Source organism: Salmo salar, chromosome 01 (genome assembly GCF_965601325.2).
Source record: "Salmo salar chromosome 01, fSalSal1, whole genome shotgun sequence".
Lineage (NCBI taxonomy): Eukaryota > Metazoa > Chordata > Actinopteri > Salmoniformes > Salmonidae > Salmo > Salmo salar.
In genome coordinates this window covers 103,489,217-103,561,305 of record NC_138291.1, presented here as the reverse complement: position 1 = coordinate 103,561,305, position 72,089 = coordinate 103,489,217, and the positions used below count along the sequence as shown (strand labels likewise).

Sequence of the window (72,089 nt, the reverse complement as noted above, 5' to 3'; positions counted from 1 at the left end):
TAGGCTCATTGTGTTTACTGTAGGTTCAGTGTGTTTACTGTAGGTTCATTGTGTTTACTGTAGGTTCATTGTGTTTACTGATGGTTCATTGTGTTTACTGTAGGTTTAGTGTGTTTACTGTAGGTTGATTGTGTTTACTGTAGGTTCAGTGTGTTTACTGTAGGTTCATTGTGTTTACTGTAGGTTCAGTGTGTTTACTGTAGGTTCATTGTGTTTACTGTAGGTTCAGTGTGTTTACTGTAGGTTCATTGTGTTTACTGTAGGTTCACTGTGTTTACTGTAGGTTCACTGTGTTTACTGTATTTTCGTTGTGTTTACTGTAAGTTCAGTGTGTTTACTGTAGGTTCATTGTGTTTACTGTAGATTTGTTGTGTTTACTGTAAGTTCAGTGTGTGTACTGTAGGTTCAGTGTGTTTACTGTTGGTTCATTGTGTTTACTGTAGGTTCATTCTGTTTACTGTAGTTTTGTTGTGTTTACTGTAAGTTCAGTGTGTGTACTGTAGGTTCAGTGTGTTTACTGTAGGTTCATTGTGTTTACTGTAGGTTCATTGTGTTTACTGATGGTTCATTGTGTTTACTGTAGGTTTAGTGTGTTTACTGTAGGTTGATTGTGTTTACTGTAGGTTCAGTGTGTTTACTGTAGGTTCATTGTGTTTAGTGTAGGTTCAGTGTGTTTACTGTAGGTTCATTGTGTTTACTGTAGGTTCAGTGTGTTTACTGTAGGTTCATTGTGTTTACTGTAGGTTCAGTGTGTTTACTGTAGGTTCACTGTGTTTACTGTATTTTCGTTGTGTTTACTGTAAGTTCAGTGTGTTTACTGTAGGTTCATTGTGTTTACTGTAGATTTGTTGTGTTTACTGTAAGTTCAGTGTGTGTACTGTAGGTTCAGTGTGTTTACTGTTGGTTCATTGTGTTTACTGTAGGTTCATTCTGTTTACTGTAGTTTTGTTGTGTTTACTGTAAGTTCAGTGTGTGTACTGTAGGTTCAGTGTGTTTACTGTAGGTTCATTGTGTTTACTGTAGGTTCAGTGTGTTTACTGTAGGTTCATTGTGTTTACTGTAGGTTCAGTGTGTGTACTGTAGGTTCATTGTGCTTACTTTAGGTTCAGTGTGTTTACTGTAGGTTCATTGTGTTTACTGTAGGTTCAGTGTGTTTACTGTAGGTTCATTGTGTTTACTGTAGGTTCAGTGTGTTTACTGTAGGTTCATTGTGCGTACTGTACGTTCATTGTTTTTACTGTAGGTTCAGTGTGTTTACTGTAGTTCATTGTGTGTACTGTAGGTTCATTGTGTTTACTGTAGGTTCTGTGTGTTTACTGTAGGTTCATTGTGTTTACTGTAGGTTCAGTGTGTGCACTGTAGGTTAATTGTGTTTACTGTAGGTTCAGTGTGTTTACTGTAGGTTCATTGTGTTTACTGTAGGTTCAGTGTGTTTACTGTAGGTTCATTGTGTTTACTGTAGGTTCAGTGTGTTTGCTGTAGGTTCATTGTGTTTACTGTAAGTTCAGTGTGTTTACTGTAGGTTCATTGTGTGTACTGTAGGTTCATTGAGTTTACTGTAGGTTCAGTGTGTTTACTGTAGGTTATTGTGTGTACTGTAGGTTCAGTGTGTTTACTGTAGGTTCATTGTGTTTACTGTAGGTTCATTGTGTTTACTGTAGGTTCATTGTGTGTACTGTAGGTTCATTGAGTTTACTGTAGGTTCAGTGTGTTTACTGTAGGTTCATTGTGTGTACTGTAGGTTCATTGTGTTTACTGTAGGTTCAGTGTGTTTACTGTAGTTTCAGTGTGTTTACTGTAGATTCAGTGTTATTACTGTAGATTCATTGTGTTTACTGTAGGTTCCGTGTGTGTACTGTAGGTTCATTGTGTTTAATGTAGGTTCAGTGTGTTTACTGTAGGTTCATTGTGTTTACTGTAGGTTCAGTGTGTGTACTGTAGGTTCGTTGTGTTTACTGTAGGTTCAGTGTGTTTACTGTAGATTCAGTGTTATTACTGTAGATTCATTGTGTTTACTGTAGGTTCCGTGTGTGTACTGTAGGTTCAGTGTGTTTACTGTAGGTTCATTGTGTTTACTGTAGGTTCAGTGATTTTACTGTAGGTTCATTGTGTTTACTGTAGGTTCAGTGTGTTGACTGTAGGTTCATTGTGTTTACTGTAGGTTCAGTGTGTTTACTGTAGGTTCATTGTGTTTACTGTAGGTTCAGTGTGTTTACTGTAGGTTCATTGTGTTTACTGTAGGTTCAGTGTGTTTACTGTAGGCTCATTGTGTTTACTGTAGGTTCAGTGTGTTTACTGTAGGTTCATTGTGTTTACTGTAGGTTCATTGTGTTTACTGATGGTTCATTGTGTTTACTGTAGGTTTAGTGTGTTTACTGTAGGTTGATTGTGTTTACTGTAGGTTCAGTGTGTTTACTGTAGGTTCATTGTGTTTACTGTAGGTTCAGTGTGTTTACTGTAGGTTCATTGTGTTTACTGTAGGTTCAGTGTGTTTACTGTAGGTTCATTGTGTTTACTGTAGGTTCACTGTGTTTACTGTAGGTTCACTGTGTTTACTGTATTTTCGTTGTGTTTACTGTAAGTTCAGTGTGTTTACTGTAGGTTCATTGTGTTTACTGTAGATTTGTTGTGTTTACTGTAAGTTCAGTGTGTGTACTGTAGGTTCAGTGTGTTTACTGTTGGTTCATTGTGTTTACTGTAGGTTCATTCTGTTTACTGTAGTTTTGTTGTGTTTACTGTAAGTTCAGTGTGTGTACTGTAGGTTCAGTGTGTTTACTGTAGGTTCATTGTTTTTACTGTAGGTTCAGTGTGTTTACTGTAGGTTCATTGTGTTTACTGTAGGTTCAGTGTGTGTACTGTAGGTTCATTGTGTTTACTTTAGGTTCAGTGTGTTTACTGTAGGTTCATTGTGTTTACTGTAGGTTCAGTGTGTTTACTGTAGGTTCAGTGTGTGTACTGTAGGTTCATTGTGTTTACTTTAGGTTCAGTGTGTTTACTGTAGGTTCATTGTGTTTACTGTAGGTTCAGTGTGTTTACTGTAGGTTCATTGTGTTTACTGTAGGTTCATTGTGTTTACTCTAGGTTCATTGTGTGTACTGTAGGTTCATTGAGTTTACTGTAGGTTCAGTGTGTTTACTGTAGGTTCATTGTGTGTACTGTAGGTTCATTGTGTTTACTGTAGGTTCAGTGTGTTTACTGTAGGTTCAGTGTGTTTACTGTAGATTCAGTGTTATTACTGTAGATTCATTGTGTTTACTGTAGGTTCCGTGTGTGTACTGTAGGTTCATTGTGTTTAATGTAGGTTCAGTGTGTTTACTGTAGGTTCATTGTGTTTACTGTAGGTTCAGTGTGTGTACTGTAGGTTCGTTGTGTTTACTGTAGGTTCAGTGTGTTTACTGTAGATTCAGTGTTATTACTGTAGATTCATTGTGTTTACTGTAGGTTCCGTGTGTGTACTGTAGGTTCAGTGTGTTTACTGTAGGTTCATTGTGTTTACTGTAGGTTCAGTGATTTTACTGTAGGTTCATTGTGTTTACTGTAGGTTCAGTGTGTTGACTGTAGGTTCATTGTGTTTACTGTAGGTTCAGTGTGTTTACTGTAGGTTCATTGTGTTTACTGTAGGTTCAGTGTGTTTACTGTAGGTTCATTGTGTTTACTGTAGGTTCAGTGTGTTTACTGTAGGTTCATTGTGTTTACTGTAGGTTCAGTGTGTTTACTGTAGGTTCATTGTGTTTACTGTAGGTTCATTGTGTTTACTGATGGTTCATTGTGTTTACTGTAGGTTTAGTGTGTTTACTGTAGGTTGATTGTGTTTACTGTAGGTTCAGTGTGTTTACTGTAGGTTCATTGTGTTTACTGTAGGTTCAGTGTGTTTACTGTAGGTTCAGTGTGTTTACTGTAGGTTCATTGTGTTTACTGTAGGTTCAGTGTGTTTACTGTAGGTTCACTGTGTTTACTGTATTTTCGTTGTGTTTACTGTAAGTTCAGTGTGTTTACTGTAGGTTCATTGTGTTTACTGTAGATTTGTTGTGTTTACTGTAAGTTCAGTGTGTGTACTGTAGGTTCAGTGTGTTTACTGTTGGTTCCTTGTGTTTACTGTAGGTTCATTCTGTTTACTGTAGTTTTGTTGTGTTTACTGTAAGTTCAGTGTGTGTACTGTAGGTTCAGTGTGTGTACTGTAGGTTCATTGTGTTTACTGTAGGTTCAGTGTGTTTACTGTAGGTTCATTGTGTTTACTGTAGGTTCAGTGTGTGTACTGTAGGTTCATTGTGTTTACTTTAGGTTCAGTGTGTTTACTGTAGGTTCATTGTGTTTACTGTAGGTTCAGTGTGTTTACTGTAGATTCAGTGTTTTTACTGTAGATTCATTGTGTTTACTGTAGGTTCCGTGTGTGTACTGTAGGTTCAGTGTGTTTACTGTAGGTTCATTGTGTTTACTGTAGGTTCAGTGATTTTACTGTAGGTTCAATGTGTTTACTGTAGGTTCAGTGTGTTGACTGTAGGTTCATTGTGTTTACTGTAGGTTCAGTGTGTTTACTGTAGGTTCATTGTGTTTACTGTAGGTTCAGTGTGTTTACTGTAGGTTCATTGTGTTTACTGTAGGTTCAGTGTGTTTACTGTAGGTTCATTGTGTTTACTGTAGGTTCAGTGTGTTTACTGTAGGTTCATTGTGTTTACTGTAGGTTCATTGTGTTTACTGATGGTTCATTGTGTTTACTGTAGGTTTAGTGTGTTTACTGTAGGTTGATTGTGTTTACTGTAGGTTCAGTGTGTTTACTGTAGGTTCATTGTGTTTACTGTAGGTTCAGTGTGTTTACTGTAGGTTCATTGTGTTTACTGTAGGTTCAGTGTGTTTACTGTAGGTTCATTGTGTTTACTGTAGGTTCAGTGTGTTTACTGTAGGTTCACTGTGTTTACTGTATTTTCGTTGTGTTTACTGTAAGTTCAGTGTGTTTACTGTAGGTTCATTGTGTTTACTGTAGATTTGTTGTGTTTACTGTAAGTTCAGTGTGTGTACTGTAGGTTCAGTGTGTTTACTGTTGGTTCATTGTGTTTACTGTAGGTTCATTCTGTTTACTGTAGTTTTGTTGTGTTTACTGTAAGTTCAGTCTGTGTACTGTAGGTTCAGTGTGTTTACTGTAGGTTCATTGTGTTTACTGTAGGTTCATTCTGTTTACTGTAGTTTTGTTGTGTTTACTGTAGGTTCAGTGTGTTTACTGTAGGTTCAGTGTGTTTACTGTAGGTTCATTGTGTTTACTGTAGGTTCAGTGTGTGTACTGTAGGTTCATTGTGTTTACTTTAGGTTCAGTGTGTTTACTGTAGGTTCATTGTGTTTACTGTAGGTTCAGTGTGTTTACTGTAGGTTCATTGTGTTTACTGTAGGTTCAGTGTGTTTACTGTAGGTTCATTGTGCGTACTGTAGGTTCATTGTGTTTACTGTAGGTTCAGTGTGTTTACTGTAGTTCATTGTGTGTACTGTAGGTTCATTGTGTTTACTGTAGGTTCTGTGTGTTTACTGTAGGTTCATTGTGTTTACTGTAGGTTCAGTGTGTGTACTGTAGGTTAATTGTGTTTACTGTAGGTTCAGTGTGTTTACTGTAGGTTCATTGTGTTTACTGTAGGTTCAGTGTGTTTACTGTAGGTTCATTGTGTTTACTGTAGGTTCAGTGTGTTTGCTGTAGGTTCATTGTGTTTACTGTAAGTTCAGTGTGTTTACTGTAGGTTCATATTGTGTACTGTAGGTTCATTGAGTTTACTGTAGGTTCAGTGTGTTTACTGTAGGTTATTGTGTATACTGTAGGTTCATTGTGTTTACTGTAGGTTCAGTGTGTTTACTGTAGGTTCAGTGTGTTAACTGTAGATTCAGTGTTATTACTGTAGATTCATTGTGTTTACTGTAGGTTCCGTGTGTGTACTGTAGGTTCATTGTGTTTAATGTAGGTTCAGTGTGTTTACTGTAGGTTCATTGTGTTTACTGTAGGTACAGTGTGTGTACTGTAGGTTCGTTGTGTTTACTGTAGGTTCAGTGTGTTTACTGTAGGTTCATTGTTTTTAATGTAGGTTCAGTGTGTTTACTGTAGGTAGATTGTGTTTACAGTAGGTTCAGTGTGTTTACTGTAGGTACAGTGTGTTTACTGTAGGTTCAGTGTGTTTACTGTAGGTTCAGTGTGTATACTGTAGGTTCAGTGTGTTTACTGTAAATTCATTGTGTTTACTGTAGGTTCCGTGTGTGTACTGTATGTTCAGTGTGTTTACTTGTAGGTTCAGTGTGTTTACTGTAGGTTTGTTGTGTTTACTGTAGATTCAGTGTGTTTACTGTAGGTTCAGTGTGTTTACTGTAGGTTCAGTGTGTGTACTGTAGGTTCAGTGTGTTTACTGTAGATTCAGTGTTATTACTGTAGATTCATTGTGTTTACTGTAGGTTCCGTGTGTGTACTGTAGGTTCAGTGTGTTTACTGTAGGTTCATTGTGTTTACTGTAGGTTCAGTGTGTTTACTGTAGGTTCATTGTGTTTACTGTAGGTTCAGTGTGTTTACTGTAGGTTCATTGTGTTTACTGTAGGTTCAGTGTGTTTACTGTAGGTTCATTGTGTTTACTGTAGGTTCAGTGTGTTTACTGTAGGTTTGTTGTGTTTACTGTAGATTCAGTGTGTTTACTGTAGGTTCAGTGTGTTTACTGTAGGTTCAGTGTGTGTACTGTAGGTTCAGTGTGTTTACTGTAGATTCAGTGTTATTACTGTAGATTCATTGTGTTTACTGTAGGTTCCGTGTGTGTACTGTAGGTTCAGTGTGTTTACTGTAGGTTCATTGTGTTTACTGTAGGTTCAGTGTGTTTACTGTAGGTTCATTGTGTTTACTGTAGGTTCATTGTGTTTACTGTAGGTTCATTGTGTTTACTGTAGGTTTAGTGTGTTTACTGTAGGTTCATTGTGTTTACTGTAGGTTCATTGTGTTTACTGAAGGTTCATTGTGTTTACTGTAGGTTCAGTGTGTTTACTGTAGGTTCATTGTGTTTACTGTAGGTTCAGTGTGTTTACTGTAGGTTCATTGTGTTTACTGTAGTTTTGTTGTGTTTACTGTAAGTTCAGTGTGTGTACTGTAGGTTCAGTGTGTTTACTGTAGATTAATTGTGTTTACTGTAGGTTCAGTGTGTTTACTGTAGGTTCATTGTGTTTACTGTAGGTTCATTGTGTTTAGTGTAGTTTTGTTGTGTTTACTGTAAGTTCAGTGTGTGTACTGTAGGTTCAGTGTGTTTACTGTAGGTTCATTGTGTTTACTGTAGGTTCAGTGTGTGTACTGTAGGTTCATTGTGTTTACTGTAGGTTCAGTGTGTTTACTGTAGGTTCATTGTGTTTACTGTAGGTTCAGTGTGTTTACTGTAGGTTCATTGCGTTTACTGTAGGTTCAGTGTGTTTACTGTAGGTTCATTGTGTGTACTGTAGGTCCTTGTGTTTACTGTAGGTTCAGTGTGTTTACTGTAGGTTCATTGTGTGTACTGTAGGTTCATTGTGTTTACTGTAGGTTCAGTGTGTTTACTGTAGGTTCATTGTGTTTACTGTAGGTTCAGTGTGTTTACTGTAGGTTCATTGTGTTTACTGTAGGTTCAGTGTGTGTACTGTAGGTTCATTGTGTTTACTGTAGGTTCAGTGTGTTTACTGTAGGTTCATTGTGTTTACTGTAGGTTCAGTGTGTTTACTGTAGGTTCATTGTGTTTACTGTAGGTTCAGTGTGTTTACTGTAGGTACATTGTGTTTACTGTAGGTTCAGTGTGTTTACTGTAGGTTCATTGTGTGTACTGTAGTTTCATTGAGTTTACTGTAGGTTCAGTGTGTTTACTGTAGGTTCATTGTGTGTACTGTAGGTTCATTGTGTTTACTGTAGGTTCAGTGTGTTTACTGTAGGTTCAGTGTGTTTACTGTAGATTCAGTGTTATTACTGTAGATTCATTGTGTTTACTGTAGGTTCCATGTGTGTACTGTAGGTTCATTGTGTTTAATGTAGGTTCAGTGTGTTTACTGTAGGTTCATTGTGTTTACTGTAGGTTCAGTGTGTGTACTGTAGGTTCGTTGTGTTTACTGTAGGTTCAGTGTGTTTACTGTAGATTCAGTGTTATTACTGTAGATTCATTGTGTTTACTGTAGGTTCTGTGTGTGTACTGTAGGTTCAGTGTGTTTACTGTAGGTTCATTGTGTTTACTGTAGGTTCAGTGATTTTACTGTAGGTTCATTGTGTTTACTGTAGGTTCAGTGTGTTGACTGTAGGTTCATTGTGTTTACTGTAGGTTCAGTGTGTTTACTGTAGGTTCATTGTGTTTACTGTAGGTTCAGTGTGTTTACTGTAGGTTCATTGTGTTTACTGTAGGTTCAGTGTGTTTACTGTAGGTTCATTGTGTTTACTGTAGGTTCATTGTGTTTACTGTAGGTTCAGTGTGTTTACTGTAGGTTCATTGTGTTTACTGTAGGTTCATTGTGTTTACTGATGGTTCATTGTGTTTACTGTAGGTTTAGTGTGTTTACTGTAGGTTGATTGTGTTTACTGTAGGTTCAGTGTGTTTACTGTAGGTTCATTGTGTTTAGTGTAGGTTCAGTGTGTTTACTGTAGGTTCATTGTGTTTACTGTAGGTTCAGTGTGTTTACTGTAGGTTCATTGTGTTTACTGTAGGTTCAGTGTGTTTACTGTAGGTTCACTGTGTTTACTGTATTTTCGTTGTGTTTACTGTAAGTTCAGTGTGTTTACTGTAGGTTCATTGTGTTTACTGTAGATTTGTTGTGTTTACTGTAAGTTCAGTGTGTGTACTGTAGGTTCAGTGTGTTTACTGTTGGTTCATTGTGTTTACTGTAGGTTCATTCTGTTTACTGTAGTTTTGTTGTGTTTACTGTAAGTTCAGTGTGTGTACTGTAGGTTCAGTGTGTTTACTGTAGGTTCATTGTGTTTACTGTAGGTTCAGTGTGTTTACTGTAGGTTCATTGTGTTTACTGTAGGTTCAGTGTGTGTACTGTAGGTTCATTGTGCTTACTTTAGGTTCAGTGTGTTTACTGTAGGTTCATTGTGTTTACTGTAGGTTCAGTGTGTTTACTGTAGGTTCATTGTGTTTACTGTAGGTTCAGTGTGTTTACTGTAGGTTCATTGTGCGTACTGTACGTTCATTGTTTTTACTGTAGGTTCAGTGTGTTTACTGTAGTTCATTGTGTGTACTGTAGGTTCATTGTGTTTACTGTAGGTTCTGTGTGTTTACTGTAGGTTCATTGTGTTTACTGTAGGTTCAGTGTGTGTACTGTAGGTTAATTGTGTTTACTGTAGGTTCAGTGTGTTTACTGTAGGTTCATTGTGTTTACTGTAGGTTCAGTGTGTTTACTGTAGGTTCATTGTGTTTACTGTAGGTTCAGTGTGTTTGCTGTAGGTTCATTGTGTTTACTGTAAGTTCAGTGTGTTTACTGTAGGTTCATTGTGTGTACTGTAGGTTCATTGAGTTTACTGTAGGTTCACTGTGTTTACTGTAGGTTATTGTGTGTACTGTAGGTTCATTGTGTTTACTGTAGGTTCAGTGTGTTTACTGTAGGTTCAGTGTGTTAACTGTAGATTCAGTGTTATTACTGTAGATTCATTGTGTTTACTGTAGGTTCCGTGTGTGTACTGTAGGTTCATTGTGTTTAATGTAGGTTCAGTGTGTTTACTGTAGGTTCATTGTGTTTACTGTAGGTTCAGTGTGTGTACTGTAGGTTCGTTGTGTTTACTGTAGGTTCAGTGTGTTTACTGTAGGTTCATTGTTTTTAAAGTAGGTTCAGTGTGTTTACTGTAGGTAGATTGTGTTTACAGTAGGTTCAGTGTGTTTACTCTAGGTACAGTGTGTTTACTGTAGGTTCAGTGTGTTTACTGTAGGTTCAGTGTGTATACTGTAGGTTCAGTGTGTTTACTGTAAATTCATTGTGTTTACTGTAGGTTCGTGTGTGTACTGTAGGTTCAGTGTGTTTACTGTAGGTTCAGTGTGTTTACTGTAGGTTTGTTGTGTTTACTGTAGATTCAGTGTGTTTACTGTAGGTTCAGTGTGTTTACTGTAGGTTCAGTGTGTGTACTGTAGGTTCATTGTGTTTACTGTAGGTTGATTGTGTTTACTGTAGGTTCAGTGTGTTTACTGTAGGTTCATTGTGTTTACTGTAGGTTCATTGTGTTTACTGTAGGTTCATTGTGTGTACTGTAGGTTCATTGAGTTTACTGTAGGTTCAGTGTGTTTACTGTAGGTTCATTGTGTGTACTGTAGGTTCATTGTGTTTACTGTAGGTTCAGTGTGTTTACTGTAGTTTCAGTGTGTTTACTGTAGATTCAGTGTTATTACTGTAGATTCATTGTGTTTACTGTAGGTTCCGTGTGTGTACTGTAGGTTCATTGTGTTTAATGTAGGTTCAGTGTGTTTACTGTAGGTTCATTGTGTTTACTGTAGGTTCAGTGTGTGTACTGTAGGTTCGTTGTGTTTACTGTAGGTTCAGTGTGTTTACTGTAGATTCAGTGTTATTACTGTAGATTCATTGTGTTTACTGTAGGTTCCGTGTGTGTACTGTAGGTTCAGTGTGTTTACTGTAGGTTCATTGTGTTTACTGTAGGTTCAGTGATTTTACTGTAGGTTCATTGTGTTTACTGTAGGTTCAGTGTGTTGACTGTAGGTTCATTGTGTTTACTGTAGGTTCAGTGTGTTTACTGTAGGTTCATTGTGTTTACTGTAGGTTCAGTGTGTTTACTGTAGGTTCATTGTGTTTACTGTAGGTTCAGTGTGTTTACTGTAGGCTCATTGTGTTTACTGTAGGTTCAGTGTGTTTACTGTAGGTTCATTGTGTTTACTGTAGGTTCATTGTGTTTACTGATGGTTCATTGTGTTTACTGTAGGTTTAGTGTGTTTACTGTAGGTTGATTGTGTTTACTGTAGGTTCAGTGTGTTTACTGTAGGTTCATTGTGTTTACTGTAGGTTCAGTGTGTTTACTGTAGGTTCATTGTGTTTACTGTAGGTTCAGTGTGTTTACTGTAGGTTCATTGTGTTTACTGTAGGTTCACTGTGTTTACTGTAGGTTCACTGTGTTTACTGTATTTTCGTTGTGTTTACTGTAAGTTCAGTGTGTTTACTGTAGGTTCATTGTGTTTACTGTAGATTTGTTGTGTTTACTGTAAGTTCAGTGTGTGTACTGTAGGTTCAGTGTGTTTACTGTTGGTTCATTGTGTTTACTGTAGGTTCATTCTGTTTACTGTAGTTTTGTTGTGTTTACTGTAAGTTCAGTGTGTGTACTGTAGGTTCAGTGTGTTTACTGTAGGTTCATTGTTTTTACTGTAGGTTCAGTGTGTTTACTGTAGGTTCATTGTGTTTACTGTAGGTTCAGTGTGTGTACTGTAGGTTCATTGTGTTTACTTTAGGTTCAGTGTGTTTACTGTAGGTACATTGTGTTTACTGTAGGTTCAGTGTGTTTACTGTAGGTTCAGTGTGTGTACTGTAGGTTCATTGTGTTTACTTTAGGTTCAGTGTGTTTACTGTAGGTTGATTGTGTTTACTGTAGGTTCAGTGTGTTTACTGTAGGTTCATTGTGTTTACTGTAGGTTCATTGTGTTTACTGTAGGTTCATTGTGTGTACTGTAGGTTCATTGAGTTTACTGTAGGTTCAGTGTGTTTACTGTAGGTTCATTGTGTGTACTGTAGGTTCATTGTGTTTACTGTAGGTTCAGTGTGTTTACTGTAGGTTCAGTGTGTTTACTGTAGATTCAGTGTTATTACTGTAGATTCATTGTGTTTACTGTAGGTTCCGTGTGTGTACTGTAGGTTCATTGTGTTTAATGTAGGTTCAGTGTGTTTACTGTAGGTTCATTGTGTTTACTGTAGGTTCAGTGTGTGTACTGTAGGTTCGTTGTGTTTACTGTAGGTTCAGTGTGTTTACTGTAGATTCAGTGTTATTACTGTAGATTCATTGTGTTTACTGTAGGTTCCGTGTGTGTACTGTAGGTTCAGTGTGTTTACTGTAGGTTCATTGTGTTTACTGTAGGTTCAGTGATTTTACTGTAGGTTCATTGTGTTTACTGTAGGTTCAGTGTGTTGACTGTAGGTTCATTGTGTTTACTGTAGGTTCAGTGTGTTTACTGTAGGTTCATTGTGTTTACTGTAGGTTCAGTGTGTTTACTGTAGGTTCATTGTGTTTACTGTAGGTTCAGTGTGTTTACTGTAGGTTCATTGTGTTTACTGTAGGTTCAGTGTGTTTACTGTAGGTTCATTGTGTTTACTGTAGGTTCATTGTGTTTACTGATGGTTCATTGTGTTTACTGTAGGTTTAGTGTGTTTACTGTAGGTTGATTGTGTTTACTGTAGGTTCAGTGTGTTTACTGTAGGTTCATTGTGTTTACTGTAGGTTCAGTGTGTTTACTGTAGGTTCAGTGTGTTTACTGTAGGTTCATTGTGTTTACTGTAGGTTCAGTGTGTTTACTGTAGGTTCACTGTGTTTACTGTATTTTCGTTGTGTTTACTGTAAGTTCAGTGTGTTTACTGTAGGTTCATTGTGTTTACTGTAGATTTGTTGTGTTTACTGTAAGTTCAGTGTGTGTACTGTAGGTTCAGTGTGTTTACTGTTGGTTCCTTGTGTTTACTGTAGGTTCATTCTGTTTACTGTAGTTTTGTTGTGTTTACTGTAAGTTCAGTGTGTGTACTGTAGGTTCAGTGTGTGTACTGTAGGTTCATTGTGTTTACTGTAGGTTCAGTGTGTTTACTGTAGGTTCATTGTGTTTACTGTAGGTTCAGTGTGTGTACTGTAGGTTCATTGTGTTTACTTTAGGTTCAGTGTGTTTACTGTAGGTTCATTGTGTTTACTGTAGGTTCAGTGTGTTTACTGTAGATTCAGTGTTTTTACTGTAGATTCATTGTGTTTACTGTAGGTTCCGTGTGTGTACTGTAGGTTCAGTGTGTTTACTGTAGGTTCATTGTGTTTACTGTAGGTTCAGTGATTTTACTGTAGGTTCAATGTGTTTACTGTAGGTTCAGTGTGTTGACTGTAGGTTCATTGTGTTTACTGTAGGTTCAGTGTGTTTACTGTAGGTTCATTGTGTTTACTGTAGGTTCAGTGTGTTTACTGTAGGTTCATTGTGTTTACTGTAGGTTCAGTGTGTTTACTGTAGGTTCATTGTGTTTACTGTAGGTTCAGTGTGTTTACTGTAGGTTCATTGTGTTTACTGTAGGTTCATTGTGTTTACTGATGGTTCATTGTGTTTACTGTAGGTTTAGTGTGTTTACTGTAGGTTGATTGTGTTTACTGTAGGTTCAGTGTGTTTACTGTAGGTTCATTGTGTTTACTGTAGGTTCAGTGTGTTTACTGTAGGTTCATTGTGTTTACTGTAGGTTCAGTGTGTTTACTGTAGGTTCATTGTGTTTACTGTAGGTTCAGTGTGTTTACTGTAGGTTCACTGTGTTTACTGTATTTTCGTTGTGTTTACTGTAAGTTCAGTGTGTTTACTGTAGGTTCATTGTGTTTACTGTAGATTTGTTGTGTTTACTGTAAGTTCAGTGTGTGTACTGTAGGTTCAGTGTGTTTACTGTTGGTTCATTGTGTTTACTGTAGGTTCATTCTGTTTACTGTAGTTTTGTTGTGTTTACTGTAAGTTCAGTCTGTGTACTGTAGGTTCAGTGTGTTTACTGTAGGTTCATTGTGTTTACTGTAGGTTCATTCTGTTTACTGTAGTTTTGTTGTGTTTACTGTAGGTTCAGTGTGTTTACTGTAGGTTCAGTGTGTTTACTGTAGGTTCATTGTGTTTACTGTAGGTTCAGTGTGTGTACTGTAGGTTCATTGTGTTTACTTTAGGTTCAGTGTGTTTACTGTAGGTTCATTGTGTTTACTGTAGGTTCAGTGTGTTTACTGTAGGTTCATTGTGTTTACTGTAGGTTCAGTGTGTTTACTGTAGGTTCATTGTGCGTACTGTAGGTTCATTGTGTTTACTGTAGGTTCAGTGTGTTTACTGTAGTTCATTGTGTGTACTGTAGGTTCATTGTGTTTACTGTAGTTTTGTTGTGTTTACTGTAAGTTCAGTCTGTGTACTGTAGGTTCAGTGTGTTTACTGTAGGTTCATTGTGTTTACTGTAGGTTCATTCTGTTTACTGTAGTTTTGTTGTGTTTACTGTAGGTTCAGTGTGTTTACTGTAGGTTCAGTGTGTTTACTGTAGGTTCATTGTGTTTACTGTAGGTTCAGTGTGTGTACTGTAGGTTCATTGTGTTTACTTTAGGTTCAGTGTGTTTACTGTAGGTTCATTGTGTTTACTGTAGGTTCAGTGTGTTTACTGTAGGTTCATTGTGTTTACTGTAGGTTCAGTGTGTTTACTGTAGGTTCATTGTGCGTACTGTAGGTTCATTGTGTTTACTGTAGGTTCAGTGTGTTTACTGTAGTTCATTGTGTGTACTGTAGGTTCATTGTGTTTACTGTAGGTTCTGTGTGTTTACTGTAGGTTCATTGTGTTTACTGTAGGTTCAGTGTGTGTACTGTAGGTTAATTGTGTTTACTGTAGGTTCAGTGTGTTTACTGTAGGTTCATTGTGTTTACTGTAGGTTCAGTGTGTTTACTGTAGGTTCATTGTGTTTACTGTAGGTTCAGTGTGTTTGCTGTAGGTTCATTGTGTTTACTGTAAGTTCAGTGTGTTTACTGTAGGTTCATATTGTGTACTGTAGGTTCATTGAGTTTACTGTAGGTTCAGTGTGTTTACTGTAGGTTATTGTGTATACTGTAGGTTCATTGTGTTTACTGTAGGTTCAGTGTGTTTACTGTAGGTTCAGTGTGTTAACTGTAGATTCAGTGTTATTACTGTAGATTCATTGTGTTTACTGTAGGTTCCGTGTGTGTACTGTAGGTTCATTGTGTTTAATGTAGGTTCAGTGTGTTTACTGTAGGTTCATTGTGTTTACTGTAGGTTCAGTGTGTGTACTGTAGGTTCGTTGTGTTTACTGTAGGTTCAGTGTGTTTACTGTAGGTTCATTGTTTTTACTGTAGGTTCAGTGTGTTTACTGTAGGTTCATTGTGCGTACTGTAGGTTCATTGTGTTTACTGTAGGTTCAGTGTGTTTACTGTAGTTCATTGTGTGTACTGTAGGTTCATTGTGTTTACTGTAGTTTTGTTGTGTTTACTGTAAGTTCAGTCTGTGTACTGTAGGTTCAGTGTGTTTACTGTAGGTTCATTGTGTTTACTGTAGGTTCATTCTGTTTACTGTAGTTTTGTTGTGTTTACTGTAGGTTCAGTGTGTTTACTGTAGGTTCAGTGTGTTTACTGTAGGTTCATTGTGTTTACTGTAGGTTCAGTGTGTGTACTGTAGGTTCATTGTGTTTACTTTAGGTTCAGTGTGTTTACTGTAGGTTCATTGTGTTTACTGTAGGTTCAGTGTGTTTACTGTAGGTTCATTGTGTTTACTGTAGGTTCAGTGTGTTTACTGTAGGTTCATTGTGCGTACTGTAGGTTCATTGTGTTTACTGTAGGTTCAGTGTGTTTACTGTAGTTCATTGTGTGTACTGTAGGTTCATTGTGTTTACTGTAGGTTCTGTGTGTTTACTGTAGGTTCATTGTGTTTACTGTAGGTTCAGTGTGTGTACTGTAGGTTAATTGTGTTTACTGTAGGTTCAGTGTGTTTACTGTAGGTTCATTGTGTTTACTGTAGGTTCAGTGTGTTTACTGTAGGTTCATTGTGTTTACTGTAGGTTCAGTGTGTTTGCTGTAGGTTCATTGTGTTTACTGTAAGTTCAGTGTGTTTACTGTAGGTTCATATTGTGTACTGTAGGTTCATTGAGTTTACTGTAGGTTCAGTGTGTTTACTGTAGGTTATTGTGTATACTGTAGGTTCATTGTGTTTACTGTAGGTTCAGTGTGTTTACTGTAGGTTCAGTGTGTTAACTGTAGATTCAGTGTTATTACTGTAGATTCATTGTGTTTACTGTAGGTTCCGTGTGTGTACTGTAGGTTCATTGTGTTTAATGTAGGTTCAGTGTGTTTACTGTAGGTTCATTGTGTTTACTGTAGGTTCAGTGTGTGTACTGTAGGTTCGTTGTGTTTACTGTAGGTTCAGTGTGTTTACTGTAGGTTCATTGTTTTTAATGTAGGTTCAGTGTGTTTACTGTAGGTAGATTGTGTTTACAGTAGGTTCAGTGTGTTTACTGTAGGTACAGTGTGTTTACTGTAGGTTCAGTGTGTTTACTGTAGGTTCAGTGTGTATACTGTAGGTTCAGTGTGTTTACTGTAAATTCATTGTGTTTACTGTAGGTTCCGTGTGTGTACTGTATGTTCAGTGTGTTTACTTGTAGGTTCAGTGTGTTTACTGTAGGTTTGTTGTGTTTACTGTAGATTCAGTGTGTTTACTGTAGGTTCAGTGTGTTTACTGTAGGTTCAGTGTGTGTACTGTAGGTTCAGTGTGTTTACTGTAGATTCAGTGTTATTACTGTAGATTCATTGTGTTTACTGTAGGTTCCGTGTGTGTACTGTAGGTTCAGTGTGTTTACTGTAGGTTCATTGTGTTTACTGTAGGTTCAGTGTGTTTACTGTAGGTTCATTGTGTTTACTGTAGGTTCAGTGTGTTTACTGTAGGTTCATTGTGTTTACTGTAGGTTCAGTGTGTTTACTGTAGGTTCATTGTGTTTACTGTAGGTTCAGTGTGTTTACTGTAGGTTTGTTGTGTTTACTGTAGATTCAGTGTGTTTACTGTAGGTTCAGTGTGTTTACTGTAGGTTCAGTGTGTGTACTGTAGGTTCAGTGTGTTTACTGTAGATTCAGTGTTATTACTGTAGATTCATTGTGTTTACTGTAGGTTCCGTGTGTGTACTGTAGGTTCAGTGTGTTTACTGTAGGTTCATTGTGTTTACTGTAGGTTCAGTGTGTTTACTGTAGGTTCATTGTGTTTACTGTAGGTTCAGTGTGTTTACTGTAGGTTCATTGTGTTTACTGTAGGTTCAGTGTGTTTACTGTAGGTTCATTGTGTTTACTGTAGGTTCAGTGTGTTTACTGTAGGTTCATTGTGTTTACTGTAGGTTCAGTGTGTTTACTGTAGGTTCATTGTGTTTACTGTAGGTTCATTGTGTTTACTGTAGGTTCAGTGTGTTTACCGTAGGTTCATTGTGTTTACTGTAGGTTCATTGTGTTTACTGTAGGTTCATTGTGTTTACTGTAGGTTCAGTGTGTTTACTGTAGGTTCATTGTGTTTACTGTAGGTTCATTGTGTTTACTGTAGGTTCAGTGTGTTTACCGTAGGTTCATTGTGTTTACTGTAGGTTCATTGTGTTTACTGAAGGTTCATTGTGTTTACTGTAGGTTCAGTGTGTTTACTGTAGGTTCATTGTGTTTACTGTAGGTTCAGTGTGTTTACTGAAGGTTCATTGTGTTTACTGTAGGTTCAGTGTGTTTACTGTAGGTTCATTGTGTTTACTGTAGGTTTAGTGTTTTTACTGTAGGTTCATTGTGTTTACTGTAGTTTCAGTGTGTGTACTGTAGGTTCATTGTGTTTACTGTAGGTTGATTGTGTTTACTGTAGGTTCAGTGTGTTTACTGTAGGTTCATTGTGTTTACTGTAGGTTCATTGTGTTTACTGTATTTTCATTGTGTTTACTGTAGGTTCAGTGTGTTTACTGTAGGTTCATTGTGTTTACTGTAGGTTCAGTGTGTTTACTGTAGGTTCACTGTGTTTACTGTAGTTTCTTTGTGTTTACTGTAAGTTCAGTGTGTTTACTGTAGGTTAATTGCGTTTACTGTAGTTTTGTTGTGTTTACTGTAAGTTCAGTGTGTGTACTGTAGGTTCAGTGTGTTTACTGTAGGTTCATTGTGTTTACTGTAGGTTCATTGTGTTTACTGTAGGTTCAGTGTGTTTACTGTAGGTACATTGTGTTTACTGTAGGTTCATTGTGTTTACTGTAGGTTCAATGTGTTTACTGAAGGTACATTGTGTTTACTGTAGGTTCAGTGTGTTTACTGTAGGTTCATTGTGTGTACTGTAGGTTCAGTGTGTGTACTGTAGGTTCAGTGTGTTTACTGTAGATTCAGTGTTATTACTGTAGATTCATTGTGTTTACTGTAGGTTCCGTGTGTGTACTGTAGGTTCAGTGTGTATACTGTAGATTCAGTGTTATTACTGTAGATTCATTGTGTTTACTGTAGGTTCCGTGTGTGTACTGTAGGTTCAGTGTGTTTACTGTAGATTCAGTGTTATTACTGTAGATTCAGTGTGTTTACAGTAGATTCAGTGTTATTACTGTAGAATCATTGTGTTTACTGTAGATTCCGTGTGTGTACTGTAGGTTCAGTGTGTGTACTGTAGGTTCATTGTGTGTACAGTAGGTTCAGTGTGTGTACTGTACGTTCATTGTGTTTACTGTAGGTTCATTATGTTTACTGTAGGTTCATTATGTTTACTGTAGGTTCATTGTGTTTAATGTAGGTTCAGTGTGTGTACTGTAGGTTCATTGTGTGTACAGTAGGTTCAGTGTGTGTACTGTAGGTTCATTATGTTTACTGTAGGTTCATTATGTTTACTGTAGGTTCATTGTGTTTACTGTAGGTTCAGTGTGTGTACTGTAGGTTCATTGTGTTTACTGTAGGTTCAGTGTGTGTACTGTAGGTTCATTGTGTGTACAGTAGGTTCAGTGTGTTTACTGTAGGTTCATTGTGTTTACTGTAGGTTCAGTGTGTTGACTGTAGGTTCAGTGTGTGTACTGTAGGTTCGTTGTGTTTACTGTAGGTTCAGTGTGTTTACTGTAGATTCAGTGTTATTACTGTAGATTCATTGTGTTTACTGTAGGTTCCGTGTGTGTACTGTAGGTTCAGTGTGTTTACTGTAGGTTCATTGTGTTTACTGTAGGTTCAGTGATTTTACTGTAGGTTCATTGTGTTTACTGTAGGTTCAGTGTGTTGACTGTAGGTTCATTGTGTTTACTGTAGGTTCAGTGTGTTTACTGTAGGTTCATTGTGTTTACTGTAGGTTCAGTGTGTTTACTGTAGGTTCATTGTGTTTACTGTAGGTTCAGTGTGTTTACTGTAGGCTCATTGTGTTTACTGTAGGTTCAGTGTGTTTACTGTAGGTTCATTGTGTTTACTGTAGGTTCATTGTGTTTACTGATGGTTCATTGTGTTTACTGTAGGTTTAGTGTGTTTACTGTAGGTTGATTGTGTTTACTGTAGGTTCAGTGTGTTTACTGTAGGTTCATTGTGTTTACTGTAGGTTCAGTGTGTTTACTGTAGGTTCATTGTGTTTACTGTAGGTTCAGTGTGTTTACTGTAGGTTCATTGTGTTTACTGTAGGTTCACTGTGTTTACTGTAGGTTCACTGTGTTTACTGTATTTTCGTTGTGTTTACTGTAAGTTCAGTGTGTTTACTGTAGGTTCATTGTGTTTACTGTAGATTTGTTGTGTTTACTGTAAGTTCAGTGTGTGTACTGTAGGTTCAGTGTGTTTACTGTTGGTTCATTGTGTTTACTGTAGGTTCATTCTGTTTACTGTAGTTTTGTTGTGTTTACTGTAAGTTCAGTGTGTGTACTGTAGGTTCAGTGTGTTTACTGTAGGTTCATTGTTTTTACTGTAGGTTCAGTGTGTTTACTGTAGGTTCATTGTGTTTACTGTAGGTTCAGTGTGTGTACTGTAGGTTCATTGTGTTTACTTTAGGTTCAGTGTGTTTACTGTAGGTTCATTGTGTTTACTGTAGGTTCAGTGTGTTTACTGTAGGTTCAGTGTGTGTACTGTAGGTTCATTGTGTTTACTTTAGGTTCAGTGTGTTTACTGTAGGTTCATTGTGTTTACTGTAGGTTCAGTGTGTTTACTGTAGGTTCATTGTGTTTACTGTAGGTTCATTGTGTTTACTGTAGGTTCATTGTGTGTACTGTAGGTTCATTGAGTTTACTGTAGGTTCAGTGTGTTTACTGTAGGTTCATTGTGTGTACTGTAGGTTCATTGTGTTTACTGTAGGTTCAGTGTGTTTACTGTAGGTTCAGTGTGTTTACTGTAGATTCAGTGTTATTACTGTAGATTCATTGTGTTTACTGTAGGTTCCGTGTGTGTACTGTAGGTTCATTGTGTTTAATGTAGGTTCAGTGTGTTTACTGTAGGTTCATTGTGTTTACTGTAGGTTCAGTGTGTGTACTGTAGGTTCGTTGTGTTTACTGTAGGTTCAGTGTGTTTACTGTAGATTCAGTGTTATTACTGTAGATTCATTGTGTTTACTGTAGGTTCCGTGTGTGTACTGTAGGTTCAGTGTGTTTACTGTAGGTTCAGTGTGTTGACTGTAGGTTCATTGTGTTTACTGTAGGTTCAGTGTGTTTACTGTAGGTTCATTGTGTTTACTGTAGGTTCAGTGTGTTTACTGTAGGTTCATTGTGTTTACTGTAGGTTCAGTGTGTTTACTGTAGGTTCATTGTGTTTACTGTAGGTTCAGTGTGTTTACTGTAGGTTCATTGTGTTTACTGTAGGTTCATTGTGTTTACTGATGGTTCATTGTGTTTACTGTAGGTTTAGTGTGTTTACTGTAGGTTGATTGTGTTTACTGTAGGTTCAGTGTGTTTACTGTAGGTTCATTGTGTTTACTGTAGGTTCAGTGTGTTTACTGTAGGTTCAGTGTGTTTACTGTAGGTTCATTGTGTTTACTGTAGGTTCACTGTGTTTACTGTAGGTTCACTGTGTTTACTGTATTTTCGTTGTGTTTACTGTAAGTTCAGTGTGTTTACTGTAGGTTCATTGTGTTTACTGTAGATTTGTTGTGTTTACTGTAAGTTCAGTGTGTGTACTGTAGGTTCAGTGTGTTTACTGTTGGTTCCTTGTGTTTACTGTAGGTTCATTCTGTTTACTGTAGTTTTGTTGTGTTTACTGTAAGTTCAGTGTGTGTACTGTAGGTTCAGTGTGTGTACTGTAGGTTCATTGTGTTTACTGTAGGTTCAGTGTGTTTACTGTAGGTTCATTGTGTTTACTGTAGGTTCAGTGTGTGTACTGTAGGTTCATTGTGTTTACTTTAGGTTCAGTGTGTTTACTGTAGGTTCATTGTGTTTACTGTAGGTTCAGTGTGTTTACTGTAGATTCAGTGTTTTTACTGTAGATTCATTGTGTTTACTGTAGGTTCCGTGTGTGTACTGTAGGTTCAGTGTGTTTACTGTAGGTTCATTGTGTTTACTGTAGGTTCAGTGATTTTACTGTAGGTTCAATGTGTTTACTGTAGGTTCAGTGTGTTGACTGTAGGTTCATTGTGTTTACTGTAGGTTCAGTGTGTTTACTGTAGGTTCATTGTGTTTACTGTAGGTTCAGTGTGTTTACTGTAGGTTCATTGTGTTTACTGTAGGTTCAGTGTGTTTACTGTAGGTTCATTGTGTTTACTGTAGGTTCAGTGTGTTTACTGTAGGTTCTTTGTGTTTACTGTAGGTTCATTGTGTTTACTGATGGTTCATTGTGTTTACTGTAGGTTTAGTGTGTTTACTGTAGGTTGATTGTGTTTACTGTAGGTTCAGTGTGTTTACTGTAGGTTCATTGTGTTTACTGTAGGTTCAGTGTGTTTACTGTAGGTTCATTGTGTTTACTGTAGGTTCAGTGTGTTTACTGTAGGTTCATTGTGTTTACTGTAGGTTCAGTGTGTTTACTGTAGGTTCACTGTGTTTACTGTATTTTCGTTGTGTTTACTGTAAGTTCAGTGTGTTTACTGTAGGTTCATTGTGTTTACTGTAGATTTGTTGTGTTTACTGTAAGTTCAGTGTGTGTACTGTAGGTTCAGTGTGTTTACTGTTGGTTCATTGTGTTTACTGTAGGTTCATTCTGTTTACTGTAGTTTTGTTGTGTTTACTGTAAGTTCAGTCTGTGTACTGTAGGTTCAGTGTGTTTACTGTAGGTTCATTGTGTTTACTGTAGGTTCATTCTGTTTACTGTAGTTTTGTTGTGTTTACTGTAGGTTCAGTGTGTTTACTGTAGGTTCAGTGTGTTTACTGTAGGTTCATTGTGTTTACTGTAGGTTCAGTGTGTGTACTGTAGGTTCATTGTGTTTACTTTAGGTTCAGTGTGTTTACTGTAGGTTCATTGTGTTTACTGTAGGTTCAGTGTGTTTACTGTAGGTTCATTGTGTTTACTGTAGGTTCAGTGTGTTTACTGTAGGTTCATTGTGCGTACTGTAGGTTCATTGTGTTTACTGTAGGTTCAGTGTGTTTACTGTAGTTCATTGTGTGTACTGTAGGTTCATTGTGTTTACTGTAGGTTCTGTGTGTTTACTGTAGGTTCATTGTGTTTACTGTAGGTTCAGTGTGTGTACTGTAGGTTAATTGTGTTTACTGTAGGTTCAGTGTGTTTACTGTAGGTTCATTGTGTTTACTGTAGGTTCAGTGTGTTTACTGTAGGTTCATTGTGTTTACTGTAGGTTCAGTGTGTTTGCTGTAGGTTCATTGTGTTTACTGTAAGTTCAGTGTGTTTACTGTAGGTTCATATTGTGTACTGTAGGTTCATTGAGTTTACTGTAGGTTCAGTGTGTTTACTGTAGGTTATTGTGTATACTGTAGGTTCATTGTGTTTACTGTAGGTTCAGTGTGTTTACTGTAGGTTCAGTGTGTTAACTGTAGATTCAGTGTTATTACTGTAGATTCATTGTGTTTACTGTAGGTTCCGTGTGTGTACTGTAGGTTCATTGTGTTTAATGTAGGTTCAGTGTGTTTACTGTAGGTTCATTGTGTTTACTGTAGGTTCAGTGTGTGTACTGTAGGTTCGTTGTGTTTACTGTAGGTTCAGTGTGTTTACTGTAGGTTCATTGTTTTTAATGTAGGTTCAGTGTGTTTACTGTAGGTAGATTGTGTTTACAGTAGGTTCAGTGTGTTTACTGTAGGTACAGTGTGTTTACTGTAGGTTCAGTGTGTTTACTGTAGGTTCAGTGTGTATACTGTAGGTTCAGTGTGTTTACTGTAAATTCATTGTGTTTACTGTAGGTTCCGTGTGTGTACTGTATGTTCAGTGTGTTTACTTGTAGGTTCAGTGTGTTTACTGTAGGTTTGTTGTGTTTACTGTAGATTCAGTGTGTTTACTGTAGGTTCAGTGTGTTTACTGTAGGTTCAGTGTGTGTACTGTAGGTTCAGTGTGTTTACTGTAGATTCAGTGTTATTACTGTAGATTCATTGTGTTTACTGTAGGTTCCGTGTGTGTACTGTAGGTTCAGTGTGTTTACTGTAGGTTCATTGTGTTTACTGTAGGTTCAGTGTGTTTACTGTAGGTTCATTGTGTTTACTGTAGGTTCAGTGTGTTTACTGTAGGTTCATTGTGTTTACTGTAGGTTCAGTGTGTTTACTGTAGGTTCATTGTGTTTACTGTAGGTTCAGTGTGTTTACTGTAGGTTTGTTGTGTTTACTGTAGATTCAGTGTGTTTACTGTAGGTTCAGTGTGTTTACTGTAGGTTCAGTGTGTGTACTGTAGGTTCAGTGTGTTTACTGTAGATTCAGTGTTATTACTGTAGATTCATTGTGTTTACTGTAGGTTCCGTGTGTGTACTGTAGGTTCAGTGTGTTTACTGTAGGTTCATTGTGTTTACTGTAGGTTCAGTGTGTTTACTGTAGGTTCATTGTGTTTACTGTAGGTTCAGTGTGTTTACTGTAGGTTCATTGTGTTTACTGTAGGTTCAGTGTGTTTACTGTAGGTTCATTGTGTTTACTGTAGGTTCAGTGTGTTTACTGTAGGTTCATTGTGTTTACTGTAGGTTCAGTGTGTTTACTGTAGGTTCATTGTGTTTACTGTAGGTTCATTGTGTTTACTGTAGGTTCAGTGTGTTTACCGTAGGTTCATTGTGTTTACTGTAGGTTCATTGTGTTTACTGTAGGTTCATTGTGTTTACTGTAGGTTCAGTGTGTTTACTGTAGGTTCATTGTGTTTACTGTAGGTTCATTGTGTTTACTGTAGGTTCAGTGTGTTTACCGTAGGTTCATTGTGTTTACTGTAGGTTCATTGTGTTTACTGAAGGTTCATTGTGTTTACTGTAGGTTCAGTGTGTTTACTGTAGGTTCATTGTGTTTACTGTAGGTTCAGTGTGTTTACTGAAGGTTCATTGTGTTTACTGTAGGTTCAGTGTGTTTACTGTAGGTTCATTGTGTTTACTGTAGGTTCAGTGTGTGTACTGTAGGTTCATTGTGTTTACTTTAGGTTCAGTGTGTTTACTGTAGGTTCATTGTGTTTACTGTAGGTTCAGTGTGTTTACTGTAGGTTCATTGTGTTTACTGTAGGTTCAGTGTGTTTACTGTAGGTTCATTGTGCGTACTGTAGGTTCATTGTGTTTACTGTAGGTTCAGTGTGTTTACTGTAGTTCATTGTGTGTACTGTAGGTTCATTGTGTTTACTGTAGGTTCTGTGTGTTTACTGTAGGTTCATTGTGTTTACTGTAGGTTCAGTGTGTGTACTGTAGGTTAATTGTGTTTACTGTAGGTTCAGTGTGTTTACTGTAGGTTCATTGTGTTTACTGTAGGTTCAGTGTGTTTACTGTAGGTTCATTGTGTTTACTGTAGGTTCAGTGTGTTTGCTGTAGGTTCATTGTGTTTACTGTAAGTTCAGTGTGTTTACTGTAGGTTCATATTGTGTACTGTAGGTTCATTGAGTTTACTGTAGGTTCAGTGTGTTTACTGTAGGTTATTGTGTATACTGTAGGTTCATTGTGTTTACTGTAGGTTCAGTGTGTTTACTGTAGGTTCAGTGTGTTAACTGTAGATTCAGTGTTATTACTGTAGATTCATTGTGTTTACTGTAGGTTCCGTGTGTGTACTGTAGGTTCATTGTGTTTAATGTAGGTTCAGTGTGTTTACTGTAGGTTCATTGTGTTTACTGTAGGTTCAGTGTGTGTACTGTAGGTTCGTTGTGTTTACTGTAGGTTCAGTGTGTTTACTGTAGGTTCATTGTTTTTAATGTAGGTTCAGTGTGTTTACTGTAGGTAGATTGTGTTTACAGTAGGTTCAGTGTGTTTACTGTAGGTACAGTGTGTTTACTGTAGGTTCAGTGTGTTTACTGTAGGTTCAGTGTGTATACTGTAGGTTCAGTGTGTTTACTGTAAATTCATTGTGTTTACTGTAGGTTCCGTGTGTGTACTGTATGTTCAGTGTGTTTACTTGTAGGTTCAGTGTGTTTACTGTAGGTTTGTTGTGTTTACTGTAGATTCAGTGTGTTTACTGTAGGTTCAGTGTGTTTACTGTAGGTTCAGTGTGTGTACTGTAGGTTCAGTGTGTTTACTGTAGATTCAGTGTTATTACTGTAGATTCATTGTGTTTACTGTAGGTTCCGTGTGTGTACTGTAGGTTCAGTGTGTTTACTGTAGGTTCATTGTGTTTACTGTAGGTTCAGTGTGTTTACTGTAGGTTCATTGTGTTTACTGTAGGTTCAGTGTGTTTACTGTAGGTTCATTGTGTTTACTGTAGGTTCAGTGTGTTTACTGTAGGTTCATTGTGTTTACTGTAGGTTCAGTGTGTTTACTGTAGGTTTGTTGTGTTTACTGTAGATTCAGTGTGTTTACTGTAGGTTCAGTGTGTTTACTGTAGGTTCAGTGTGTGTACTGTAGGTTCAGTGTGTTTACTGTAGATTCAGTGTTATTACTGTAGATTCATTGTGTTTACTGTAGGTTCCATGTGTGTACTGTAGGTTCAGTGTGTTTACTGTAGGTTCATTGTGTTTACTGTAGGTTCAGTGTGTTTACTGTAGGTTCATTGTGTTTACTGTAGGTTCAGTGTGTTTACTGTAGGTTCATTGTGTTTACTGTAGGTTCAGTGTGTTTACTGTAGGTTCATTGTGTTTACTGTAGGTTCAGTGTGTTTACTGTAGGTTCATTGTGTTTACTGTAGGTTCAGTGTGTTTACTGTAGGTTCATTGTGTTTACTGTAGGTTCATTGTGTTTACTGTAGGTTCAGTGTGTTTACCGTAGGTTCATTGTGTTTACTGTAGGTTCATTGTGTTTACTGTAGGTTCATTGTGTTTACTGTAGGTTCAGTGTGTTTACTGTAGGTTCATTGTGTTTACTGTAGGTTCATTGTGTTTACTGTAGGTTCAGTGTGTTTACCGTAGGTTCATTGTGTTTACTGTAGGTTCATTGTGTTTACTGAAGGTTCATTGTGTTTACTGTAGGTTCAGTGTGTTTACTGTAGGTTCATTGTGTTTACTGTAGGTTCAGTGTGTTTACTGAAGGTTCATTGTGTTTACTGTAGGTTCAGTGTGTTTACTGTAGGTTCATTGTGTTTACTGTAGGTTTAGTGTTTTTACTGTAGGTTCATTGTGTTTACTGTAGTTTCAGTGTGTGTACTGTAGGTTCATTGTGTTTACTGTAGGTTGATTGTGTTTACTGTAGGTTCAGTGTGTTTACTGTAGGTTCATTGTGTTTACTGTAGGTTCATTGTGTTTACTGTATTTTCATTGTGTTTACTGTAGGTTCAGTGTGTTTACTGTAGGTTCATTGTGTTTACTGTAGGTTCAGTGTGTTTACTGTAGGTTCACTGTGTTTACTGTAGTTTCTTTGTGTTTACTGTAAGTTCAGTGTGTTTACTGTAGGTTAATTGCGTTTACTGTAGTTTTGTTGTGTTTACTGTAAGTTCAGTGTGTGTACTGTAGGTTCAGTGTGTTTACTGTAGGTTCATTGTGTTTACTGTAGGTTCATTGTGTTTACTGTAGGTTCAGTGTGTTTACTGTAGGTACATTGTGTTTACTGTAGGTTCATTGTGTTTACTGTAGGTTCAGTGTGTTTACTGTAGGTACATTGTGTTTACTGTAGGTTCAGTGTGTCTACTGTAGGTTCATTGTGTGTACTGTAGGTTCAGTGTGTGTACTGTAGGTTCAGTGTGTTTACTGTAGATTCAGTGTTATTACTGTAGATTCATTGTGTTTACTGTAGGTTCCGTGTGTGTACTGTAGGTTCAGTGTGTATACTGTAGATTCAGTGTTATTACTGTAGATTCATTGTGTTTACTGTAGGTTCCGTGTGTGTACTGTAGGTTCAGTGTGTTTACTGTAGATTCAGTGTTATTACTGTAGATTCAGTGTGTTTACAGTAGATTCAGTGTTATTACTGTAGAATCATTGTGTTTACTGTAGATTCCGTGTGTGTACTGTAGGTTCAGTGTGTGTACTGTAGGTTCATTGTGTGTACAGTAGGTTCAGTGTGTGTACTGTACGTTCATTGTGTTTACTGTAGGTTCATTATGTTTACTGTAGGTTCATTATGTTTACTGTAGGTTCATTGTGTTTAATGTAGGTTCAGTGTGTGTACTGTAGGTTCATTGTGTGTACAGTAGGTTCAGTGTGTGTACTGTAGGTTCATTATGTTTACTGTAGGTTCATTATGTTTACTGTAGGTTCATTGTGTTTACTGTAGGTTCAGTGTGTGTACTGTAGGTTCATTGTGTTTACTGTAGGTTCAGTGTGTGTACTGTAGGTTCATTGTGTGTACAGTAGGTTCAGTGTGTTTACTGTAGGTTCATTGTGTTTACTGTAGGTTCAGTGTGTTGACTGTAGGTTCAGTGTGTTTACTGTAGGTTCAGTGTGTTTACTGTAGGTTCGTTATGTTTACTGTAGGTTCATTATGTTTACTGTAGGTTCAGTGTGTAAGTTCAGTTTGTTTAGGTTGCTGTATGTGTGTGATTTAACTGCCCAAGTCATCACAACAGACACTGTACTTCTGCATAAGCTGTTTTCAAACCTCAGAGGCATACTGTAACACTTAAACAACCAAATGATCTCAACACATTAGGCTATAGGTTACAGTACACGGTAACATGCCCAAGAAAAGTGCAATACCACCTCATGCATTCATTCCTGATTCCAGAAATACAACTATCCCTATGAAACTGTAAATGGGAACTGTCTCTTAAAAGTTTCCAGTCCCTTCACAGTTAATGGTTAATAGCTGATGATGATTGTGCTTGAGGCCTCCTAAAATGTTCTCCTCCAGTGAAAGTCCCACAGTACCCCATGTCTCTGTCAGGATGAAAATAGCTCTGCACTGCCACCAGAGAACAGAACTATGGGGTAGGTGACTGTTTGTGTGGGTGCACGTGCGCTCGCGTGTGTATCCTCCAGAGGGACCTCAGGCACATACAAGCCCCCTCTCCAACTTGCTTCCGACCCCACCACAGTGGCCAGCCAGGCGGTGTGGGGTGTGGGACCAGCAGCCGGTGGTCTCAGAGAGACACAGACGATGATACACTCTGTCTTTCTAGTGGTATTCCCACAGGCTTAATTTATTCATATCCTATTGGTCCCTCCAACACACGCGTGTAACATCTCCACTGCTACAGTTGTTATGACACGGAGTGTGTAGCTAATGGCTTGATGATGTCAGAGACACATGCTACGGTCCAATATCCACAACAGCATACCAGTTACAATATATAAATACCATACAAATGGCTTAGTTCTATGTTGTATGCTAATGTATGTATTTGAAAGGATCTCGTGGATATATGTGGATGGATGATACAGACATGTCTATATGTATGTGGATGGATGATACAGACATGTCTATATGTATGTGGATGGATGATACAGACATGTCTATATGTATGTGGATGGATGATACAGACATGTCTATATGTATGTGGATGGATGATACAGACGTCTATATGTATGTGGATGGATGATACAGACATGTCTATATGTATGTGGATGGATGATACAGACATGTCTATATGTATGTGGATGGATGATACAGACATGTCTATATGTATGTGGATGGATGATACAGACATGTCTATATGTATGTGGATGGATGATACAGACATGTCTATATGTATGTGGATGGATGGATGATACAGACATGTCTATATGTATGTGGATGGATGGATGATACAGGCATGTCTATATGTATGTGGATGGATGATACAGGAATGTCTATATGTATGTGGATGGATGATACAGACATGTCTATATGTATGTGGATGGATGATACAGACATGTCTATATGTATGTGGATGAATACAGACATTCTACATGTATGTGGATGAATACAGACATGTCTATATGTTTGTGGATGAATACAGATATGTCTATATGTTTGTAGATGAATATAGACATGTCTACATGTTTGTGGATGAAGACAGACATGTCTATATGTTTGTGGATGAATACAGATATGTCTACATGTTTGTGGATGAAGACAGATATGTCTAGCCACAAAGACACAGAAATTAGTCCCACTGGTTTGATATCAGCACGATCTGGACTCTCCGTTGCACTCTTACTGTCTATGAGAGATGCAGAATACTGTACATAAAGGCAACCACAAGCATCAACCATCTATTACTATAGGGACTGCCCCCCAGTGCATCTAGATATTGGGGCAAATAACATGCATCATTATAATTCCCTTTCGTTTAATGTCTCTGAACCAATATTATGCATATTCCAGTGGCAGGATAGAGGCAGAAGGCTGCATCCCAGATGGCCCCCTATTTCCTGTATCGTGCACTACTTTGGACCAGACTGGGCCCTGGTCAGAAGTCCTATAAAGGGAATAGGGTGCCATTTGGGACGCTGGGTTCGGTCATCTAGCCTGCTGTTCAGTCCAATATACCTGTATGTGAGGATTGATGGAGGGAGAGAGATCAAATGGAAATGTTAATGATGAAATATTAAGTATATTTCAGTTTCTCTCTCTCTCTCACACACACACACACACACACACACACACACACACACACACACACACACGCACACACACACACACACACACACACACACACACACACACACACACACACACCTTGTGGTTTTGATTGTGGAGTGTAACTTGATTTCATGTGCACATAAACTCAGAAAAAAAGAAGACCTCTCACTGTCAACTGCGTTTATTTTCAGCAAACTTAACATGTGTAAATATTTGTAAGAACATAACAAGATTCAACAACTGAGACATAAACTGAACAAGTTCCACAGACATGTGACTAACAGAAAGGGAATAGTGTGTCCCTGAACAAAGGGGAGGGTCAAAATCAAAAGTAACAGTCAGTATCTGGTGTGGCCACCAGCTGCATTAAGTACTGCAGTGCATCTACTCCTCATGGACAGCACCAGATTTGCCAGTTCTTGCTTTGAGATGTTACCCCACTCTTCCACCAAGGCACCTGCAAGATCATTTCTGGGGGGGAATGGCCCTAGCCTTCACCCTCCGATCCAACAGGTCCCAGACGTGCTCAATGGGATTGAGATCCGGGCTCTTCGCTGGCCATGGCAGAACACTGACATTCCTGTCTTGCAGGAAATCACGCTCAGAATGAGCAGTATGGCTGGTGGTATTGTCATGCTGGAGGGTCATGTCAGGATGAGCCTGCAGGAAGAGTACCACATGAGGGAGGAGGATGTCTTCCCTGTAATGCACAGTGTTGAGATTGCCTGCAATGACAACAAGCTCAGTCCGATGATGCTGTGACACACCATCGCAGACCATGACGGACCCTCCACCTCCAAATCGATCCCGCTTCAGAGTACAAGCCTCGGTGTAACGCTCATTCCTTCGACGATAAACCCGAATCCGACCATCACCCCTGGTGAGACAAAACTGCAACTCGTCAGTGAAGAGCACTTTTTGCCAGTCCTGTCTGGTCCAGCGACGGTGGGTTTGTGCCCATAGGTGACGTTGTTGCTGGTGATGTCTGGTGAGGACCTGCCTTACAACAGGCCTACAAGCCCTCAGTCCAGCCTCTCTCAGCCTATTGCGGACAGTCTGAGCTCTGATGGAGGGATTGTGCGTTCCTGGTGTAACTCGGGCAGTTGTTGTTGCCATCCTGTACCTGTCCCGCAGGTGTGTTGTTCGGATGTACCTGTTGGGGTTCGTTCCTTGTTCCTTGTCAATCATTTGCATATTGGTGAAATTAGCATTCAGACAATATCTTTAAGTAAATCAATCATTCATTTATTAATGCAATTGCAGACAGAAGTTGACAACGGGAACATAGCACGCATGTTTCCGAGTAAGTTCTGCAAAATAGAAAATGGTCCAAGTTGTTTTATTATGCTTGCAGTCAACCTACACAATCACAACCTTAATATATCAATAATTTGGTACAGCCCCTATCATGACCCCAAGGTGAACCCAACATACCGATCCTGTGCAGGTGTTGTTACACTGTGAGGATTATCAGCTGTCCGTCCTGTCTCCCTGTAGCGCTGTCTTAGGCGTCTCACAGTACAGACATTAAAATGTATTGCCCTGGCCACATCTGCAGTCCTCATGCCTCCTTGCAGCATGCCTAAGGCACGTTCACGCAGATGAGCAGGGAACCTGGGAATCTTTCTTTTGGTGTTTTTCAGAGTCAGTAGAAAGGCCTCTTTAGTGTCCTAAGTGACCTTAACTGCCCACCGTCTGTAAGCTGTTAGTGTCTTAACGACCGTTCCACAGGTGCATGTTCATTAATTGTTTGTGGTTCATTGAACAAGCATGGGAAACAGTGTTTAAACCCTTTACAATGAAGATCTGTGAAGTTTTTGGGATTTTTATGAATTATCTTTGAAAGACAGGGTCCTGAAAAAGGGATGTTTCTTTTTTTGCTGAGTTTATGTAACCGGTGGATTTTGAGGGCCAGGGAGAGGATCTTCTTAGTTAAACATGATGTACTGCACTCGCCTGTAGGCTACTGTACCACTGTGATGTGATGGTTAAGGTAAATGGGAGATGGTTACTGCACTTAGGTACTTTTCCATTTTCTGTTTTCTAACCTAAATTATAACAAAAACATTTATATTTTCTATTCTGATTCTGAACTGCAGGGTGAAGGGCTTTATTTTTTATTCACATGATTGCATTGAGCAACAGGGCAGTGTCTCTTTTAGGAGGTTTGGTTTCAGACAGGGCTAAGCTATTTTATGAATAAACAAACTTTTCCCAGAGGACTTAGAGGAGTTTTGACAGTAGCAGTGTTGTTGTTGCAGTAAAGATGTGGCATGCTCCCTCTCTCCACAACCCCCAGAGAAAAGTAACACGTAATCTCCATTCCCTCATTCCCTCTATTTATGAAGCTATTTATGCTTGATAATGTTCATGGTGTCGGTCAGATGAGTCGATTTGAAATGAGAGGTACTGGCACATCAGAGACAATTACAGTGCATTCGGAAAGTATTCAGACCCCTTGACTTTTTCCACATTTTGTTACAATACAGCCTTATTCTAAAATTGATTTAAAAAAAATATATCATCAATCTACACACGATACCCCATAATGATGAAGCAAAAACACGTTTTTACAAATTCTTGCAAATGTATTAAAAATAAAAAAATATCAAAAAAATACATTTACAAGTATTCAGACCCTTTACTCAGTACTTTGTTGAAGCACCTTTGGCAGTCTTGAGTCTTCTTGGTTATGATGCTACAAGCTTGGCACACCTGTATTTGGGCAGTTTCTCCCATTCTTATCTGCAGATCCTCTCCAGCTCTGTCAGGTTGGATAGGGAGCATCGCTGCACAGCTATTTTCACGTCTCTCTAGAGATAGATCGGTTCAAGTCCAGGCTCTGGCTGGGCCACTCAGGACATTCAGAGACTTGTCCCGAAGCCACTCCTGCGTTGTCTTGGCTGTTGTCCTGTTGGAAGGCGAACCTTCACCCCAGTCTGAAAGTTCTGAGCGCTCTGGAGCAGGTCCACCGTAGGGATGGTGCCAGGTTTCCTCCAGATGTGACACTTGGCATTCATGCCAGAAACTTCAATCTTGGTTTCATCAAACCTGAGAATCTTGTTTCTCATGGTCTGAGAGTCTTTAGGTGCCTTTTGGCAAACTTCAAGCGGGCTGTCATGTGCCTTTTACTGAGGAGTGGCTTCCATCTGGCCACTCTACCATAAAGGCCTGTTTGGTGGAGTGCTGCAGAGATGGTTGTCTTTCTGGAAGGTTCTCCCATCTCCACAGAGGAACTCTAGAGCTCTGTCAGAGTGACCATCGGGTTCTTGGTCACCACCCTGACCAAGACCCTTCTCCCCCGATTGCTCAGTTTCGCAGGGCGCCCAGCTCTTGGAAGAGTCTTGGTGGTTCCAAACTTCATCCATTTAAGAATGATGCTGGCCACTGTGTTCTTGAGGACCTTCAATGCTGCAGACATTTTTTGGTACCCTTCCCCAGATCTGTGCCTCGACACAATCCTGACTCGGAGCTCTACGGACAATTCCTTCGACCTCATGGCTTGGTTTTTTCTCTGACATGTACTGTCAACTGTGGGACCTTATATAGACAGGTGTGTGCCTTTCCAAATCATGCCCAATCAATTGAATTTACCACAGGTGGACTTCAATCAAGTTGTAGAAACAACTCAAGGATGATCAATGGAAATAGGATGGACCTGAGCTAAGAGCAAAGGGTCTCATAGCAAAGGGTCTGAATACTTATGTAAGTAATGTATTGTATGTAGATTGATGAGGGGGAAAAAACTATTTAATCAATTTTATAATAAGGCTGTAACGTAACAAAATATGGAAAAAGGAAAAGGAGTCTGAATACTTTTCCGAATGCACTGTATATCCTGTAGCCTAGCCCTGTCACAGACCAATCAGTCACTGTATATCCTGTAGCCTAGCGCTGTGACAGACCAATCAGTCACTGTATATCCTGTAGCCTAGCGCTGTGACAGACCAATCAGTCACTGTATATCCTGTAGCCTAGCGCTGTGACAGACCAATCAGTCACTGTATATCCTGTAGCCTAGCGCTGTGACAGACCAATCAGTCACTGTATATCCTGTAGCCTAGCGCTGTGACAGACCAATCAGTCACTGTATATCCTGTAGCCTTGCGCTGTGACAGACCAATCACAGTGTTGTGCTTGTTGCTGTTATAGGCTTACAGATTCAAAGTAAGCTGATACAGTGATTGAAGGAAGGATGAACTGGAGAGATACGGTGAGGAGAAAGGGAGTGACAGTGAGAGAAGAACAGTAATGTAAACAGGTGTTAAAATTCCCTTCTTCCAGTTTCTCTTAAACTGTGGACAACATCTCGTTCAATGGCCTCACTCACAGCTATGACACACATACATACACACACACAGATGCACACACACAGACACAGACACACACACACACAGACACACACACACACACACACACACACACACACACACACACACACACACACACACACACACACACACACACACACACACACACACACACACACACACACACACAGTCCACCCTTCAGTCTGATGTGTAAATCACCACCTCTCATGTTTTCCTCAGTGTGTCTCTTCATCATGATTCAGGGGTCAGGGGTCAGGACTGTCTTTAATCAAAGACTCTTTCATTCCCTCAAGTCTTTGATTAGTGCTCTTCACACAGACTGAGACAAAGGCTGTCTAAGATATCTGTAACCACCCATCTTTATTTCTCCCACCCTGATGAGAAGCATGAGAAGAATGACATCAAATAGAGATGATTTAAAGTGTCCTAGCCATTTTATTTCTTCCTTGTTAAAAGAGACCACCATTACTTCAAGGCTGTGGAAAAGATCAAAGCACCTTCGTTACCATCTGCCCATCTGATTGTTCTTCTCCTCCTCTTTCCTCTGACCGCATGTCTCTCTCAATGTTAGCCTCTCTGATTCATGCAGGAACATACCCATTTCTATAGCTTTACTGGCTCTTAGTATTTCTGTTCTTGACCAGGTTTGAACTTCTCACAGCTGCACTGCATTGCAACTCAACGATTATAATGGTCCTTTCCCTCCTCTAATCTACCCTCCTCCTGCGCTTTTTACCCCCCCATCTCCTTCTCTCTCTCCCCTTTATCTCTCTCCCTCTCTCTCTCCCCCTCTCTCTCTCACTCGCTCTCTCTCCCTCTCTCTTTCCATTTCTCTCTCTCCCCCGTCTCTCTCTCTCTCTCTGTCCCTCTCTCTCGCTCCCTCTCCCCCCTTTCTCTCTCTCTCTCTCTCGCGCTCTCAATTCAATTTCAATTTAATGGCTTTATTGGCATGGGTAACATATGTTTACATTGCCTAAGCAAGTGAAATAGACAAAAAATGTACAGTAAACATTACACTCACAAAAGTTACAAAATAATAAAGACATTTCAAATGTCATATTATGTCTTTATACAGTGTTGTAATGATGTGCAAATAGTTAAAGTACAAAAGTGAAAATAAATAAACATAAATATAGGTTGTATTTACAATGGTGTTTCTTCTTCACTGGTTGCCCTTTTCTTGTGCAACAGGTCACACATTTTGCTGTTGTGACTGCACACTGTAGTATTTCATCTAATAGATATGGGAGTTTATCAAAATTGGATTTGTTTTCAAATTCTTTGTGGGTCTGTGTGATCTGAGGGAAATATGTGTCTCTAATATGGTTATACATTTGGCAGGAGATTAGGAAGTGCAGCTCAGTTTCCACCTCATTTTGTGGGCAGTGTGCACAAAGCCTGTCTTCTCTTGAGAGCCAGGTCTGCCTTCGACGGCCTTTCTCAATAGCAAGGCTATGCTCACTGAGTCTGTACATAGTCAAACATTTACTTATTTTTGGGTCAGTCACAGTGGTCAAGTATTCTGCCACTGTGTACTCTCTGTTTAGGGCCAAATAGCATTCTAGTTTGCTCAGTTTGTTGGTAAATTCTTTCCAATGTGTCAAGTAATTATCTTTTTTTTTCTCTTTTGATTTGGTTGGGTCTTATTGTGTTGCTGTCCTGGGGCTCTGTTGGGTCTGTTTGTGTTTGTGAACAGAGCCCCAGGTCCAGCTTGCTCAGGGGACTCTTCTCCAGGTTTATCTCTCTGTAGGTGATGGCTTTGTTATGTAAGGTTTGGGAATCGCTTCCTTTTAGGTGGTTGTAGAATTTAACGGCTAATTTCTGGATTTAGAAAGTTAGCGGGTATCAGCCTAATTCTGCTCTGCATGCATTATTTTGTGTTTTACGTTGTACACTGATTATATCTTTGCAGAATTCTGCATGCAGAGTCTCAATTTGGTTTGTCCCATTTTGTGAATTCTTGGTTGGTGAGCAGACCCCAGACCACACAACCATAAAGGGCAATAGGTTCTATAACTGATTCAGGTATTTTTAGCCAGATCCTAATTGGTATGTTGAATTTTATGTTCCTTTTGATGGCATAGAAGGGCCTTCTTGCCTTGTCTCTCAGTTCGTTCAGAGCTTTGTGGAAGTTGTGGAAGTTGTGGCGTTGATGTTTAGGCCGAGCTATGAATCGTTTTTTGCTCTAGGGCAACATTGTCTAGATGGAATTTGTATTCTTTTTTTTTTCTTACTGAGATTTACTGTCAGGGCCCAGGTCTGACAGAATCTGTGCAGAAGATCTAGGTGCTGCTGTACGTCCTCCTTGGTTGGGGACAGAAGCACCAGATCATCAGCAACCCCCCCCCCCCCCCCCCCCCATCTCTCTCTCCCTTTCTCTCTCTCTCTCCCTTTCTCTCTCTCCCACTCTCGTGAGGACAGTTTGACTGTAAAAAGCAGAGAGAGTGAGAGAGAGTTTCTGCTCTCGTGCCAACTCCTCATGGAATTGTCATGCAAGATGCAGAAACAGACCAGGCTAACTGAGGGTAGTTCTTTAATAGAATGGTCTTGTCTGACTAACATATCTGACTTAATAAGTAGACGTCAGAGAGTGGAGCTCATTGACGTAACGGTTTCCTTCAATTATGTAGTCCTTATGTCACATGAATCATCGTAGCCTGACGATAAAGAAGTCACGACAAGAGCATGCTGGTTTTCCTCTACATCATGCTGGTTTTCCTCTACATTATGCTGGTTTTCCTCTACATTATGCTGGTTTTCCTCTACATTATGCTGGTTTTCCTCTACATTATGCTGGTTTTCCTCTACATCATGCTGGTTTTCCTCTACATTATGCTGGTTTTCCTCTACATTATGCTGGTTTTCCTCTACATTATGCTGGTTTTCCTCTACATTATGCTGGTTTTCCTCTACATTATGCTGGTTTTCCTCTACATTATGCTGGTTTTCCTCTACATCATGCTGGTTTTCCTCTACATTATGCTGGTTTTCCTCTACATCATGCTGGTTTTCCTCTACATTATGCTGGTTTTCCTCTACATTATGCTGGTTTTCCTCTACATTATGCTGGTTTTCCTCTACATTATGCTGGTTTTCCTCTACATTATGCTGGTTTTCCTCTACATTATGCTGGTTTTCCTCTACATTATGCTGGTTTTCCTCTACATCATGCTGGTTTTCCTCTACATCATGCTGGTTTTCCTCTACATTATGCTGGTTTTCCTCTACATTATGCTGGTTTTCCTCTACATTATGCTGGTTTTCCTCTACATTATGCTGGTTTTCCTCTACATTATGCTGGTTTTCCTCTACATCATGCTGGTTTTCCTCTACATTATGCTGGTTTTCCTCTACATCATGCTGGTTTTCCTCTACATTATGCTGGTTTTCCTCTACATTATGCTGGTTTTCCTCTACATCATGCTGGTTTTCCTCTACATTATGCTGGTTTTCCTCTACATTATGCTGGTTTTCCTCTACATCATGCTGGTTTTCCTCTACATTATGCTGGTTTTCCTCTACATTATGCTGGTTTTCCTCTACATCATGCTGGTTTTCCTCTACATTATATTCCCACATTTACAGATTTTGTGTGCAATAAGACCAATACGGCACATGTAATGGTTTGGAAAACACAGCCATATCGATCAAACAGTTCCACAACATTATATTCCCAATCCTGCATTATAAGAGTCTAAATGTGCATTTATTTCTATGACAAACCAAACAGAGCACACTAATAAATATGTCATGTGTTGTTGCACAGATACACAGGCCACTGAAATAGACCAAAACACTACAGTAACACTGACCAGGACTGTTCCAGTTACTATAAGACCAACACCCTACAGTAACACTGACCAGGACTGTTACAGTTACTATAAGACCAACACCCTACAGTAACACTGACCAGGACTGTTACAGTTACTATAAGACCAACACCCTACAGTAACACTGACCAGGACTGTTACAGTTACTATAAGATCAACACCCTACAGTAACACTGACCAGGACTGTTACAGTTACTATAAGACCAACACCCTACAGTAACACTGACCAGGACTGTTCCAGTTACTATAAGACCAACACCATACAGTAACACTGACCAGGACTGTTCCAGTTACTATAAGACCAACACCCTACAGTAACACCAGGACTGTTCCAGTTACTATAAGACCAACACCCTACAGTAACACTGACCAGGACTGTTACAGTTACTATAAGACCAACACTCTACAGTAACACTGACCAGGACTGTTACAGTTTATACAAGACCAACACCCTACAGTAACACTGACCAGGACTGTTACAGTTACTGTAAGACCAACACCCTACAGTAACACCAGGACTGTTACAGTTACTATAAGACCAACACCCTACAGTAACACCAGGACTGTTACAGTTTATACAAGACCAACACCCTACAGTAACACTGACCAGGACTGTTACAGTTACTATAAGACCAACACCCTACAGTAACACTGACCAGGACTGTTACAGTTACTATAAGACCAACCCTACAGTAACACTGACCAGGACTGTTACAGTTACTATACGACCAACACCTTACAGTAACACTGACCAGGACTGTTACAGTTACTATAAGACCAACACCCTACAGTAACACTGACCAGGACTGTTACAGTTACTATAAGACCAACACTCTACAGTAACACTGACCAGGACTGTTACAGTTACTATAAGACCAACACTCTACAGTAACACTGACCAGGACTGTTACAGTTAATATAAGACCAACACCCTACAGTAACACTGACCAGAACTGTTACAGTTACTATAAGACCAACACCCTACAGTAACACTGACCAGGACTGTTACAGTCACTATAAGACCAACACTCTACAGTAACACTGACCAGGACTGTTACAGTTACTATAAGACCAACACCCTACAGTAACACTGACCAGGACTGTTACAGTTACTATAAGACCAACACTCTACAGTAACACTGACCAGGACTGTTACAGTTACTATAAGACCAACACTCTACAGTAACACTAACCAGGACTGTTCCAGTTACTATAAGACCAACACCCTACAGTAACACTGATCAGGACTGTTACAGTTACTATAAGACCAACACCTAACTGTAACACTGACCAGGACTGTTACAGTTACTATACGACCAACACCCTACAGTAACACTGACCAGGACTGTTACAGTTAATATAAGACCAACACCCTACAGTAACACTGACCAGGACTGTTACAGTTAATATAAGACAAACACCCTACAGTAACACTGACCAGGACTGTTACAGTTACTATAAGACCAACACCTAACTGTAACACTGACCAGGACTGTTACAGTTACTATAAGACCAACACCCTACAGTAACACTGACCAGGACTGTTACAGTTACTATAAGACAAACACCTAACTGTAACACTGACCAGGACTGTTACAGTTACTATAATACCAACACCCTACAGTAACACTGACCAGGACTGTTACAGTTAATATAAGACCAACACCCTACAGTAACACCAGGACTGTTACAGTTGCTGTAAGACCATCATCCTACAGTAACACTGACCAGGACTGTTACAGTTACTATAAGACCAACACCCTACAGTAACACTGACCAGGACTGTTACAGTTACTATAAGACCAACACTCTACAGTAACACTGACCAGGACTGTTACAGTTACTATAAGACCAACACCCTACAGTAACACTGACCAGGACTGTTACAGTTACTATAAGACCAACCCTACAGTAACACCAGGACTGTTACAGTTACTATAAGACCAACACCCTACAGTAACACCAGGACTGTTACAGTTTATACAAGACCAACACCCTACAGTAACACTGACCAGGACTGTTACAGTTACTATAAGACCAACACCCTACAGTAACACTGACCAGGACTGTGACAGTTACTATAAGACCAACACTCTACAGTAACACTCACCAGAACTGTTATAGTTACTATAAGACCAACACCCTACAGTAACACTGACCATGGCTGTTACAGTTACTATAAGACCAATACTCTACAGTAACACTGACCAGGACTGTTACAGTTACTATAAGACCAACACCCTACAGTAACACTGACCAGGACTGTTACAGTTACTATAAGACCAACACTCTACAGTAACACCAGGACTGTTACAGTTACTATAAGACCAACACCCTACAGTAACACTGACCAGGACTGTTTCAGTTACTATAAGACCAACACCTTACAGTAACACTGACCAGGACTGTTACAGTTACTATAAGACCAACACTCTACAGTAACACTGACCAGGACTGTTACAGTTACTATAAGACCAACACTCTACAGTAACACTAACCAGGACTGTTCCAGTTACTATAAGACCAACACCCTACAGTAACACTGACCAGGACTGTTACAGTTACTATAAGACCAACACCTAACTGTAACACTGACCAGGACTGTTACAGTTACTATAAGACCAACACCCTACAGTAACACTGACCAGGACTGTTACAGTTACTATAAGACAAACACCTAACTGTAACACTGACCAGGACTGTTACGGTTACTATAATACCAACACCCTACAGTAACACTGACCAGGACTGTTACAGTTAATATAAGACCAACACCCTACAGTAACACCAGGACTGTTACAGTTGCTGCAAGACCATCATCCTACAGTAACACTGACCAGGACTGTTACAGTTACTATAAGACCAACACCCTACAGTAACACTGACCAGGACTGTTACAGTTACTATAAGACCAACACTCTACAGTAACACTGACCAGGACTGTTACAGTTACTATAAGACCAACACCCTACAGTAACACTGACCAGGACTGTTACAGTTACTATAAGACCAACCCTACAGTAACACCAGGACTGTTACAGTTACTATAAGACCAACACCCTACAGTAACACCAGGACTGTTACAGTTTATACAATAATAATACCAGGATGTCCACAATAATAATACCAGGATGTCCACAATAATAATACCAGGATGTCCACAATAATAATACCAAGATGTCCACAATAATAGTACCAGGATGTCCACAATAATAGTACCAGGATGTCCACAATAATAATACCAGGATGTCCACAATAATAATACCAGGATGTCCACAATAATAATACCAGGATGTCCACAATAATAATACCAGGATGTCCACAATAATAATACCAGGATGTCCACAATAATAATACCAGGATGTCCACAATAATAGTACCAGGATGTCCACAATAATAGTACCAGGATGTCCACAATATTAATACCAGGATGTCCACAATAATAATACCAGGATGTCCACAATAATAGTACCAAGATGTCCACAATATTAATACCAGGATGTCCACAATAATAATACCAGGATGTCCACAATAATAATACCAGGATGTCCACAATAATAATACCAGGATGTCCACAATAATAATACCAGGATGTCCACAATAATAATACCAGGATGTCCACAAGTCAGCTTGTACTCACCTGTATGTCAAACAAATAAGTTTCAAATACAGGATGACATCATGACAAATATGTACGAGCAAATAAATTAATATTCCCTTATGTACATCTTAACTTAAATCTTAATTTAGTTGATATTTGTAGATCTTAATTTGGGCAATATATGTCAGTTAATTCATTATAATGTAGCTATTACAAATCAGTTAAAGAGTTGTCCAGGGAAATGTTTCTACTGCATTGTACTGTAAAGCAGTTCTGTCTGCCTGCTGTCAATCAGTGTTTTCTATAGTCAAGTTCCTCTGAGTCTCTCACGGAATACCTTTATTAGAATCATCATCGGCATAAATTACAAACACACATTTGTAAACACTACTCTTAACATCCCCCAGAAATACTAAGCTCTTTCTAAAATAGTTCAAAACTAGTTTATAGTCATGTTTTTAAATAGTGATTTGCAGTATCAAATAATCAGACGTTTCTTGTCTGTCACAGAGCAGTCCTAAAGCTTTACAGATGTAGGCTCTTAATTTGATCACTCTTTTGTTGCAGATGAGCTTTGTGATTTACATACATTCACTAAAAACCCGCACTAACACAGTTATATTAACAGTATTGCACTTTTCATGTAGCCTACTTTTGGCCAGCTAATAGCCTAACCACTAATCAAGCAACATTATGGACTAAATGTTAAAATCCTGTTCCTGCAGGATTATTTTGCTGTGACAATACTGGTCAAATTAAGATCCTATATCTGTACACACACTGCAAGTCTTCTAACAACAACATCACTTCTTCTAAATTCAGTTCTTCTTTGTCCTCTCACTTAAATCTGAAGTACAGGATATAACTTTTGTACTTTCCAGAACCAATCATTTTTGGTCCAAAATGTTCAACCCGGTCATTTCCCATTTCTGAGTGGTTCACATAAGGTGTTCAGTAACCTGCTGTGGTCATATGATTGATGAGAATACACTGCTAAAAATAAGGTGCTTTATGAGGGCCTTATGAGATGAGTCACTGAACCTTTTATGGTTCTATACAGCATCATTTCTTCTCACAGTGTAAAAGGATTCAGACTGCCTTGTTCGTGTTCCCTTTTTAACCGTCCCTTTAACATACAATAAACCACACATTAGACACAGTAAGTCCCTTTCTTTCAGACTAAATAACATGATAAATACAGTATTACAGCACTAGTCAAGAAACATTTAACTGCCTCAAAATAACATCACAACTTGTACTTTAAACTAGCATCAAATAAACATCTTACTGTAATTCATATTCAGGGAATTTCACAATGATGAAATGTGCTACGGTTGTATACCTGATCCAGTTAACCTGAATACATGCGTTTCAGTTCACTCCTGTAAAATATACCTTATAACTACATCCAGTACTATGTGTACAGACTCTAACAGTATAATGTGATATTAGCTTCCATTTTCCCAGGTGGATGTCCTAGTAAATGTTCCCAACTGTGCTATTGTCAAGTTAGTAGGACTTTCTATCAACTTTCTACGAAGCCCATATCTATGTGTTTATAACTGTGCTCATAACGCATTATGACTGCATCATAACTCACTATGAGCGTGTTCATAACACATGATAGATATGGATATAGTCTATATAAGAACAGTAGATAGATAGCAAGGCTGTTCTGAACAAGGATCCTGACAATGAGCCAAGCTCCAATAGTAAGGCTGACATTTCCCTTATCGTTAAGTTAACCAGCGTACACATCAACTAGACATATGGAGGCTACATGTTTTGATAGTTAAGTTCCCCGTGGATGATAAAGGGTTACAATACTATCGTAGTCAATATTACTAACAGTGGTTTGAAGTCAAGCTTTTGTTTTTAAAATGTATCCTTTTGCTGAAGCTTACGTTCTGAAGTTCTCTGAAATACCCTTCTACTCTCCTATGAGTCCCCGGTATCCCCGTTCCCACGCCTTCCTTCATAGGCTGCATCCCGATTCTCTACCCTTCTTATTGAAAAGCATTGAATTGGTGTTAGCATCGACTGGGGAGAGTTTCGCCTAGAGATTTTCAGCTAATGTTACAGAGAGTTTCACCTAGAGAGAATTCATGGTAGGCAGTGATCAAGAGGTGATAGAAACACACACGTGTTTAGGCGAGGTGCTGTCTTAGGGAGTAGAACACTTGGAAAAGAACAGGAGAGCTGCACACCCAGGGGCTCAGATGCAATCATTTAATAACCTAATAACCAACGTTTCCACAGACAAGCTGTCTTCATCGGGGTATAATGACAAATGCAGTGATCAAGTGCACACTTCAGAAGAAGGATAGAGAACTGGGATGCAACCTTAGTTTCACCATCCCTCCCCCCTCACTACACTTCTACTCTCCTTGTCCTTCCCTAGTTTCACCATCCCTCCCCCCTCACTACACTTCTACTCTCCTTGTCCTTCCCTAGTTTCACCATCCCTCCCCCCTCACTACACTTCTACTCTCCTTGTCCTTCCCTAGTTTCACCATCCCTCCCCCCTCACTACACTTCTACTCTCCTTGTCCTTCCCTAGTTTCACCCCAACATTTTAACTATCCCAACCCCCTTTCTAGCCGATCATGGGGTCGTCCCCACCGGGCGAGGCCAGCTCGGGGACACTAACGAAGGGCACGTTCTTGTCCTCCCTGAGCGAGGAGGAGTTGTTCCGGTGGGACACGGAGGTGAAGGACAGATGGTCGTGCTCCAGTATAGCCAAGTGGTCCTGTGGTTTCTCCTTCTTCAGATAGAACATCTTCCTCAGGGTCTTCAGTTGCTGCAGCTCACAGAGCGTCTCCAGGACCACCAGCATCACGACCAGGCCCAGGAGGAGGTAGACTGGAGAGAGAGAGAGAGAGAAAAGAGAGAGCGAGAGAGAGAGATAGAGAGAGAAAAGAGAGAGCGAGAGAGAGAGATAGAGAGGGACAGAGCGAGAGAGAGAGTGAGTGTGAGAGCGAGAGAGACAGAGACAAAGAGAGAGAAAGAGAGAGAGTGAGTGTGTGTGAGAGAGAGAGATAGAGAAAGAGACAGAGACAGTGAGAGAGACATTTAGAGAGAGAGAGAGAGAGAGAGAGAGAGAGAGCGAGAGAGAGAAAGAGACAGAGAGAGAGACAGAGAGAGAGACAGACAGAGAGAGAGAAAGAGACAGAGACAGTGAGAGAGACAGAGAGAGAGAGAGAGAGAGAGAGAGAGAGAGAGAGAGAGAGAGAGAGAGAGAGAGACAGAGAGGTATTATCCCTGGACATTAATATTGTCATTTGATCACTCTCCCTCCATGGTTCATATCCTCACATGCATAGTATGATATAAATACTGAATAGGCTATCTGCAGCTCTCCTCTTCTCCTCTTCTCCAACTCATCACTGGCTCATTGAAACCCTCAGCTGACTCAGTTCATATCATGGAAATCACAACCTCACAACATTGTTCGTTTTTCTATCTAACCACTAGGGGGAGGGAGAGGGCACTGATGAGCCCAGCAAGCAGTGTGTCATCAGTAGAAAGGTTTTGGTGTTGGTTTTCCCAATAATTGATGAGTTCATTATTACCATGATCATTACTATGGTCATAATCATTTTTTAACTAGAATTTAGATCAACTAAAGTCTCTGAATAGCAGTAGCAGTCTACATTAATTTAGAGGTCTACAATGATGCCAAGCCATTCTGTGTATTGATGAGGGAAGAGGGGATGTTCAGGAAAGATATGTGAAGATTGTCCTATCTCAGAGTCAGCCAAACTTCAAAAACATACCAGAAGTGCTGAGGGCAATCCAAATAAAATATACAGGACCCACTATTAAGTTAAAATCGGCCTTTTTCTCTCTCTTCTTAGCCAGGAGCTGTCTTCTCTTTCACATCAAAAGGCTTCTGGTTTTTGGCTTCTAAAGAGCAAGATGAGTCTGTCCAATAGCATCCAGAGCCTCAAGACAAACCTGTCCAATAGCATCTATAGACTCAAGACAAACCTGTCCAATAGCATCCAGATTCTCACGACGAACCTGTCCAATAGCATCTATAGACTCAAGACAAACCTGTCCAATAGCATCCAGATTCTCACGACGAACCTGTCCAATAGCATCTATAGACTCAAGACAAACCTGTCCAATAGCATCTAGAGCCTCAAGACAAACCTGTCCAATAGCATCCAGAGCCTCAAGACAAACCTGTCCAATAGCATCCAGAGCCTCAAGACAAACCTGTCCAATAGCATCCAGAGCCTCAAGACAAACCTGTCCAATAGCATCCAGAGCCTCAAGACAAACCTGTCCAATAGCATCCAGAGCCTCAAGACAAACCTGTCCAATAGCATCCAGAGCCTCAAGACAAACCTGTCCAATAGCATCCAGAGCCTCAAGACAAACCTGTCCAATAGCATCTATAGACTCACGGCTAACCTGTCCAATAGCATCCAGAGCCTCACGGCTAACCTGTCCAATAGCATCCAGAGCCTCACGGCTAACCTGTCCAATAGCATCCAGAGCCTCATGGCTAACCTGTCCAATAGCATCCAGAGCCTCACGGCTAACCTGTCCAATAGCATCTAGAGACTCACGGCTAACCTGTCCAATAGCATCTAGAGCCTCAAGACGAACCTGTCCAATAGCATCCAGAGCCTCATGGCTAACCTGTCCAATAGCATCCAGAGCCTCACGGCTAACCTGTCCAATAGCATCTAGAGACTCACAGCGAACCTGTCCAATAGCATCCAGAGCCTCAAGACGAACCTGTCCAATGCAGAGCCTCAAGGTGTTGGATGTTGCTGTATCTCTATTTATCTGTTTATTTAAGTTCACTTTAATTTGGACAACCCAGTTCTGGATCATTCATCACCCAGTTCTGGATCATTCATCAACCCAGTTCTGGATCATTCATCAACCCAGTTCTGGATCATTCATCACCCCAGTTCTGGATCATTCATCAACCCAGTTCTGGATCATTCATCAACCCAGTTCTGGATCATTCATCACCCCAGTTCTGGATCATTCATCAACCCAGTTCTGGATCATTCATCAACCCAGTTCTAGATCATTCATCACCCCAGTTCTGGATCATTCATCACTCCAGTTCTAGATTTTTCATCACCCCAGTTCTAGATCATTCATCAACCCAGTTGTAGATCATTCATCAACCCAGTTCTAGATCATTCATCACCCCAGTTCTAGATCATTCATCAATCTTTCATGGACTATTGGAAGACCAGCACCTATTGTGGGCTAAAAGAAATTTTTGCAAACAAATGTGAACACTCACCAGTGATGCCCACTTTATAGATCTGTCTGAACCTCTGGTTGAAGGACTCTCCTGGTACGTAATCTCCCAGTCCGATGGTACTGAGAGATATAAAACAAAAGTAGAAACTCTCCAGGAAGTTCCAGTTCTCCTCTAGGGAGGAGAAGATGGCCGCCGGGATGAGGAAGAAACAGGAAGCAGCCAGGATGGCGAGGAGCGTGGCATGGACCATGGCTACCAAAGGTTTGGACAGGCCCCAGCGGGTGGACACATATAGGACGGGCCGGCGGGTGCTGAAGATCATGATGCGTTGGACCACGGCGGTGAGGAAGAGGAGGGTGAAGGGGATACCGAGCACAGAGTAGACGATACAGAAAGCTTTTCCCCCGTCGGAGAGCGGAGCGGTGTGACCGTATCCTGGAGGAAACACAAAGCAGTGTTTAATTAAGATTATGATCAATGTTAAAGTACAGCATTATCTAACGACATGTTAATACAATATTGATATTAGTTAAGACCAACGTTAATACAAAGTGTTACCCACTTCCCAAATATTTGCATCACTTTTTTCATCTACACGTTCAAGGCAGTAAAAGTGATGACAGTAGTCTACTGCCCAGCTGAACCACATACAAGGCAGTAGTAGTGATGACAGTAGTCTACTGCCCAGCTGAACCACATACAAGGCAGTAGTAGTGATGACAGTAGTCTACTGCCCAGCTGAACCACATACAAGGCAGTAGTAGTGATGACAGTAGTCTACTGCCCAGCTGAACCACATACAAGGCAGTAGTAGTGATGACAGTAGTCTACTGCCCAGCTGAACCACATACAAGGCAGTAGTAGTGATGACAGTAGTCTACTGCCCAGCTGAACCACATACAAGGCAGTAGTAGTGATGACAGTAGTCTACTGCCCAGCTGAACCACATACAAGGCAGTAGTAGTGATGACAGTAGTCTATTGCCCATCTGAACCACATACAAGGCAGTAGTAGTGATGACAGTAGTCTATTGCCCAGCTGAACCACATACAAGGCAGTAGTAGTGATGACAGTAGTCTATTGCCCAGCTTAACCACATACAAGGCAGTAGTAGTGATGACAGTAGTCTACTGCCCAGCTGAACCACATACAAGGCAGTAGTAGTGATGACAGTTGTCTATTGCCCAGCTGAACCACATACAAGGCAGTAGTAGTGATGACAGTAGTCTATTGCCCAGCTGAACCACATACAAGGCAGTAGTAGTGATGACAGTTGTCTATTGCCCAGCTGAACCACATACAAGGCAGTAGTAGTGATGACAGTAGTCTATTGCCCAGCTGAACCACATACAAGGCAGTAGTAGTGATGAAAGTAGTCTACTGCCCAGCTGAACCACATACAGTGAGGGAAAAAAGTATTTGATCCCCTGCTGATTTTGTACGTTTGCCCACTGACAAAGAAATGATCAGTCTATAATTATAATGGTAGGTTTACTTGAACAGTGAGAGACAGAATAACAACAAAAAAATCCAGAAAAACGCACGTCAAAAATGTTATAAATTGATTTGCATTTTATTGAGGGAAATAAGTATTTGACCCCCTCTCAATCAGAAAGATTTCTGGCTCCCAGGTGTCTTTTATACGGATAACGAGCTGAGATTAGGAGCACACTCTTAAAGGGAGTGCTCCTAATCTCAGTTTGCTACCTGTATAAAAGACACCAGTCCACAAAAGTAATCAATCAATCAGATTCCAAACTCTCCACCATGGCCAAGACCAAAGAGCTCTCCAAGGATGTCAGGGACAAGATTGTAGACCTACACAAGGCTGGAATGGGCTACAAGACCATCGCCAAGCAGCTTGGTGAGAAGGTGACAACAGTTGGTGCGATTATTCGCAAATGGAAGAAACACAAAAGAACTGTCAATCTCCCTCGGCCTGGGGCTCCATGCAAGATCTCACCTCGTGGAGTTGCAATGATCATGAGAACGGTGAGGAATCAGCCCAGAACTACACGGGACGATCTTGTCAATGATCTCAAGGCAGCTGGGACCATAGTCACCAAGAAAACAATTGGTAACACACTACGCCCGTGAAGGACTGAAATCCTGCAGCGCACGCATGGTCCCCCTGCTCAAGAAACCACATATACATGTCCGTCTGAAGTTTGCCAATGAACATTTGAATGATTCGGAGGACAACTGGGTGAAAGTGTTGTGGTCAGATGAGACCAAAATGGAGCTCTTTAGCATCAACTCAACTTGCCGTGTTTGGAGGAGGAGGAGGAATGCTGCCTATGACCCCAAGAACACCATCCCCACCGTCAAACATGGAGGTGGAAACATTATGCTTTGGGGGTGTTTTTCTGCTATGTGGACAGGACAACTTCACCGCATCAAAGGGACGATGGACGGGGCCATGTACCGTCAAATCTTGGGTGAGAACCTCCTTCCCTCAGCCAGGGCATTGAAAATGGGTCGTGGATGGGTATTCCAGCATGACAATGACCCAAAACACACGGCCAAGGCAACAAAGGAGTTGCTCAAGAAGAAGCACATTAAGGTCCTACAGTGGCCTAATCAGTCTCCAGACCTTAATCCCATAGAAAATCTGTGGAGGGAGCTGAAGGTTCGAGTTGCAAAATGTCAGCCTCGAAACCTTAATGACTTGGAGAAGATCTGCAAAGAGGAGTGGGACAAAATCCCTCCTGAGATGTGTACAAACCTGGTGGCCAACTACAAGAAACGTCTGACCTCTGTGACTGCCAACAAGGGTTTTGCCACCAAGTACTAAGTCATGTTTTGCAGAGGGGTCAAATACTTATTTCCCTCATTAAAATGCAAATCAATTTATAACATTTTTGACATGCATTTTCTGGATTTTTTTGTTGTTATTCTGTCTCTTACTGTCCAAATAAACCTAGCATTAAAATTATAGACTGATCATTTCTTTGTCAGTGGGCAAACGTACTAAATCAGCAGGAGATCAAATACTTTTTTCCCTCACTGTAATTAGTATCCCTCATTTACTCAAGTGTTTCCTTTATTTTGGCAGTTACCTGTATGTACCCATTGATTCTTCAAGAATATAGCTTATACATACATACAACAGTCTTACCCCATCAGAACCCAAAATAGAAGCTTGTTTTAATCCAATGTTTGTAACAATGTAAATGTAAACAAACACTATATAGCCTCAAAACATGGTTAAAACTTTACATTTGATTTCATGGATGACCAGTCCTTCTATCCATAGCTCTGTCTATGAAGATGAGAGTGGTTACATTTCTCCAGCCACATCTCTTAGCTTTTTACCAAAACAGTAGTGTGGTGCCCGTTTGGATATTGTTCCACCTCTAGATTGCCCCTTTAAAGAAAAGAGCATGTAGCATGTTTTGTTTGAAGTGTTCCTATAATGAGTGTTCAAAATGCCATGGCCCTCCAACACAATCATGGAAAACTAGGCTAGTTCATGTCAGAGTAGGCCTACCATGATTTTCAATATCTTTATTAAGTCAAAATGGATAGAAAGTTATGTTAGGAATCAAACCCTGCAGTAAAATGAAGCAATGCCTGTTTAGAAGGGGAGCCCCAGTGTGGTGACATCAGCAGATATTACACCAATTGGATTCACAGTCTACTTGTTGTCCATTTAAGTTGACCAGTTCTGTGGTCTATTTAAGTTGATCAGTTCTGTGGTCTATTTAAGTTGATCAGTTCTGTGGTCTATTTAAGTTGACCAGTTCTGTGGTCTATTTAAGATGACCAGTTCTGTGGTCTACTTAAGTTGACCAGTTCTGTGGTCTATTTAAGATGACCAGTTCTGTGGTCTATTTAAGTTGATCAGTTCTGTGGTCTATTTAAGATGACCAGTTCTGTGGTCTATTTAAGTTGATCAGTTCTGTGGTCTATTTAAGATGACCAGTTCTGTGGTCTATTTAAGATGACCAGTTCTGTGGTCTATTTAAGATGACCAGTTCTGTGGTCTATTTAAGTTGACCAGTTCTGTGGTCTATTTAAGTTGACCAGTTCTGTGGTCTATTTAAGATGACCAGTTCTGTGGTCTATTTAAGTTGACCAGTTCTGTGGTCTATTTAAGTTGACCAGTTCTGTGGTCTATTTAAGTTGACCAGTTCTGTGGTCTATTTAAGTTGACCAGTTCTGTGGCCTATTTAAGTTGACCAGTTCTGTGGTCTATTTTGATCAGTTCTGTGGCCTATTTAAGTTGACCAATTCTGTGGTCTATTTTGATCAGTTCTGTGGTCTATTTTGATCAGTTCTGTGGTCTATTTAAGTTGACCAGTTCTGTGGTCTATTTTGATCAGTTCTGTGGTCTATTTAAGTTGACCAGTTCTGTGGTCTATTTAAGTTGACCAGTTCTGTGGTCTATTTTGATCAGTTCTGTGGTCTATTTAAGTTGACCAGTTCTGTGGTCTATTTTGATCAGTTCTGTGGCCTATTTAAGTTGACCAATTCTGTGGTCTATTTTGATCAGTTCTGTGGTCTATTTTGATCAGTTCTGTGGTCTATTTAAGTTGACCAGTTCTGTGGTCTATTTAAGTTGACCAGTTCTGTGGTCTATTTAAGTTGACCAGTTCTGTGGTCTATTTAAGTTGACCAGTTCTGTGGTCTATTTAAGTTGACCAGTTCTGTGGTCTATTTTGATCAGTTCTGTGGTCTATTTAAGTTGACCAGTTCTGTGGTCTATTTAAGTTGACCAGTTCTGTGGTCTATTTTGATCAGTTCTGTGGCCTATTTAAGTTGACCAATTCTGTGGTCTATTTTGATCAGTTCTGTGGTCTATTTTGATCAGTTCTGTGGTCTATTTAAGTTGACCAGTTCTGTGGTCTATTTAAGTTGACCAGTTCTGTGGTCTATTTAAGTTGACCAGTTCTGTGGTCTATTTAAGTTGACCAGTTCTGTGGTCTATTTTGATCAGTTCTGTGGTCTATTTAAGTTGACCAGTTCTGCACATGCGTCCTCGATGCCGGATGTCACGGGCACGTATGCGCTGGTGTATCTTGCTGTTCTGATATCCCAGCCACCTCCCCACCACCTCCCCAGCCTCCTCCCCAGCCACCTCCCTAGCCTCCTCCCCACCACCTCCCCAGCCTCCTCCCTAGCCTCCTCCCCAGCCTCCTCCCCAGCCTCCTCCCTAGCCTCCCCCCCAGCCTCCTCCCCAGCCACCTCCCCAGCCTCCTCCCCAGCCACCTCCCTAGCCTCCTCCCCACCACCTCCCCAGCCTCCTCCCTAGCCTCCTCCCCAGCCTCCTCCCCAACACCTCCCCAGCCTCCTCCCTAGCCTCCTCCCTAGCCTCCCCCCCAGCCTCCTCCCCAGCCTCCTCCCTAGCTACCTCCACAGCCTCCTCCCCACCACCTCCCCAGCCTCCTCCCTAGCCTCCCCTCCAGCCTCCTCCCCAGCCACCTCCCCAGCCTCCACCTGTCTGGGTTCTAGATTTCTTCCTCCAGGGGATGTGGTATAGCATATCGTACTCACTGAATGTAGTTATATTATCCTCTTCATCTGATGCTTGGCTCTGGCAGTGAGCTACCCTGAAGGAGCCTAAGTCTAAGACTATGTCATCTTTTCTAATAAATGTCTACACGTGGTGGGTCCTTTCTGAACTATGTAGCATACTTAACACACAATCTCCATCAGTGAATGGTGACACTTAGAACACTGTGCCAGGAAGAAATGTGATGGATGGTTATGATAAGAGCTGAAAGAAAGTTGAGAGAGATTGAATGTAAATTATTACCATGTGTGATTGGCCTGACGCAGGAAGTTCCCTCTTTACTGCAGTAATACCACCTCTTTACTGCAGTAATACCACCTCTTTACTGCAGTAATATCGCCTCTTCACAGTAATACCACAATTTCACTGTAATATCACCTATTCACTCCAGTAAACCACCACTTCACTGTAATACCACCTCTTCACTGCAGTAATATCACCTCTTCACTGCAGTAATACCACCACTTCACTGTAATACCACCTCTTCACTGTAATACCACCTCTTTACTGCAGTAATATCACCTCTTCACTGCAGTAATACCACCACTTCACTGTAATACCACCTCTTCACTGTAATACCACCTCTTTACTGCAGTAATACCACCTCTTTACTGCAGTAATACCACCTCTCACTGCAGTAATACCACCTCTTCACTGCAGTAATACCACCTCTTCACTGTAGTAATACCACCTCTTTACTGCAGTAATACCACCTCTTTACTGCAGTAATACCACCTCTTCACTGTAATACCACCTCTTCACTGCAGTAATACCACCTCTTCACTGCAGTAAAACAACCTCTTTACTGCAGTAATATCACCTCTTTACTGTAGTAATACCACCTCTTTACTGTAGTAATACCACCTCTTTACTGTAGTAATACCACCTCTTCACTGTAATACCACCTCTTTAATGCAGTAATACCACCTCTTTACTGCATTAATACCATCTCTTTACTGCAGAAATACCACCTCTTTACTGCAGAAATACCACCTCTCACTGCAGTAATACCACCTCTTCACTGTAGTAATACCACTCTTCACTGTAGTAATACTACCTCTTTACTGCAGTAATACCACCTCTTTACTGCAGTAATACCACCTTTTCACTGCAGTAATACCACCTCTTTACTGCAGTAATACCACCTCTTTACTGCAGTAATACCACCTCTTTACTGCAGAAATACCACCTCTTTACTGCAGAAATACCACCTCTCACTGCAGTAATACCACCTCTTCACTGTAGTAATACCACTCTTCACTGTAGTAATACTACCTCTTTACTGCAGTAATACCACCTCTTTACTGCAGTAATACCACCTTTTCACTGCAGTAATACCACCTCTTTACTGCAGTAATACCACCTCTTTACTGCAGTAATACCACCTCTTTACTGCAGAAATACCACCTCTTTACTGCAGAAATACCACCTCTCACTGCAGTAATACCACCTCTTCACTGTAGTAATACCACATCTTCACTGTAGTAATACCACCTCTTTACTGCAGTAATACCACCTCTTTACTGCAGTAATACCACCTTTTCACTGCAGTAATACCACCTCTTTACTGCAGTAATACCACCTCTTTACTGCAGTAATACCACCTCTTTACTGCAGAAATACCACCTCTTTACTGCAGAAATACCACCTCTTCACTGCAGTACTACCACCTCTTCACTGCAGTAATACCACCTCTATACTGTGTCGCAGACGGCCGTGACTGGGAGACCCATGAGGTGGCACACAATTGGCCCAGCGTCATCTGGGTTAGGGGAGGGTTTGGCCGGCCGGGATGTCCTTGTCCCATCGCTTTCTAGCGACGCCTGTTGCATGCCGTGCGCGTGCACGCTGACACGGTTGCCAGCTGTACGGTGTTTCCTCCGACACATTGGTGCGGCTGGCATCCGGGATAAGCGAGCAGTGAGGCTTGGCAGGGTCGTGTTTCGGAGGACACATGGCTCTTGACCTTCGCCTCTTCTGAGTCCGTACAGGAGTTGCAGCGACGGGACAAGACTGTAACTACCAATTGGATATCACAAAAAGGGGTAAAAGACCTGCCAAATACCTCTACCATAACTTTCCCTTATTCACATTGTAGCTATTATCCAGAGCAATTAGGGTTAAGTGCATACAGATTTTTCACTAAGTCAGCTTGAACGATTTCAACCAGCGACCTTTCGGTTACTAGCCCAACGCACTTAACCCCTAGGCTCCCTGGCCCCTAGGCTCCCTGGCCCCTAGTCTCCCTGGCCTCTAGGCTCACAGGCCTCTAGGCTCCCTGGCCTCTAGGCTGACAGGCCTCTAGGCTCCCTGGCCAATAGGCTCCTTGACCCCAATAGGCTCCCTGCCCCCCCTGCCTTGTAACAGTCTACTGTCTATAGTGTTAAACGTAACCCTGCCTTGTAACAGTCTACTGTCTATAGTGTTAAACGTAACCCTGCCTTGTAACAGTCTACTGTCTATAGTGTTAAATGTAACCCTACCTTGTTACAGTCTACTGTGTAGTGTTAAATGTAACCCTGCCTTGTTACAGTATACTATCTATAGTGTTAAATGTAACCCTACCTTGTTACAGTCTACTGTGTATAGTGTTAAATGAAACCCTGCCTTGTTACAGTCTACTATCTATAGTGTTAAATGTAACCCTGCCTTGTTAGTCTACTATCTATAGTGTTAAATGCAACCCTGCCTTGTTACAGTCTACTGTCTATAGTGTTAAACGTAACCCTGCCTTGTTACAGTCTACTATCTATAGTGTTAAATGCAACCCTGCCTTGTTAGTCTACTATCTATAGTGTTAAATGTAACCCTGCCTTGTTACGGTCTACTATCTATAGTGTTAAATGCAACCCTGCGTTGTTAGTCTACTATCTATAGTGTTAAATGTAACCCTGCCTTGTTAGTCTACTATCTATAGTGTTAAATGCAACCCTGCCTTGTTAGTCTACTATCTATAGTGTTAAATGTAACCCTGCCTTGTTACAGTCTACTATCTATAGTGTTAAATGTAACCCTGCCTTGTTACAGTCTACTGTCTATAGTGTTAAACGTAACCCTACCTTGACACAGTCTACTTACTGTCTATAGTGTTAAACGTAACCCTACCTTGTTACAGTCTACTATCTATAGTGTTAAATATAACCCTACCTTGTTACAGTCTACTATCTATAGTGTTAAATGTAACCGTGCCTTGTTACAGTCTACTATCTATAGTGTTAAACGTAACCCTACCTTGTAACAGTCTACTGTCTATAGTGTTAAATGTAACCCTGCCTTGTTACAGTCTACTATCTATAGTGTTAAATGTAAGCCTGCCTTGTAACAGTCTACTGTCTATAGTGTTAAACGTAACCCTGCCTTGTTACAGTCTACTATCTATAGTGTTAAATGCAACCCTGCCTTGTTACAGTCTACTGTCTATAGTGTTAAACGTAACCCTGCCTTGTTACAGTCTACTGTCTATAGTGTTAAACGTAACCCTGCCTTGTAACAGTCTACTGTCTATTGTGTTAAACGTAACCCTACCTTGTAACAGTCTACTATCTATAGTGTTAAACGTAACCCTGCCTTGTTACAGTCTACTGTCTATAGTGTTAAATGTAACCCTGCCTTGTTACAGTCTATAGTGTTAAACGTAACCCTACCTTGTTACAGTCTACTATCTATAGTGTTAAATGTAACCCTGCCTTGTTACAGTCTACTGTCTATAGTGTTAAACGTAACCCTGCCTTGTTACAGTCTACTATCTATTGTGTTAAACGTAACCCTGCCTTGTTACAGTCTACTATCTATAGTGTTAAATGTAACCCTGCCTTGTTACAGTCTGCTGTCTATAGTGTTAAATGTAACCTTGCCTTGTTACAGTCTACTATCTATAGTGTTAAACGTAACCCTGTCTTGTTACAGTCTACTATCTATAGTGTTAAACGTAACCCTACCTTGTTACAGTCTACTATCTATAGTGTTAAATGTAACCCTGCCTTGTTACAGTCTACTGTCTATAGTGTTAAACGTAACCCTACCTTGTTACAGTCTACTGGCTATAGTGTTAAATGTAACCCTGCCTTGTAACAGTCTACTGTCTATAGTGTTAAACGTAACCCTGCCTTGTTACAGTCTACTGTCTATAGTGTTAAACGTAACCCTGCCTTGTAACAGTCTACTGTCTATTGTGTTAAACGTAACCCTACCTTGTAACAGTCTACTATCTATAGTGTTAAACGTAACCCTGCCTTGTTACAGTCTACTGTCTATAGTGTTAAATGTAACCCTGCCTTGTTACAGTCTATAGTGTTAAACATAACCCTACCTTGTAACAGTCTACTATCTATAGTGTTAAATGTAACCCTGCCTTGTTACAGTCTATAGTGTTAAACGTAACCCTACCTTGTTACAGTCTACTATCTATAGTGTTAAATGTAACCCTGCCTTGTTACAGTCTACTGTCTATAGTGTTAAACGTAACCCTGCCTTGTTACAGTCTATAGTGTTAAACGTAACCCTACCTTGTTACAGTCTACTATCTATAGTGTTAAATGTAACCCTGCCTTGTAACAGTCTACTGTCTATTGTGTTAAACGTAACCCTACCTTGTAACAGTCTACTATCTATAGTGTTAAATGTAACCCTGCCTTGTTACAGTCTATAGTGTTAAACGTAACCCTACCTTGTTACAGTCTACTATCTATAGTGTTAAATGTAACCCTGCCTTGTTACAGTCTACTGTCTATAGTGTTAAACGTAACCCTGCCTTGTTACAGTCTACTATCTATTGTGTTAAACGTAACCCTGCCTTGTTACAGTCTACTATCTATAGTGTTAAATGTAACCCTGCCTTGTTACAGTCTGCTGTCTATAGTGTTAAACGTAACCTTGCCTTGTTACAGTCTACTATCTATAGTGTTAAATGTAACCCTGCCTTGTTACAGTGTACTATGTATAGTGTTAAACGTAACCCTACCTTGTTACAGTCTACTGTCTATAGTGTTAAATGTAACCCTGCCTTGTTAGTCTACTATCTATAGTGTTAAACGTAACCCTGCCTTGTTACAGTCTATAGTGTTAAACATAACCCTACCTTGTAACAGTCTACTATCTATAGTGTTAAATGTAACCCTGCCTTGTTACAGTCTACAGTGTTAAACGTAACCCTACCTTGTTACAGTCTACTATCTATAGTGTTAAATGTAACCCTGCCTTGTTACAGTCTACTGTCTATAGTGTTAAATGTAACCCTGCCTTGTTACAGTCTATAGTGTTAAACGTAACCCTACCTTGTTACAGTCTACTATCTATAGTGTTAAATGTAACCCTGCCTTGTTACAGTCTACTGTCTATAGTGTTAAACGTAACCCTGCCTTGTAACAGTCTACTATCTATAGTGTTAAACGTAACCCTGCCTTGTTACAGTCTACTGTCTATAGTGTTAAATGTAACCCTGCCTTGTTACAGTCTACTGTCTATAGTGTTAAACGTATCCCTGCCTTGTTAGTCTACTATCTATAGTGTTAAATGTAACCCTGCCTTGTAACAGTCTACTATCTATAGTGTTAAACGTAACCCTGCCTTGTTACAGTCTACTATCTATAGTGTTAAACGTAACCCTGCCTTGTTACAGTCTACTGTCTATAGTGTTAACCGTAACCCTGTCTTGTAACAGTCTACTGTCTATAGTGTTAAACGTAACCCTACCTTGCATAAAGCTGACAGAATGAATCATTCCAGAAGAGCACTGTAATCAGACTAACACATACTAGGTTTTATGACATAAAATGAAAATACTTTTCTACATTGAAACCTTTCTGTCAAGTCCACTGTTTAACATTGTATGTGTATAGAGTTCAATTATTATTGAAAGACACTTACCATGTTTTCATCCACAGTTTTTACGTGTGTAAAGTCATACCATATAAAAAAATAATGACAGCTGTGATGGAACAATTAGTTTCGGTACAATTTTATAAACGCCAACAGATCTGTTCGTTCGACACGGTGGGATCTTTCTGTGTCTGTAAAAGAGATTATTTGAGAAATGGTGGTGAAAACATCTTTTTGCGCAAATATTGATATAATAAGCATCATATGGAAGTATACTTGGAGTCACACGATGACATGGTGTGTGGTCTCCCACTACGACTGGGGAAGCATGCAGTTAATTAGGCTACAGATTAAATACGTTATGGTAAACTTCACAGGGGGGGTGAAAGTGCACGGTGATGAGCTTGATGCTCCTTTCCAATAACTATCCAGGGTCTTATTCTGGTGACATGATGATTGATGCTCCTTTCCAATAACTATCCAGGGTCTTATTCTGGTGACATGATGATTGATGCTCCTTTCCAATAACTATCCAGGGTCTTATTCTGGTGACATGATGATTGATGCTCCTTTCCAATAACTATCCAGGGTCTTATTCTGGTGACATGATGATTGATGCTCCTTTCCAGTAACTATCCAGGGTCTTATTCTGGTGACATGATGATTGATGCTCCTTTCCAATAACTATCCAGGGTCTTATTCTGGTGACATGATGATTGATGCTCCTTTCCAGTAACTATCCAGGGTCTTATTCTGGTGACATGATGATTGATGCTTGACTGCCATCTGACAAATAAAACTATTCTTGCTCTTATCGATAATAATGTCATCATGTAGATGAGCCTACCCACACAGCCCTCTTGCACTGTATCTGCCAGCTGTTGGCTAGAGTGCACCTGCCAAGACCAGAGTAGACACATTTGCTATTTAACGCAACAGTTTTTGTGACAAAACTATAGATACAAATAATAATAATAATAATAATAGGTACATGAAATCTGATGCGAAAAAGTACATTTTGTGTGCACTATGACATCACCCACTGGTTTTTATCTACAACAAGTCAGTTTGGTGGAAACACACCACTGGTTTTTATCTACAACAAGTCAGTTTGGTGGAAACACACCACTGGTTTTTATCTACAACAAGTCAGTTTGGTGGAAACACACCACTGGTTTTTATCTACAACAAGTCAGTTTGGTGGAAACACACCACTGGTTTTTATCTACAACAAGTCCGTTTGGTGGAAACACACCACTGGTTTTTATCTACAACAAGTCAGTTTGGTGGAAACACACCACTGTTTTTTATCTACAACAAGTCCGTTTGGTGGAAACACACCACTGGTTTTTATCTACAACAAGTCAGTGTATGCCTACTTGCATTTGTTCTGGATTTGGGACTATGAAAAGACCCCTGGTGGCATGTCTGGTGGGGTAAGTGTGTGCATCAGAGCTGTGTATAAGTTGACTATGGAAACAATTTGGAATTTCCAACACATTAATGTTTCTTATAAAAACAAGAAGTGATGCAGTCAGTCTCTACTCAACTCTTAGCCAAGAGAGACATGCATGCATTGTATTAATTTTAGCCCTCTGATTACAATGAAGAGCAAGACGTGCATCTCTGTTCTGGGCCGGCTGCAGCTTAACTATACTACAGAACAACAACAACAGTCCATTTAAGTTGTTGTCTCTGGCTCTTTTGATATCAGATTCAGAATGAATAATAACAAGGTTTGTGGTAGTTTGAAAGGGTTTCCAATTCACATGACCCGACAAGAAAACCCTCAGCCCTATAGTCATAACACAGATGAAAAGGGAATAATAATAATGTTTTGTCATAGCCTACGAATAGGACCCAGAGTTTTACCTGACCAGGTCATGAGATCAGGGGGGAGGGTGTGGCAGAGCACAATTGTTTTTGGCCTGCGCTACAGATGCCTATATTTGTCCGCTAATTCAGGACTAGTAAACGCCCAGTGCACTACTTTTGCGAAAAAATATATCCTACTTTTTAAAATTATTTTTTTCTTTATTATTCTAATGTGTCAGGGGGTGCTGCAGCACCCCACATCCCACAGCTATGCAGACATCTATTTTATTATTCTAATGTGTCAGGGGGTGCTGCAGCAGCCCACATCCCACAGCTATGCAGACATCTATTTTATTATTCTAATGTGTCAGGGGGTGCTGCAGCAGCCCACATCCCACAGCTATGCAGACATCTATTTTATTATTCTAATGTGTCAGGGGGTGCTGTAGCAGCCCACATCCCACAGCTATGCAGACATCTATTTTATTATTCTAATGTGTCAGGGGGTGCTGTAGCAGCCCACATCCCACAGCTATGCAGACATCTATTTTATTGTTCTAATGTGTCAGGGGGTGCTGCAGCAGCCCACATCCCACAGCTATGCAGACATCTATTTTATTATTCTAATGTGTCAGGGGGTGCTGCAGCAGCCCACATCCCACAGCTATGCAGACATCTATTTTATTATTCTAATGTGTCAGGGGGTGCTGCAGCAGCCCACATCCCACAGCTATGCAGACATCTATTTTATTATTCTAATGTGTCAGGGGGTGCTGTAGCAGCCCACATCCCACAGCTATGCAGACATCTATTTTATTATTCTAATGTGTCAGGGGGTGCTGTAGCAGCCCACATCCCACAGCTATGCAGACATCTATTTTATTATTCTAACGTGTCAGGGGGTGCTGTAGCAGCCCACATCCCACAGTTATGCAGACATCTATTTTATTATTCTAACGTGTCAGGGGGTGCTGCAGCAGCCCACATCCCACAGCTATGCAGACATCTATTGTATTATTCTAACGTGTCAGGGGGTGCTGCAGCAGCCCACATCCCACAGCTATGCAGACATCTATTTTATTATTCTAACGTGTCAGGGGGTGCTGCAGCAGCCCACATCCCACAGCTATGCAGACATCTATTGTATTATTCTAATGTGTCAGGGGGTGCTGCAGCAGCCCACATCCCGCAGCTATGCAGACATCTATTTTGGGGGGTAGGCCTATATAGTAGGCCTTTGTTATAGGCCTTTGTTGTGTGCAATGGCTGCATTGGGGGCATATATGTATTGTCATCACTGAGCTGAGTTCAGGTAACATAGCCAGGTGTTACTTGGGTGTACAGTGTCTCGAAAGGGTACATTTCAGTGTCACAGGCAACAAAACGCAAACTGCTTTCAGGTCGTGTGCCTAGTTACAAGAAGGTTATGACAATAATCAACTGTATAACCATCATCCATAACTACATAAGCAAGCAACTCCCTTATTTTTCCGAAAATAGATATAGGGCAACACATTTCTGAACGTCACCTATTCATTTCTGGGAGCGATGTCATTGCGCCAACGTAGAACGAGCTATGACGCGCAGCCTGCATCACCTCCAGCCAGCCCAACCCTAGATGGCTGAAATGCAGTACACTTTAATAGGCCAATGACGGACTCACCTGTGGTAGACAATACAGTACTGGCGAAAAAGAGCGAGGAGGTGAAGTCCCAATTCCAATTTGCCGATGCGTTATTGAGAATGGACACCCCATAGTTACTGGCCTCGAGCGCTTTTTCCAAAAACTCCTCAAGGCGTTCTTCCGACAGACATTCGTTGTCTTGGAGGAACAGTTTTTTGATGGTTCGTAACTCCTGTCTTAGCCGGTCTTCATAAGGCAGTTCCACCGATGAAAAGACAACAGCTCCGAATATAAGATAAAGAATATATCCCAAGACTAGAATAAAAAAATACCATGTCGATTTGTGACTTTGTATCAACCGCACACACGAATTGCTAGTTAGAGATTGTAGCATTTTCCAAGAGTTCTTGAAACCTCAATGTGTTACAGTTTATACTCTTGACATAAACAATGAATAGTTTATAGACGCTAAAATAGTAACACGTCGGCTAAAATATCATGTAGCTTATTTCTAGTTCAAGCGCGCGATCCTTATCAACTACGACCAAAAGCAAGCATGTGAGAATCGTTACTCTATACGTTTTGGTTTCTTTTCCGTCTCCTCTGTCTGTCCTTTGTATATTCTGTTCACTTTCACCGAGAAGGGTCGTTCTGCTGCTGAGAAGAGGATGATGTGGCGGCGGAGGGTGCCGGACTATGTTACGTCAGTCTGTTCCCCTCTTCTCTCCTCCTAGGTGAAACACATCGAGACAGACACGTGGGCGTAGAGAGCTAGTATATAGCACCTCTTTGTCTTTAGTCATTGTTCACGAAGGTAACATACGATCAATGAGAAAGCCACGGGCGTAGTGAAACCACACCGTTTTCTAAGATTAGATGCTATTGCTGAAAGTGACATTGGGGGGTTGACTGTTGACTGTGAGTTAACCCCTACCAAAGAGACTGACAGACATGAGAGCAATGCATTAGAGGGACAACTTTATTATTTTAGTAGGTTGTGCTGTGGCCTGTCTCATCCCTCTTTCAATAGACTACCAGTGTGTGTGTGTGTGTGTGTGTGTGTGTGTGTGTCAAGACAAGTTTGTTTATTTGTCATATACACTGTATATACTGTAGACAGTATATAATATACTGTACATGGAGTACAAGGTGCAAGGAAATGCTTTATTGCAGGTTCACCCATAAATCAAATAAAACTTTATTGGTCACATACAGGTGTTTAGCAGATGTTATTGTGGGTGTAGAGAAATGCTTGTGCTTCTAGTTCCAACAGTGCAGCAATATCTAACAAGTAATCTAACAATTCCACAACAGCAACCTAATACACACAGTAAAGGGATGGAATAGCTGCAGGAAGTAGAGGTGCTGAGGGTGCTGCTGCTACCTCTGATAAATAGTAATACAAATGTATATACATATATTTTTAAATCTCCAAAAAGTATCTTCAGCACCATCCGTGCCCCGTCGCTGTCCCAGACCCCGTCCCCATCGACAGCATTTCAATAAGGATAAGAGGCCAGTTGTCAAATTGGCTTCTTTCCAGATCCTGTATTGCATAATGTTTTTTGCACTTTGACCTGCAGTGTAATTTAACCTCTTCGCTATAGGGGGCAGTATTTTCACGTCCGGATGAAAAACGTACCCAAATTAAACGGCCTACTTCTCGGGCCCAGAGTCAAATATTTGCATATTATTAGTCGATTTGGGTACACTCAGAAGTTTCTAAAACTGTTTGAATGGTGTCTGTGAGTATAACAGAACTCATATGGCAGGCAAAAAGAGAATTTGTAGTTCTTTTGATTCTCTATCAAAACTACCGTATCTGTGGGGTTACGTAGCACTTTCTAAGGCTTCCATTAGCTCTCTAAAGCCTTCAGAAAGCGGATTGAGGCATCTCCTGTCTCTGGGCAGAGTATAGTAGCTCAGTTTCTCAGTGGTCTGCCTGGTGACAAAGAGATTGGATATGCGCGTTCACGCGACCACGCTGTTTTTTCTTTCCTCTTTGAACACTATTGTCCGGTTGGAATATTATCGCTATTTTACGAGAAAAATACCATAAAAATTGATTTTAAACAGCGTTTGACATGCTTCTAAGTATGGTAATGGAACATTTAGAATTTTTTTGTCTCGAATTGCACTTGCGCGTTACCCTTTGGATAGTGACCTGAACGCACAAACAAAACGGAGGTATTTGGACATAACTATGGATTATTTGGAACAAAAACAACAAAAACAACATTTCTTGTGGAAGTAGCAGTCCTGGGAGTGCATTCTGACGAAGATCAGCAAAGGTAATACAATTTTTCTAATACTAATTCTGAGTTTAGTGTGCCCCGAACTTGGCGGGTGTCTGAATAGCTCACCGTGATGGCTGAACTATGTACTCAGAATATTGCAAAATGTGCTTTCGCCGGAAAGCTATTTTAAAATCTGACATAGCGATTGCATAAAGGAGTTCTGTATCTATAATTCTTAAAATAATTGTTATGTATTTTGTCAACGTTTATGATGAGTAATTTAGAAAATTCACCCGAAGTTTTCGGTGGGAATATATTTTCTGAACATCACACGCCAATGTAAAAAGCTGTTTTTTGATATAAATATGAACTTGATTGAACAAAACATGCATGTATTGTATAACATAATGTCCTAGGAGTGTCATCTGATGAAGATCATCAAAGGTTAGTGCTTCATTTAGCTGTGTTTTGGGTTTTTGTGACATATATGCTTGCTTTGAAAATGGCTGTGTGATTATCTTTGGCTATGTACTCTCCTAACATAATCTAATGTTTTGCTTTCGCTGTAAAGCCTTTTTCAAATCGGACAATGAGGTTAGATTAATGAGAGTCTTAACTTTAAAGTGGTGTAAGATAGTCGTATGAAGAATTGAAATTATTGCATTTTTGAGGTTTTTGTATTTCACGCCACGCTCTTCCAATGGATATTGGTGAGGCGTTCCGCTAGTGGAACTCCTAGATGTAAGAAGTTAACAATCTAAGGCTGCGTTTACACAGGCAGATCAATTCTGATATTTTTTTCCTCTAATCGGTATTTTGACAAATCACATCAGATTGGTCCTCATCAGATCTTTTTCAGAGCTGATCTGATTGGTCAAAAAGACCAATTAGTGAAAAATATCAGAATTAGGCTGCCTGTGTAAACACAGCCTATGAGACAATAGTCTTTTGCTCTTTTAAGATAAATGGATAGGCCTTCATACGGCATCTATTTGTACACTACCCTACTAACTTTGTTACTTTCTTATGATAAGCTCATATCCACCAGCACTTCTCTTTCTCTCATCCGCCTTTCCTCCACTACTTTTATTTTCTTCCACTATCCCCTCAATACCTTTCTAATTTCAACGCAAGCTGGCAAAGTGTCTCTATGGAAACAACCTTTACAGAGTACCCAGACTGGCACCAGATGTTGTGTACTGACAGACCACATCTCCCTGACTGCAGCACTCCACTCTGCTGTGTGTGTGTATGTGTATGTGTATGTGTATGTGTGTGTGTGTGTGTGTGTGTGTGCATGTGTATGTGTGTGTGTGTATGTGTATGTGTGTGTATGTGTGTGTGTGTGTGTATGTGTATGTGTGTGTGTGTGTGTGTGTGTGTGTGTGTTTGCGTGGGTGTGTGTATGTGTGTGTGTGTGTGTGTGTTTGCGTGTGTGTGTGTGTGTGTGTGTGTGTGTGTGTGTGCGTGCGTGCGTGCGTGCGTGTGTGTGTGTTTGCGTGGGTGTGTGTGTGTGGGTGTGTGGTTAGATTTATGTTAACAGTTTCTCATGAGAAACGGCTCAACAGAGTGTAGTTTAGCTACAGTATGTACAGGCAGGGACGAACAACTAGTTAGGAGGTTGACAGATTGGGGACCTATCTAGCTGGCTAGGTAAAGACAACTTTATAAATTGCTAGGTGGCTAGTATTACAGAGAAACATTTTTGTTTTATTTATTCATCAAGAAGGAATCAATCGGCTACATTGGGGGGGGGGGGGGGGGGGGGCAATACAAATAGTCTGGGTAGCCATTTGATTAGATGTTCAGGAGTCTTATTTATTGGGGGTAGAAGCTGTTTAGAACCCTCTGGGACCTAGACTTGGCGCTCCAGTCACACTTGCTGTGTGGTAGCAGAGAGAACAGTCTATGATTAGGGTGGCTGGAGTCTTTTGCAATTTTTAGGGTCTTTCTTTGTTACGGCCTGGTATAGAGGTCCTGGATGGCAGGAAGCTTTGCCCCAGTGATGTACTACGTACGCACTATCCTCTGTAGTGCCTTGCGGTTGGAGGCCGAGCAGTTGCAATACCAGGCAGTGATGCAACCAGTCAGGATGCTCTCGATGGTGCAGCTGTAGAACCTTTTGAGGATCTGAGGACCCGTGCCAAATCTTTTCAGTCATCCTGAGGGGGAATAGGTTTTGTTGTGCCCTCTTCACGACTGTCTTGGTGTGCTTGGACCATGTCAGTTTGTTGGTGAAGTGGACACCAAGGAACTTGAAGCTCTCAACCTGCTCCACTACAGCCCCATTAATGAGAATGGGGGCATGCTCGGTCCTCTTCCTGTAGTCCACAATCATCTCCTTTGCGTTGATCACATTGAGGGCGAGGTTCTTGTCCTGGCACCACACGTCCATGTCTCTGACCTCCTCCCTATAGGCTGTCTCGTTGTTGTCGGTGATCAGGCCTACCACTGTTGTGTTATCGGCAAACTTAATGATGGTGTTGGAGTCATGCCTGGCCGTGCAGTCATGAGGGAACAGGGAGTACAGGAGGGGACTGAGCACACAGCCCTGAGGGGCCCTGTGTTGAGGATCAGCGTGGCGGATGTGTTGTTACCTACCCTTACCACCTGGGGGCGGCCCGTCAGGAAGTCCAGGATCCAGTTGCAGAGGGAGGTGTTTAGTCCCAGGGTCCTTAGCTTACTGATGAGCTTTGAGGGCACTATGGTGTTGAACGCTGAGCTGTAGTCGAAGAATATAATTCTCACATAGGTGTTCCTTTTGTCCAGGTGGGAAAGGGCAGTGTGGAGTGCAATAGAGATTGTATCATCTGTGGATATGTTAGGGTGGTACGCAAATTGGAGTGGGTCTAGGGTTTCTGGGATAATGGTGTTGATGTGAGCCATGACCAGCCTTTCAAATCACTTCATGGCTACAGACGTGAGTGCTACAGGTCAGTAGTAATTTAGGCAGGTTACCTTAGTGTTCTTGGGCACAGGGACTATGGTGGTCTGCTTAAAACATGTTGGTATTACAGACCCGGACAGGGAGAGGTTGAAAATGTCAGTGAAGACATTTGGCAGTTGGTCAGCGAATGCTCGCAGTACACATCCTGGTAATCTGGCCTTGCGGCCTTGTGAATGTTTACCTGTTCAAAGGTCTTACTCACATCGGCAGCAGGGAGCGTGATCACACAGTCTTCCAGAAGAGCTGGTGCTCTCATGCATGTTTCAGTGTTATTTGCCTCGAGGTGAGCATAGAAGTAGTTTAGCTCATCTGTTAGTGTTTGCACCTGACAGGACTGTTGGCTGTCGGTTTTCTCTTTTCTTGTTTTTGTATAGTGTTCACGTTGTTCAATTAAATATTAAATGATGAACACTAACTCCGCTGCGTTTTGGTCCACTCTCTCTTCAGACAGCCCTTACAACTTGTGTATTGATTTTAAGAAAGGCATTGATCATGGTTAGGTACATTGATGCAACGACAGTGCTTTTTTCGCAAATGCGCTTGTTAAATCTTTGTCACGTCCTGACCAGTAATAGGGGTTATTTGTTATTGTAGTTTGGTCAGGACGTGGCAGCGGGTATTTGTTTTATGTGGTTCGGGGGTTATGTGTATGTAGAGGGGTGTTTTATTTATGTGTTCCGGGGTTTTGGTGTATGTTCTTGTTTTGGTATTCTAGGTTTTTCTAGTTTGTATATTTCTTTGTTGGTCTGTGTGGCTCTCGATCAGGAACAGCTGTACATCGTTGTTCCTGATTGAGAGTCATATATAGGGAGCTTGTTTTCACCTGGTTGTTTGTGGGTAGTTGTATTTGCACTGCTGTTTGTTTAGCCTGCAAATCTGTTAGCTGTCGTTCTTTGTTTATTGTTTTTCCGTGTTCGCTATAAGATAAATATAATTATGAGCACGCTGTCATGTCCTGACCAGTATTTAGGTATTATTTGTATTGTAGTTTGGTCAGGACGTGGCAGAGGGTATTTGTTTTGGTTGGATCAGGGTGTTTGGTTGTGTTTAGGGTGTGTGATTTGTTAGTTCTGGGTGTTGGGTATGTTCTAGGTTGTATTTTCTACGTTCTGTCTAGTTTAGTTTTTCTATGTTTAGGTTTGGGTGTGGACTCTCAATTGGAGGCAGGTGTTTCTATTTTCCTCTGATTGAGAGTCCTATATATAGGTATGTGTGTGGGTTTGTTTAGTGTGGGAGATTATATGCTTTGTATAGCGGTGTACCTTACAAGCCTGTTAGTCGTCGTCATTGTGTTTTTCTTGTGTACGTATTTTGTTTTCGGTTTTGCCTTCTTATCCAGTAATAAAGAAGATGAGTACACATAACCCCGCTGCGTATTGGTCCACTTTCTCCGACGATGATTTCTCTGTATCTTCAGACGAAGAAGAGTGTTACACACGCAACCCACTGCGCCTTGGTCTCTACACTTCGACAGCCATGACAATCATCACCCGTTTGTCGAAGTAGGCTGTGATTCAATGAGAAATTAACAGGCACCGCATCGATTATATGCAACGCAGGACACGTTAGATAAACTAGTAATATCATCAACCATGTGTAGTTAACTAGTGATTATGTTAAGATTGATAGTTTTTAATAAGATAAGTTTAATGCTAGCTAGCAACTTACCTTGGCTTCTTGCTGCCCTCGCGTAACAGGTAGTCAGCCTGCCATGCAGGCTCCTCGTGGAGTGCAATGTAAGGCAGGTGGTTAGAGCGTTGGACTAGTAACCAAAAGGTTGCAAAAACAAATCCCCGAATCCCCCCCGAATAAGGCAGTTAACCCCCGTTCCTAGGCCGTCATTGAAAATAAGAATGCGTTCTTAAATTTTTTTTTTTTAAAACGATTACCGATTGTTATGAAAACTTGAAATCGGCCCTAATTAACCTCTAATTTGCTCTGTGGTGAACTTTTGATGGAACCACTTACCAGGGAGAATAGGGGGGAGGGGGTAGTCTTACCCTGGTCCAGTCAGTGTGCCCCCTCTGCAAAATACCGCTGGGCTTAAAAATTAAGTTTAGTAATTAATTTAACATCTGAATTATTATTTATTTTTTTATCTGAGGGGGCACGTGTCTTTTCTGCCCCCTATGGGCATGAGGGGCGGCAGGTAGCCTAGTGGTTAGAGTGTTGGACAAATAACCGAAAGGTTGCTGGATCTTAATCCCTGAGCTGACAAGGGAAAAATCTGTTGTTCTGCCCCTGAACAAGGCAGTTAACCCACTGTTCCCCGGTAGGTTGTCATTGTAATTAAGAATTTGTTCTTAACTGACTTGCCTGGTTAAATTTAACCATTTCCTGGTTCTATATAGCACCATTTCTTCTAACAATGTAGATAAACCTGAACTGCTTCTCTTCAGGCTATATCTTGCACATTGTTATCCATCTCAGTTTAAACAATACACACCTATAAGTCATCATCAGGGTTTTCTCACAGCAACAAGAGGAACCAGTTTGTGAGACAGTCTCTAAGTCCAAAATGGAATCCTATTCACTAGTGCACTACTTTTGACCAGGGCCCATATATATGTATATAGAGAACAAGGTGCCATTTGGGAGGCAGAGAGTGGTTGGATATTTTTGTCAGCTATGTAACATTTACTCAACCGTTGCAGGTTATGAAAAGGTTTCATTATGAGGAAGTACTTGAAAACAAAGAGTCAACCATTTTCTGTAAGTGGTTGTCTAGTATGACCAAGATACAGTAGTTTATGTAGAGCTGTTGTTTGAGGAAGTAACTAGAAACAAAGAGTTGAATAGAGTGAATCACTTCCTGTAACTATATGATGTATGACCAAGATAATTTACCAAAATAATGGGGGAGTTGAAGGGGAGGAGCAAAGTTCTCCTGTATCGATATAATTACCTAATTCCTTGTTTCAGCACTTTTTTCTGTGCTGAATACAAGGTAGACATGAGGTATAACCTATACAGACATGAGGTATAACCTATACAGACATGAAGTATAACCTATACAGACATAAAGTATAACCTATACAGACATGAAGTATAACCTATACAGACATGGGGTATAACCTATACAGACATAAAGTATAACCTATACAGACATGAAGTATAACCTATACAGACATGAAGTATAACCTATACAGACATGAAGTATAACCTATACAGACATGAAGTATAACCTATACAGACATGAAGTATAACCTATACATGAAGTATAACCTATATAGACATGAAGTATAACCTATACATGAAGTATAACCTATACAGACATGAAGTATAACCTATACAGACATGAAGTATAACCTATACATGAAGTATAACCTATACAGACATGAAGTATAACCTATACAGACATGAAGTATAACCTATACAGACATGAAGTATAACTTATACAGACATGAAGTATAACCTATACAGACATGAAGTATAACCTATAAAGAAAAAGGTCTTTGTGAGTAAAAGGTCATCGATGTCTAAACTCAAATCAGTTCACCTTTGGACTATGACTTTAGCTACAAGGACGTCAGTCCTAGTTGAGTGGTGGTGGATGGTCACACTAAGCCACATCAAGTCTTCTCTAGTTTTGTAGAAAGAAAATCACTGGCACTTCTCATTTCCATGCATAATTTTAATATTGAGGCAAGATTTTCATATTACTAAAATAGTGTGACTGTGGAATTATAATATTTCTATAGGCTACAACACTTGCAAATATGTTCTCATATTTTTTTCGGCTATAGCAATTACAAGTATGTTTTGAGTCCACTACTGACTGTTGAGGGCTCTTTAAAAAAAGAACAGTGTTGTGTTGTGCAGGGGCGAAAATCTGATATCCACTTTGGAGGGGACAATTACATGAAATTTTCTCAAGAGCAATTCCTGAGGGGGACACCAAAAGTAGTGCTGTAACACATAGCCTACATTGTAATATGGTAAATGTATATTGAGGAACCAAAGAAATAAGGTGTTTGCCGTACTCCTAACTACCGGTACCCAAAACTACACAACTAATCACAACAGCAATACCATTGCCTTTAACAAATCTTAGTTCAGTCACCAGTTTAAGTTGAGAGTGGGGGTATCCATGGCATTTTCCAATTATGTTCCTATTTTACAAGTCAAAAAAATTGAGAACCTTTCATAATGTTGCCAAACAAAGACTCAACAAACTTACCTGAGACTCCCTGTCTCTGCCAGTCTGTCCCTGCATATCTGTCCCCAACTCTGCTGTCTGTGTGCCATCTGTTGCCTGCTCTGCCTAATGACATCATTGTGAAACATTTCCATTAGAATTTCATTTCTTTCTTATGAACATTTTATCAACTAGTCTGAGATATTAGGCAACTTGGGTTCTTACTATGCGTTTTGGTGTATTGAAAAATACTCTGATGTCTGTCTTTTATTTTTCTGCCATTTTTCTACCTGGCTGGCTGGCTGGCTGGCTACACACACAGTGTGTAGGTTATTTACAGTAGGAGATGGGCTTCTATCATCTTCAATCATTCTATTTGGGCTTCGATCTAAAAGGTAGCTAGCAAATGTGAAACGGATTAAAATGACAAGAGTTGACAGCTGTATGAGTTCACCATTTACACAACATATGCTGCAACCTTTTGTAATTTTAATAGTTTGTTTCATATTGGCTGGCTTCCAACAATAGCTGAATTTGCAAAGCTAGCGAGCACCAATTCAGTTTCAGTGGTGTTTGCTATAATCTTTGCTACCCGGGTTAAATAAAGGTGAAATAAAATAAATAAATAAAAGTTCCCTTGCGACAATTTAGCTTTTGCAACGAGACCATTAAATATATTTAAGACAATGGTAGAAGAGAGTGTAGTTCTGTTCAGTTTGGACTTCAGTTTATCGCTAACCTTATCACAGGGACTTTGAAGCACTAACTTACATCATCTGCATGCTGATTCCATCTTTGACGACACCACATAAATGGAATAGGTACTAGCTAGCTTAATAGTTAATATTTGCGCGCTAGCTCTGCATATTCAGCTAGTTTGTGTGTGCGCGATTGACTGGATGAACCTCACGGCAGTTACGTGCAAACTAAGGAACTGGCAGTGGATCAAACCATTGTGAGGCAAAGGGCGGCCGGGTCGCAATCTTTTGAAACTTAAAAACGCCCTATTAAGTGTCTATAATCAGCACAATTGCTTTCATTGCGTATTATTAATATTATTTCAATTACATAGTTATGTTTCAGTGATATATTGGGGGGGACAAATCATATTTTTCCCAGGATGGGGGGGGTCGTGTCCCCCTCGTCCCCCCCGGGATTTCCGCCCCTGGTGTTGTGTTGTGCTTAGGCAAGCTACAATTTCAACAGGATCTCTGTGTGTTGGTTCTGTGCCAGTTAGAGCAGTGGCCCAAAATAAACTGTGTTCTGCGGTGTGCTGTTAATTCAAGGCCCCAGTATTGGGAATTTGAGATTCCTAGCAGAGCTTGAAGTAATCAGAAGTCAATCCAAGGTTGTATACTAAGTAATATCATATGGGGGGTAGTGTAGTGTTAGCACACAG

General features: G+C 40.3%; 1 protein-coding gene across 1 annotated transcript; it reads right to left on the bottom strand.

Moving 5' to 3' along the window:
- Window positions 1-41,673: 41,673 nt before the first annotated feature.
- Window positions 41,674-62,224, bottom strand: LOC106613705 (potassium channel subfamily K member 1). The gene is made up of 3 exons (XM_082978493.1): window positions 61,408-62,224; window positions 46,637-47,032; window positions 41,674-44,223 (listed from the first exon to the last, which is right to left on the bottom strand). The coding sequence occupies exons 1-3, from the start codon at window positions 61,760-61,762 to the stop codon at window positions 43,958-43,960; spliced, it is 1,017 nt and encodes a 338-aa protein (XP_082834619.1). The 5' UTR covers window positions 61,763-62,224; the 3' UTR covers window positions 41,674-43,957.
- Window positions 62,225-72,089: the final 9,865 nt, after the last annotated feature.

What these genes read in the sequence shown, in the direction of transcription:
- LOC106613705 (XM_082978493.1), bottom strand. Translation starts at nt 61,762, where the DNA reads ATGCTACAATCTCTAACTAGCAATTCGTGTGTGCGGTTGATACAAAGT. An exon ending in TACTGTATTGTCTACCACAG is followed by an intron (nt 47,033 to 61,407) that starts GTGAGTCCGTCA and finishes TGTTTCCTCCAG; the next exon opens with GATACGGTCACACCGCTCCG. An exon ending in CTATAAAGTGGGCATCACTG is followed by an intron (nt 44,224 to 46,636) that starts GTGAGTGTTCAC and finishes CTCTCTCTCCAG; the next exon opens with TCTACCTCCTCCTGGGCCTG.